General features: G+C 47.9%; 1 pseudogene; it reads left to right on the forward strand.

Moving 5' to 3' along the window:
- The first annotated feature begins 6,372 nt into the window (after positions 1 to 6,372).
- Positions 6,373 to 27,578, forward strand: LOC123388610 (annotated as a pseudogene).
- Positions 27,579 to 72,089: the final 44,511 nt, after the last annotated feature.

The following is a 72,089-nucleotide window of genomic DNA, read 5'->3' on the forward strand; positions in this document are numbered from 1 at the left end:
AACCACGAAAGAGATGATGAGGGGCCCAAAGCACGCCTCTGGTCACCAAGAGGGTATGTAAACGTTTGCTGCTTTTCTGCATTTTTCAAAGGTGAGTTTTTAGCTGGAAGCCATTCCTTTATGATAAATTGCTGATACCGTATAGTAAAAGCCATTATATGATCTTTTACAAACCATTTCCTATCTTTGCATTCTCATGTGCCAAGACAGACACAGATTATTTAAAACCCTGAAGAGAGTGCTATTGCATTTAAATTGCCTGTAGCCTTCGTGCAATAGATTTATGATTGATGATAGATTTAGTTAAAATATAACTGTTTTAAATATTTATTCTCAGTAAACGATTTCAACCTATGCTCGTTTAAGTAAGTTGGTGCATAATCCCTTTTCTATTAAACCATAGTGCATGGACCAATGCCACGCTTCTGCGAGAACCCCAAGCTCTTTTTCTGGAATGGCCATATGCGTATGTATCAGGCATCCTCTTTTCACTCGCTTTGTAGAGCACCTACCATGGAGATTATGTAATAACCAATGACCAAAAAACAAACAAAAAAACCAAACATCCAGGTCGAAGTTATTCGCGCCTGCCATCATGCAAAGGCAGACCCTGTCTGGAGACCAGGAGACTGTTCAAATAGCAGGCAGGCATCTCAGCCCAGGCCTGTGCTGGGGAAGTTGGTTCTGGGCTTCTGGCGCAATCAGGAAGCCAGCGAAGTGACCCGAGAGTGCAGCCGGGTTTAGGGCTGATCATCTTTTCGCAGCCAGGCTGCACCCCGACACCCGCTCGGGGAGCCAGGCTAGGAGGCCGCTGAGCGCCGGCGCAGGCCACGCTCGCAGCCCCCCCCCCCCCCCCCCCCCCCCGCTTCACCCGGTGCCCAGGCCCGGCCTCCGCCTCAGGAAGGAGGGGGTGGGGGCGGGGGCAGGCCGGAGAAGGGGCTTTGCTAATTGCCGAAGCGGGAAGTGAGCTCGCGGAGGACGTGGCGGAGAGTCTGGGAGGAGGTGGAGGGGCTGGCGGAGGAGGGGTGTGCAGCGCCGCGGTGCGGTGCTGTGCTGCGGCCCAGTCGGGACTGGAGGACCCACAGGACTCGCCGCCCATGCGCTCCTGCGCTCCAGCCCAGCCCCTGAGCCTGCACTGTTCCGCTCCCACGGCCCGCTGCCCCTCCCAGCCCCATGGCGTCTCCAGAGGACCCTCTGCGCACAGGCATGTTGAAAAACCTCACCGCGCCCTCACCTGGAGCAGAAAGCGCGGGCCGCGAGCTCGCAGGGCTGTGGGGACCCAGCCTCCCGCGACCCCCGGGGCAGCGGGACCACCCCCCCAGACGCCGCGCTGCACCGGAGTCTGCACGGGATCGGGCTGCGGATGGCGCCGCCTGAGGTGCCCCGCCCCCGCCAGCGGGCGCGCTAGCCCCCATCGTTCAGCAACCCCATGCGTGCATGCCAAGGTCCCCCTTCCCTTGTCTCCCGCCATGGCCCCGCCGCTTTTGTTCTGGACTTGGGATCCTAGGTGGAAACTAGTCCCTCAGACCTCCCTGGCAGCAAGGAGCACAGGGAGGGATTCTCGGTTTTTCCACCCTGGCTCTTCCTCTCTCCACATTCACATGCCTTCTTGTGTCCTTTCCTCTCCTCATTGTCACTTTTATTAAATGGTTTTGTTCTGCATGTTGACCCGCAGAGCGATTTCATGAATGAATATACAGGAAACTGAGTCGGAGCCCACCTGTGAGAGCCCACCTGTGGAGGCCTTTCATTAGAATGGTCTCTGGTGCTAGCCTCAGTTCAGAATACTGCGTGTACCTGAGGACCGAGTCCAGATAATTCTTTCCTCTCTGACTTGAATTTGAAATCCTCCTCAGACTTCAGCTTCCAGGATTTCTCCCATCCTTGCTCTCCCACTGTCTCGGTGGGGTCCGCCATGAGTGTTGAACACAGGAATGAATGAATGATATATACCCCCAGGTCGCTGGGGCTTTTTCTTGTTTTGCTGAGGTTGAAAAGGCTTGGGAGAGACCCCCTGTATGCAGATACAGAGCTGCATGCAATTGCTTAGATAAACGTGTTCCCCACTTAATTGCTTGGGCATTAAACATTTCGCCCTTAACCTATGGCTTGAGCAGTTAGGAGGAGACAATCTGGAGGTGAATCAGAAGATGGCTGAATCCACATGGTGGTGGGCTGAGTTTGGGAGATTTTCCTGGAGATTCTAAATAAAGATCTAAATTCTTCCAATGGGGAGTGGTAAACATTTTATCAGTGGGAGATGGAAAATAAACTGTCTGGTTTACCTTTCCCTCCCCCTCAAAACCCATTATTTGAAAAAAAACATAAAAGGAAGTGAATGGAGAAATCTTCCCACTCCCATCCCCACTCACCTCCATAGCCACCTCCTCTTCCAAGAACTAACAGACAAGGTGCCAAGAAGTGTTAGGTACCAGCAGTGGTCTCAGAGCTCATTCAAGGATCATGGTGAAAGTCATTCAAAGAGAAGGTGGGGGCACAGGGATCCAATTAATGGGGACAAGTTTAACGTTTGCCTGGTCCCCTAAAAATTAATGGCACTAGAGAAGATGAGCTTTGGGAACTATAGCTTAATGGATACAACGTGTAAAAAGCTTCAGTGAGTCATGGTGGGAAGAGGCCATGAGGGCAGCAAAGACAGTCTTAGATGATGTTATTATTAGCACTACAGGCTCTAGATTTCATGTGGTGGTGTTCTTGGCAAGACCAGCCCGGCCAATGTGGATACTCACAAACTGGAACAGAGGGTCTTGGAGATCCCAGCAAATGTGGTATGATGAGAGGGGTAAAATGACAGGAAGTGTCCTTTGGAAGGACTGCCTTCATGACTTTAAAAGGGAGAACCCAAATCTGTAGGTGAAATCTTTTGGCTACAAAGAAGGCCGAGGCCTCCTAAGGTCAAGGTCTCCTCGTCACTTTAAAAGATGTCAAAGAACATATTCAGACATTTCAAAGATGTCCTCATGTCCATCCGTTCCCACTCTGGAATTCTATCAATAAGGTGAGAGTTCCTCTAGTTGGAAAAAAGATCTAAAAAGACTTCCCATTCTCATGTAATTTCTGTAACCTCCAGGACACACCCACCTACCCCTTCCAGCGCTGTAATGAAGCTACAGCTGGTGCCAATTTGTGGAACTCATTAAAGCTATTTTCCCTTATATACCCCCAGACCAAGTTCCCATGCTCCCTCACCTGATTTCCTGCACTCACCTCCCACCTGGTGTGTTCACACCTGCACGTGCCTTTTACCAAACCTTTTGCCAAAAGGCAGCCAGAGAGACCGTTCAAAGACCTATCAGTTCCTGGCCTTTGTCTCCATAGAAAACTGCACTGATCTTCTAACAAATTCTCAGACCTCCAAAGGCATCCATAATCCTCCCATCCATCCCTTCTTACCCTTCCAATTGACTGATGCCTGTTCTGCCCTGTCTTTCTGCCCTTCAACCACGCTGCCTCCCTCTTCCTGTGGAGACCCCTCATGGTGCGTGCCTCCAAGCACAGGTGATTCCCATTGATGGGAAGACCCTCTTCCTCTCCCCCGTCTCCCCACTCCAGTTACTCCCACTTATTCGTGAGCTCACAAGCCCCATGGTACACACTCTCCATGCAGCCTGCTCTCTCTTTTCTAGCACTGCCCTCCATTTCTAGCTGTGGTTGTGTCACGGATGTCCCTCCCCAGCCTGCCTCCAAGCTCTCCGTCCGTTTAGCTCCAACACCTGACACAGTGCCTGGCACATAGTAAGCCCTGGCTAGCTTCTAAGAGCCTCACTGAGGGACTAAAAGCATTTTAAAAATGTCACCACGTACGTTCCAAACAGTAGGCAGAAAAAGCGTTGCCTGGATTGACATTTTAGAGACGTATTCGTCAAGTTAGATGTGTTTACTGACTTTACCTTGTAAAATTAAAAAAAAAAAGGACCTCTGTATCGCTTCACATCTAACGAAGGCACATGTATACTATTAGACCACGTTATGAGCTTAATGGAAGGAGACAAGATTTATTTGCTAAGAAAATGTATAAGACTGTTGAGGTCACGTGGGAGGAAATAGTCCATTTGTTAGAGCATTGCTATCTTACTCTATCACAGCCACTAACAAAAATCTGACACGGGGTGAGTCAGAATTGTCTGTCGGAGATGAGTTAGATCTGGCTCATGTTCGCACAGACATGAAAGCCAGGAACAAAGAAGCAGGCTTTGAAAGCCTGGGTTGAGGAGGCGGTGTGGTTCACTGCGATGAGCTAAGTGCCCAGGGCCACCGGCAGACATGCGGGCCTGTGTCCTTCCTTTGTTCTGGGGTCCCTCTTGCACCATGTGGTGAGGCTAGCAGCTGGGAGCAGCTCAGGACAGGAGCAGGTGGCATCTTACCTCTCCCACCCTCCTGTGGGCTCCAGTGGGCTCCAGTGGTTCCCAGGGGACAGCCTGCCTTCCTTGCAAAGCCCAGTAGCACTGGGAGCAGAAACTGGGACTAAAGAGTGAGCACCCTGTTTGACAAGCTGGACCAGCCACCTCTTGTTCAGATGCAGGGGGAGCCCTGGCGTGCTGACTCCTCCCTTCTTCCTTTCCCCTTTCCTCCCTCCCTCCCTCTTCCCTTCCCCTCTCTCCTTCGCTGGTGGTGCCCTTTCCTGATGCCCACTTCATCCCTTTTCCTTTCTTACATGCCTGTCTTCTAGAGTTTCTTTTCTCCTCCCAGTTACTTCCCTTCGTCTGAATCTCCTCTTTGGTCCCTTTGTCCCCGCTCTCTGGTCCTCCTACCCTTCCCTGGCCCCTGTTCAGCTCCATCCAGACTGCAGGCAGAGCTGGACTAACACGCTCACTCGCTAGCTCAGCCACCCTCCAGAGAAGTCACTCTTCAGTGGCCACCTTCCTGACCCCCTGGTCCTTTCTCCACTTATTCAGCTATTGCTCTGAAGTCTGAGGAGGACAGAGTGGGGCTGCCGCAGAATCAGGCCAGAGGAGAAAACCAAACCACGTGTCCACACTGTCCCCCAGTACTGCTGCTCTGAGAGCTTTCGGAGTCCTCAACAGGGTTAGGATTTAGGGGCTTCGTCAGAACCGGGAGTGAAAACAGCCATAGGTCAAAAGAAAAGCTATGGCCCCCACACAAAAATAATAATCACAAATGAAAACTAACTTAGCTCTGAAGTCCCAAAGTCGAAAAATTGCCTTGAATCTGTCACTAGAAAGCACCCAAGGCCTCACTCTCTGGGTTCTGCGTGCCCTGGGAATGGCAGGAGGCTTTGACTCCCTTCCCTCTTCATCCACTCCCAAAGAACGTCCTCTGAGGTGGTCTTCAAACTTCCTCTGAGAAACTGTCTCTGGGAACTGTAGGCCCTCGGCTGCTGGGACAAATGAGGGTGATGTCAGGACCTGATGGGCGGCTTTACCAGGAGACTGTGGCTTCTCGATGCAGTCCTCAGGTCCCATGGAAGGGTGAGATCAGGGTCTTTCAGTGGAGGAGGACAGATGAGATTTCAGATTTTGAGTTGATTCTGGGATGATTAGTGCTTTGGAGGGCATTGGGTGAAGGTATTTTGCACACGGGAAGGACACGAATTTGGGGAGCCAGAGAGTGGACTGTTAAGAGCTGACCTGCATTTCCCCAGAACCCTTGCTGCTGTCCTTATCTCTGGTACCACAGAACGTGACCTTATTTGGAACTAGAGTCCTTACAGATGCAATCACATTACAGTGAGGTCCTTAGAGTGAGCCCTAATCTCCTGTAACTGACCTGCTTATGTAAAGGGAAAATCTGGACAGAGAGATGCCCCTACTGTCAGTGGTGGGCAGTGCATGAACTTCTAGAACCCTGACAGTAGTGGAAAACAGACTCAGGCTGGGCACTAGGTAAATGGGAGCTCTAGTGGAATTTCAGATGAAGATGCTGTGGACCTCGGCTTCCCAGGTCATAGTGACGTTAGGATTTCAAATTCAAGTCAGAGATGAAAGAAACATCTGGACTCAGTCCTCAGGTACACACAGTACTCTGAACTGAGGCTAGCACCAGAGACCATTCTAATGAAAGGCCTCCACAGGTGGGCTCTCACAGGTGGGCTCCGACTCAGTTTCCTGTATATTCATTCATGAAATCGCTCTGCGGGTCAACATGCAGAACAAAACCATTTAATAAAAGTGACAATGAGGAGAGGAAAGGACACAAGAAGGCATGTGAATGTGGAGAGAGGAAGAGCCAGGGTGGAAAAACCGAGAATCCCTCCCTGTGCTCCTTGCTGCCAGGGAGGTCTGAGGGACTAGTTTCCACCTAGGATCCCAAGTCCAGAACAAAAGCGGCGGGGCCATGGCGGGAGACAAGGGAAGGGGGGACCTTGGCATGCACGCATGGGGTTGCTGAACGATGGGGGCTAGCGCGCCCGCTGGCGGGGGGCACCTCGGGCGGCGCCATCCCCGGCCCTATCCCGTGCAGAACCCGGTGCAGCGCGGCGTCTGGGGTGGTCCCGCTGCCCCGTGGGTCGCGGGAGGCTGGGTCCCCACAGCCCTGCGAGCTCGCGGCCCGCGCTTTCTGCTCCAGGTGAGGGCGCAGCGCGGTGTCACTTTACCTGCTCTCAGAGGGTCTTCCGGAGAAGCCATGGGGCGGGGCGGGGCAGCGGGCCTCGGGAGCGGAACAGCGCGGCCTCAGGGGCTGGGCGCGAGCACGGGAGTGCGGGGGTCCTGCAGTGCGGACTGGGCCACAGCACAGCAACGCAGCGCTGCATGCCCCTCCTCCGCCAGCCCCTCCACCTCCTCTCAGACTCTCCGCCAGGTCCTCCGCGAGCTCACTTCCGGATTCCACAATTAGCAAAGACCCTTCTCCCGGCCGCCCCCGCCCTCGGCCCCCTCCCCCTCCGTCCTGAGGCACGGGCCCGGGGCACGGGCGCCGGCAAAGCCCTGGGGGCCTGCGAGCGTGGCCAGCGAAGGCGCTGAGCGGCCTCCTAGCCTGGCTCCCCGAGCGGGTGTCCGAGCGCTGCCTGGCTGCAAAAGGATCATCAGACCTAAACCACGGCTGCACTCTCGGGCCACTTTGCTGGCTTCCTGATTGTGCCCAAAGCCGGGAACCAGCTTCCCCAGCACATGCCTGAGCTGAGATGCCTGCCCGTGATCTGTTTGAGCAGTCTCCTAGTCTCCAGGCAGGGTCCGCCATTGCATAATGGCACCCGCGAATCACTTAGACCTGGATGTTTGGGTTTTTTTGTTTGTTTTTTTTTGGTTATTGGTTATTACATGACCTCCATGGTAGGTGCTCCACAAAGGGAGTGAAAAGAGGACGCCTGATACACACGCATATGACCATTCTAGAAAAAGAGCTTGGGGTTCTCTCGGAAGCGCGGCATTGGTCCTTGCACTATGGTTTAATAGAAAAGGGATTATGCACCAAATTCCTTAAATGAGCATAGTTTTGAAATCGTTTACTGAGAATAAATATTTAAAACAGTTATATTTTAACTAAATCTATCATCAATCATAAATCTATTGCACAAAGGTTACAGGCAATTTAAATGCAATAGCACTCTCTTCAGGGTTTTAAATAATCTGTGTCTGTCTTGGCACATGAGAATGCAAAGATAGGAAATGGTTTGTAAAAGATCATATAATAGCTTTTACTATACGGTATCATCAAATTATCCTAAAGGAGCGGCCTCCAGCTAAAAACTCAGCTTTGAAAAATGCAGAAAAGCAGCAAACGTTTACATACCCTCTTGGTAACCAGAGGCATGCTTTGTGCCCCTCATCATCTCTTTCATGGTTCTGAGGCCCTTGGCGCTCAGTAGTTTAGTGTCTTATTCTCTGGAATAGGCCATTGAAGAAATACCAGGCCCAGAGAAGAAGGTCCTGCTGGGTGTCTGAAGAAAGTACAGCCTTTTAGATGAAGCTTTCTGGGGAATTTTTTAGTGGTTTGGTCTGCTTCTGATAAGAAGGGAAATTTTAGTTTTAAAGATTTTATTTATTTATTTGATAGAGATCACAAGTAGGAAGAGAGGCAGGCAGAGAGAGAGGAAGAAACAGGCTCCCTGCTGAGGAGTGAGCCTGATGTGGGGCTCGATCCCAGGACCCTGGAATCATGACCTGAGCCAAAGGCAGAGGCTTTAACTCATTCTGCCACCCAGGTGCCCAAGGGAAATTTTTTTTAAAGATTTTATTTATTTATTTGACTGACAAAGATCACAAGTAGGCAGAGAGCAGGCAGAGAGAGAAGTGGAAGCAGGCTCCCTGCTGAGCAGAGAGCCAGACATGGGGCTCAATCCCAGGACCCTAGGATCATGACCTCAGCTGAACGCAAAGGCCCAGGGAGGCAAACTCACTGAGCTACTCGGGTGCCCCAGGAAGGGAAATTTTTTTTAAGAGTATTTTCTCTTTGAATCTATTTTGAGGTTTGGTTTGTGGTTCTTTCTGAATTCTCATGAAGATGGAATTACTTCTGAGGTTGGTTGTCAGGAACCGCATATCAAATCGAGCTATCTTGTTAGCAATAAATAAATAAATAAATAAACAAATAAATAAAAGCTCAAGTGTTGGTATAAAGCTATTATGCTTTTCAAAATCCCGAACTATAATTCATGTATCGTGGTCATGCTTTATCATATCAAACAGGAGAGAGGTGGCAGAAACGCACTTTCAGGTTAATTTTTTTACAAGGAAGATTGACTTATGAACCTACTTTGTTATTCCCTTTCATTCCATTTCCCTGTACCTCCTTTTCTATGAATTGTAATGATAAACCATCATTATTTTTATTGTTGGCCCGTGAGAATTAGAGATCAATGCCCAAGTGAAAGCAGAAGGCGGGTTTATTAAAGCAACAGCACACTATCTAAGGGAGAGCAGGTGGTATTCTATGAGTTGGAGCTGGCCCTTACTTTGTTTTGGGATTGGATATTTCTTGGTCTTTTTGAAGTGGGAGGACCTTCAACATCCAGTGGATTGGTCAGGCATCCAATCATTTGGGGGACTCCTACCACATGTTGGGAAAAGGAGTTGTTGTCATTTTTATTTTATTTTTTTCAGGGTTCCAAAATTCACTGTTTATGCACCACACCCAGTGCTCCATGCAATATGTGCCCTCCATAACTCCCATTAACAGGCTTACCCAACCCTCTGCCCCCTCCCCTCAAAACTCTCAGTTTGTTTCTCAGAGTCTCTCATGGTTTGTCCCCCCCTCCAATTTCCCCCCACTCACTTCTCCTCTTGATCACCCAGTGTCTTCTGTGTTATTCTTTATGCTCCACAATTAAGTGAAACCATATGAAAATTGATAATCTCTGCTTGAATTATTCCACTCAGGATTATCTCCTCCAGTCCCGCCCATGTTGATACAAAAGTTGGGTATCCTTCCTTTCAGAAGGAAGCATAATACTATATTGTAAAAATGGATCATATCTTCTTTATCCGTTCATCCATTGAAGGTCATCTTGGTTCTTTCCAAAGTTTAATGACTGTGGCCATTGTTGCTATAAACATTAGGGTACAGATGTCCATTCTTTTCACTGCATCTGTATCTTAGGGGTAAATACTCAGTAGTGCAATTGCAGGGTCATAGGGTAGCTCTAATTTTAATTTCTTAAGGAGTCTCCACACTGTATCCCAAAGTAGCTGCACCAAGTGGCATTCTCACCAATAGTGTAAGAGTGTTCCCCATTCTCTACATGCTCTCCAACACTTGTTGTTTATTGCCTTGTTAATTTTGGCCCTTCTAACTGTGTAAGGTGGTATCCCAATGTGCTTTTGATTTGAATCTCCCTGGTGGCTAATGATGATGAACATTTTCTCATGCATCCGTTTGCCATTTGTATGTCTTCTTTGGAGAAGTGTCTGTTCATGTCTTCTGCCCATTTTTTGACATGATTATCTGTTTTTTTGTGTGTGTGTTGAGTTTGAGGAGTTCTTTATAGATCTTGGATATCAGCCCTTTATCTGTAATGTCCTTTGTGAAAATCTTCTCCAATTCCGTGGGTTGTCTCTTCATTTTGTTGACTGTTTCCTTTGCTGTGCAGAAACTTTTGATCTTGATGAAGTCCCAAAAGTTCATTTTTGCTTTTGTTTCCTTTGTCTTTGGGGACATGTCTTGAAAGAATTTGTTGTGGCCAGTGTCCAAGAGGTTACTGCCTATGTTCTCCTCTAGGATTTTGATAGATTCCTGCCTCACGTTGAGGTCGTTTGTCCATTTCGAATTTATCTTTATGTATGGTATAAGAGAATGGTTGAGTGTCATTCTTCCATACATAGCTGTCCAATTTTTCCAGCATCATTGATTGAAGAGGATGTCTTTTTTCCACTGTGTAATTTGTTCTGCTTTGTCAAAGATTTTTTGAACATAGAGTTGATGGTCCATATCTGGGCACTCTACTCTAATCCACTGGTCTACATGTTTTCTTAACCCACTGAGCCACCCAGGTGCCCCTTTTAAGCTATTATTTAAAAGTAGATTCATTCTTTTTTTTAGGATTTTATTTGTTATTTATTTGACAGAGAGATATCACAAGTGGACGGAGGACATGCAGAGGGTTAGGGTTAGATGTCATTGGGGTCAGGGTTAGCATAAGGCTTAGGGTAGGGGTCAGGGTTAGGGTTAGTTTCATGGTTAGGTTTAGGGTCAGGCTCACAGTAGGGTCAGGGTTAGCATTACGCTCAGAGTCATGGTCAGGTTCACTGTTAGGGTGTCGGTTAGGTATAGGGTCAGGTTCAGGGTCATGGTCAGATGTAGGGTCAGGATCAAGTTTTGGTTTGGCTGGAAGGTTCATGTCACGGTCAGGGTTAGGTTTGGGACAGGTTTAGTGTCAGGGTTAGGATTAGGTCAGCTTTATGTTTATGTTCTGTTTTGTGAGTAGGTTGAGGATCAGGGTTAGATTTAGGGTTACGATTCTGTTCAGAATCACGGATTGGGTCAGAGTTGGTTTATAGACAGTGTTAGGGTCAGTCTTAAGGGCAAGGCCAGGGTGAGGTTTAAGGTTAAGGTCTGACATAGGCAAAGTTCAGAGATAGAGTTATGATCAGGGTCAGGGAGAGGGTCAGGTTTATTGTTAAAGTGGGGTTAGGGTTAGGGTTAGAGGTAGGATGAGGGTTAGGGTTAGACCGGGTTAGGGTCAGACTCAGGGATAGTATTAGGGGTTAGTTTTAGGGTTAGGTTCAGCGTTAGGTTTCGGGTCAGGGCCCATGTTAGTGTCAGGGTCAGGGTTACATTTAGGGTTAGAGTTAGGGTCAGGCTCCCATTCAGTGTCAGGGTTAGTGTTAGGGTCAGGGTCAGCGTCACTGTTAGGGTCAGGCTTAGCTTTATGGTCTTTGCCTGGGTGAGGGTCAGGGTGAAGTCTAGGGCCAGTGTCAGGTTTACGGTCAAGATCAGGTATTGGTTTAAAGTCCACATTCGGGTCAGGGACAGGGTTATATAGTGGTCATTGTTAGGGTCATGGTTAGGTTTAGGGTCAGGGCCAGGGTCAGGTTTAGGGTCACGGTCTGGTATAGGCAAAGTTCAGGGGTAGGGTTATGATCATAGTCAGGTATAGGGTCAGGGTTATTGTTAAAGTTTAGAGTTAGTGTTAGGGTTAGCGTTACGTTGACTGTTAGGGTTAGACCTTGTTAGGGTCAGGGTCCGTGGTAGGTTTAGGAGTTAGTGTTAGGGTTAGGTTCATTGATACGATTCGGGGTATGGCCTGTGTTAGTGTCAGGGTCTGGGTTACATTTAGGGTTAGAGTTAGGGTCAGGCTCACAGTCAGGGTCAGGTTTAGTGTTCAGGTCAGTGTTGGGGTCACTGTTAGGGTCAGGGTTAGGTTTATGGTCATGGTCTGGGTCAGGATCAGGGTGCGAGTTTAGCACCAGTGTCAGGTTTAGGGTCAGGTTCAGGTATTGGTTTAAAGTCCACATTCGGGTCAGGGACAGGGTTATGTAGTGGTCAGTGTTGGTGTCATGGTTAGGATGAGGGACAGGGTCAGGGTCAGTTGAAGGTCAGGGCCAGTGTCAGGTTTAGGGTCAGGCTTTGGTTTAGGGTCAATGTTCGGTTCAGTGTCACAGTTAGGTTTTGGCGGTAGGGTTTGGGAATGGAGTTAGGGTTAGAGTTAGAAATAGGGTTATGGTTAGGGTTAGGATTGACAGCATAAGGTCAGGGTTAGGGTTTGGTTTAGGGTAGGGGTAGTGTTTGGGTCACAGTCAGATTTAGGTTTAGGTTTAGGGTCCGAAGAGGGTCATGGTTAGAATTACCTTTAGGTTTAGGGTTAGCGTCAAGCTCACAGTCACGGTCAGGGGTAGGGTTAGGGTCAGGGTTATGTCAGCATCAGGGTTAGGATTAGGGTCAGGGTCAGGTTCATGGTTAGGTATGAATCATGGTTACGGTATTGTCAGAGTTAGGTTTAGGTTCAGGGTCCACATCAGGGTCAGTGTCAGGCTTAGGTTTAGGTTTAGGATTCAGGTCAGGATCACAGTCAGCTTCAGGGTCAGAGTCATGGTCAGGGCTTGGGTGAGGGTTTGGGGTAGGCTCACAGTCAGTGTCAGAGTCAGGGTTAGTGGATACTGTTAGTGTTAGCCCCGCTCCTGGGTCATGGACCCATCCATTCAGGGTCTATGGATAAACCCTGGGCAGAAGGGTGTAGACCCTACACCTGATCCCACTTCACCAGCCTTAAACTGGGGTGTGAACATGACTTGCCCACCAGACATCTAACCCCTCATCAGCCTGATTCTGCTTGGGGAATATCCTCCCTTGGTGGCATGGCCAGGTCCTCTTTACACACAGACACACACACACACACTCAAAGAGATATGCGGAGGAGACCTAGGGCTACACTGGTTGTTCATAAGGTGTGGGCATATCTGACTCTGAGCCCCCTGCTGTGACCTTTTGATTTTATTAGCCAAAGGGCCTGAGGCGTTGGGGAAACCTGATATGACCTGCCAGGGAGGGGGGGACGTGTCTGACGGGCCAGCTCTCTTCTCCCTGCATCCTCTTGGCTTCAGTACAGCAGAAGAACATGTTGCTTCCTTTAGGATGTGCCTAGAAATGATGAGCTGGGCAGGGGGGTTTTCTCTGTATTGGGGGGTGGCTGGATACGTGGGTTCCAATTACGTTGGGCTCTGTCGTCTGGGAAGTGAGTTCACCACTGCCTGGGGGCTCCTTACCAAACTTCCTGCTGCACCAGAGCTCCCTGAGCCGCCGGTCCCCAAGCTGCTCATGGCTCACAATGCAGTGCCCCTCCAATGACCCCCATACAGCCTCCCACCTGCCCCTAAGAGGCCTGGGTGCAGCTGTTATCCCCGCTGGAGGGAACAGAGCTGGGATTAGACTACGTTAGTGTTAGGGTTAGGGTAAAGAAATACTTAGGGTCAGGGTTAGGGTTAGACGTCGTTGGCGTCAGGTTTAGTGGATGGCTTAGGGTAGGGGTCAGGGTTAGGGTTAGTTTCATGGTTAGGTTTAGGGTCAGGCTCACAGTAGGGTCAGGGTTAGCATTACGGTCAGAGTCAGGGACAGGGTCAGTGTTAGGGTGACGGTTAGGTTTAGGGTCAGGTTAAAGGTCATGGTCACATTTAGGGTCAGGTTCAAGTTTTGGTTTGGGGGCAAGGTTCATGTCAGGGTCAGGGTTAGGTTTGGGACAGGTTTAGTGTCAGGGTTAGGGTCAGGGTCAGGATTAGGTTTATGGTTATGGTGTGGTCAGGTTTTGTAGGTTCTGTTTTATGAGTAGGTTCAGGGTCAGGGTTCGCTTAGGGGTTACGATTCTGTTTAGGCTCACGGATTGGGTCAGATTTAGGTTTACAGTCAGGGTTAGGGTCAGTGTTAAGGTAAAGGCCAGGGTCAGGTTTAAGTTTAGGGTCTGATATAGGCAAAGGTCAGAGTTAGGGTTATGATTTAGGGCAGGGAGAGGGTCAGGATTATTGTTAAGTGGGGTTAGGGTTAGGGTTAGAGGTAGGTTGCAGGTGAGGGTTAGACCGTGTTAGGGTCAGTGTCAGGGATAATGTTAGGGGTTAGTTTTAGGGTTAGGTTCAGCGTTAGGTTTCGCGTCAGGGCCGGTGTTAGTGTCAGTGTCAGGGTTATGTTTAGGGTTAGAGTTAGGGTCAGGCTCACAGTCAGGGTCAGGTTTAGTGTTCAGGTCAGTGTCGGGGTCACTGTTAGGGTCAGGGTTAGGTTTATGGTCATGGTCTGGGTCAGGGTCAGGGTGAAGTTATTGCCAGTGTCAGGTTTATGGTCAGGTTCAGGTATTGGTTTAAAGTCCACATTCGGGTCAGGGACAGGGTTATGTAGTGGTCAGTGTTAGTGTCCTGGTTAGGATTAGGGTCAGGGTCAGGGTCAGGTGAATGTCAGGGCCAGGGTCAGGTTTAGGGTCAGGCTTTGGTTTAGGGTCAATGTTCGGTTCAGTGTCACAGTTAGGTTTGGCGGTAGGGTTTGGGATTGGGGATGGGTGAGAGTTAGAAGTAGGGTTATGGTTAGGGTTAGGGATAAACAGCGGTAGGTCAGGGTTAGGGTTTGGTTTAGTGTAGGGGTTAGTGTTACGGTCAGGTCATCGTTAGGATTACGTTCAGGGTCCGACGAGGGTCATGATTAGAGATACCTTTAGGTTTAGGGTTAGCTTCAGGCTCACAGTCATGGTCAGGGCTAGAGTTAGGGTTAGGGTCAGGGTTAGGTCAGCATCAGGGTTAGGATTAGGGTCAGTGTCAGGGTCCTGGTTAGGTTGAGTCATGGTTACGGTAATGTCAGAGTTAGGTTTAGGTTCAGGGTCCACATTAGGGTCAGTTTCAGGCTTAGGTTTAGTTTTAGGGTTCAGGTCAGGATCACAGTCAGGTTCAGGGTCAGAGTCATGGTCAGGGCTTGGGTGAGGGTTTGGGGCAGGCTCACAGTCAGTGTCAGGGTTAGTGTTAGGGTCAGGGTCAGCCTCACTGTTAGGGTCATGCTTAGCTTTATGGTCATTGCTTGTGTCAGGGTCAGGGTGAAGTCTAGGGCCAGTGTCAGGTTTACGGTCAAGATCAGGTATTGGTTTAAAGTCCACATTCAGGTCAGGGACAGGGTTATATAGTGGTCATTGTTAGGGTCATGGTTAGGTTTAGGGTCAGGGCCAGGGTCAGGTTTAGGGTCACGGTCTGGTATAGGCAAAGTTCAGGGGTAGGGTTATGATCATAGTCAGGTATAGGGTCAGGGTTATTGTTAAAGTTTAGAGTTAGTGTTAAGGTTAGCGTTACGTTGACTGTTAGGGTTAGACCTTGTTAGGGTCAGGGTCCGTGGTAGGGTGAGGGGTTAGTGTTAGGGTGATGTTCAGTGATAGGATTCGGGGTATGGCCTGTGTTAGTGTCAGGGTCTGGGTTACATTTAGGGTTAGAGTTAGGGTCAGGCTCACAGTCAGGGTCAGGTTTAGTGTTCAGGTCAGGGTCGGGGTCACTGTTAGGGTCAGGGTTAGGTTTATGGTCATGGTCTGGGTCAGTGTCAGGGTGCACTTAGCGCCAGTGTCAGGTTTACGGTCAGGTTCAGGTATTGGTTTAAAGTCCACATTCGGGTCAGGGACAGGGTTATGTAGTTGTCAGAGTTAGTGTCAAGGGTAGGATTAGGGTCAGAGTCAGGTTCAGGTAAAGGTCAGGGCCAGGGTCAGGTTGAGTGTCAGGCTTTGGTATAGGGTCAATGTTCGGTTCAGTGTCACAGTTAGGTTTTGGCGGTGGATTTGGGATTGGGTTTAGGGTTAGAGTTAGAAGTCGCGTTATGTTTAGGGTTAGGGATAGACAGAGTAATGTCAGGGTTAGTGTTTGGTTTAGTGTAGGGGTTAGTGTTAAGTTCAGGGTCTGCATGATATGTAGGTTCAGGGTCCTTATTAGGGTCATGGTTGGAGTTACCATTAGGTTTAGGGTTAGTGTCAAGCACACTGTCACGGTCAGGGATAGGGTTAGTACCGGGTTAGGTCAGCGTCAGGTTTAGGATTAGGGTCAGGTTCAGGGTCCTGGTTAGGTTTGAGTCATGGTTACGGTAATGTCAGAGTTAGGTTTAGGTTCAGGTTCCACATCAGGGTCAGTGTCAGGCTTAGGTTTAGGTTTAGGGTTCAGGTTAAGATCACAGTCACGTTCCGGGTCAGGGTAAGGGTCAGGGCTTGGGTTAGGGTTTGGGGCAGGCACACCGTCACTGTCAGGGTCATGTTTAGTGGTTACTGTTAGGGTTAGCCCCGCTCCTGGGTCATGGACCCATCCGTTCAGGGTCTCAGGATAAACCCTGGGCAGAAGGGTGTAGACCCTACACCCGATCCCACTTAACCAGCCTTAAACTGTGGTGTGAACATGACTTGCCCACCAGATATCTAAACCCTCATCAGCCTGATCCTGCTTGGGGCATCTCCACCCACGATGGCATGGCAAGGTCCTCTTTACACACAGACACACAGACACCCAGAGGCACTCGCACTCACACACACACAGAGACGGGGAGGAGACCTAGGGTTACACAATTGGATAAGATGTGTGGGACTCTCTGACTCTGAGCCCCCTGGTGTCACTTTTTTTTTTTAAACTTTGTTTAATTATTCAGTGTTATATTCAGTAATTATTCAGTGTTCCAAGATTCATTGTTTATACACCACACCCAGCTCTCCATGCAATACATGCACTCCTTAATACCGACTACCAGGCTCCCCCAAGCCCCTGCACCCCTCTCCTCCAGAGCCCTCAGTTTGTTTCTCAGAGACCACACTCCCTAATGGCTTGTCTCCCCCTCCAATATCCCCCAACTCACTTTTCCTCTCCCATTTCCCAGTGCCCTTCATGTTATTCCTTATGCTCCACAAGTAAGTGAAGCCATATGATAATTGACTCTCTCTGCTTGACTTACTTCACTCGGCATAATCTCTTCCAGTCCCATCCATTTGAGACAAAAGTTGGGTATTCATCCCTTCTGATGGAAGCATAATACTCCATTGTATATATGGACCACATCTTCTTTTTCCATTCGTCTGTTGAGCGGCATCTTGGTTCTTTCCACAGTTTGGTGACCATGGCCATTGCTGCTATGATCATTGGGGTACAGATGGCCCTTCTTTTCACTACATCTGTATCTTTGTGGTAAATACCCAGTAATGCAATTGCAGGGTCATAGGGTAGCTCTATTTTTAATTTCTTAAGGGATCTCCACACTGTTTTCCAAAGTGGCTGTACCAACTTGCATTCCCACCAATAGTGTAAGAGGGTTCCCCTTTCTCCACATCTTCTCCAACACTTGTTTCTTGTCTTGTTGATTTTGGGCATTCTGACTGGTGTAAGGTGGTATCTCAATGTGGTTTTGATTTGAATCTCCCTGATGGCTAGTGATGATGAGCATTTTTTCATGTGTCTGATAGCCATTTGTATGCCTTTTTTGGAAAAGTGTCTGTTCATGTCTTCTGCCCATTTTTTGGACATGATTATCAGTTTTTTTTAATATGATTTTTTATTTTTTATAAACATATATTTTTATCCCCAGGGGTACAGGTCTGTGAATCACCAGGTTTACACACTTCACAGCACTCACCAAAACACATACCATCCCCAATGTCCATAATACCACCCCTTCTCTCCAAACCCCCTCCCCCCAGCAACCCTCAGTTTGTTTTGTGAGATTAAGAGTCACTTATGGTTTGTCTCCCTCCCAATCCTATCTTCTTTCATTTATTCTTCTCGTACCCACTTAAGCCCCATGTTGCATCACCACTTCCTCATATCAGGGAGATCATATGATAGTTGTCTTTCTCCGCTTGACTTATTTCGCTAAGCATGATATGCTCTATTCCATCCATGTTGTCGCAAATGGCAAGATTTCATTTCTTTTGATGGCTGCATAGTATTCCATTGTGTATATATACCACATCTTCTTGATCCATTCATCTGTTGATGGACATCTAGGTACTTTCCATAGTTTGGCTATTGTGGACATTGCTGCTATAAACATTCGAGTACACGTGCCCCTTTGGATCACTACGTTTGTATCTTTAGGGTAAATGCCCAATATTGCAATTGCTGGGTCATAGGGCAGTTCTATTTTCAACATTTTGAGGAACCTCCATGCTGTTTTCCAGAGAGGTTGCACCAGCTTGCATTCCCACCAACAGTGGAGGAGGGTTCCCCTTTCTCCGCATCCTCGCCAGCATCTGTCATTTCCTGACTTGTTGATTTTAGCCATTCTGACTGGTGTGAGGTGATATCTCATTGTGGTTTTGATTTGTATTTCCCTGATGCCGAGTGATATGGAGCACTTTTTTCATGTGTCTGTTGGCCATCTGGATGTCTTCTTTGCAGAAATGTCTGCTCATGTCCTCTGCCCATTTCTTGATTGGATTATTTGTTCTTTGGGTGTTGAGTTTGCTAAGTTCTTTATAGATTCTGGACACTAGTCCTTTATCTGATATGTCGTTTGCAAATATCTTCTCCCATTCTGTCAGTTGTCTTTTGATTTTGTTAACTGTTTCCTTTGCTGTGCAAAAGCTTTTGATCTTGATGAGATCCCAATAGATCATTTTTGCCCTTGCTTCCCTTGCCTTTTGCATTGTTCCTAGGAAGATGTTGCTGCGGCTGAGGTCGAAGAGGTTGCTGCCTCTGTTCTCCTCAAGGATTTTGATGGATTCCTTTCACACATTGAGGTCCTTCATCCATTTTGACTCTATTTTCGTGTGTGGTGTAAGGAAATGGTCCAATTTCATTTTTTTCTGCATGTGGCTGTCCAATTTTCCCAGCAATATTTATTGAAGAGGCTGTCTTTTTTCCATTGGACATTCTTTCCTGCTTTGTCGAAGATTAGTTGACCATAGAGTTGAGAGTCTATTTCTGGGCTCTCTATTCTGTTCCATTGATCTATGGGTCTGTTTTTTGTGCCAGTACCATGCTGTCTTGATGATGACAGCTTTGTAATAGAGCCTGAAGTTCGGGATGTGTGATGCCACCAACGTTGGCTTTCTTTTTCAATATCCCTTTGGCTATTCGAGGTCTTTTCTGGTTCCATATAAATTTTAGAATTATTTGTTCCATTTCTTTGAAAAAGATGGATGGTACTTTGATAGGAATTGCATTAAATGTGTAGATTGCTTTAGGTAGCATAGACATTTTCACAATATTTATTCTTCCAATCCAGGAGCATGGAACATTTTTCCATTTCTTTGTGTCTTCCTCAATTTCTTTCATGAGTACTTTATAGTTTTCTGAGTATAGATTCTGTGTCTCTTTGGTTAGGTTTATTCCTAGGTATTTTATGGTTTTGGGTGCAATTGTAAATGGGATTGACTCCTTAATTTCCCTTTCTTCTGTCTTGCTGTTGGTGTAGAGAAATGCAACTGATTTCTGTGCATTGATTTTATATCCTGACACTTTACTGAATTCCTGTATAAGTTCTAGCAGTTTTGGAGTGGAGTCTTTTGGGTTTTCCACATATAGTATCATATCATCTGCGAAGAGTGATAATTTGACTTCTTCTTTGCCGATTTGGATGCCTTTAATTTCCTTTTGTTGTCTGATTGCTGAGGCTAGGACCTCTAGTACTATGTTGAATAGCAGTGGTGATAATGGACATCCCTGCCGTGTTCCTGACATTAGCGGAAAAGCTTTCAGTTTTTCTCCATTGAGAATGATATTTGCGGTGGGTTTTTCATAGATGGCTTTGATGATATTGAGGTATGTGCCCTCTATCCCTACACTTTGAAGAGTTTTGATCAGGAAGGGATGCTGTACTTTGTCAAATGCTTTTTCAGCATCTATTGAGAGAATCATATGGTTCTTGTTCTTACTTTTATTGATGTGTTGTATCACATTGACTGATTTGCGGATGTTGAACCAACCTTGCAGCCCTGGAATAAATCCCACTTGGTCGTGGTGAATAATCTTTTTAATGTACTGTTGAATCCTATTGGCTAGTATTTTGTTGAGTATTTTCACATCTGTGTTCATCAAGGATATTGGTCTATAGCTCTCTTTTTTGGTGGGATCCTTGTCTGGTTTTGGGATCAAGGTGATGCTGGCCTCATAAAATGAGTTTGGAAGTTTTCCTTCCATTTCTATTTTTTGGAACAGTTTGAGGAGAATAGGAATTAGTTCTTCTTTAAATGTTTTGGTAGAATTCCCCCGGGAAGCTGTCTGGCCCTGGGCTTTTGTTTGTTTGGAGATTTTTAATGACTGCTTCAATCTCTTTACTGGTTATGGGTCTGTTCAGGCTTTCTATTTCTTCCTGGTTCAGTTGTGGTAGTTTATATGTTTCTAGGAATGCATCCATTTCTTCCAGATTGTCAAATTTATTGCCGTAGAGTTGCTCATAGTATGTTCTTATAATAGTTTGTATTTCTTTGGTGTTAGTTGTGATCTCTCCTCTTTCATTCATGATTTTATTTATTTGGGTCCCTTCTCTTTTCTTTTTGATAAGTCTGGAGAGGGGTTTATCAATTTTATTAATTCTTTCAAAGAACCAGCTCCTACTTTCGTTGATTTGTTGTACTGTTTTTTTGGTTTCTATTTCATTGATTTCTGCTCTGATCTTTATGATTTCTCTTCTCCTGCTAGGCTTAGGGTTTCTTTCTTGTTATTTATCCAGCTCCTTTAGGTGTAGGGTTAGATTGTGTACCTGAGACCTTTCTTGTTTCTTGAGAAAGGCCTGTACCGCTATATATTTTCCTCTCAGGACTGCCTTCGTTGTGTCCCACAGATTTTGAACCGTTGTATTTTCATTATCATTTGTTTCCATGATTTTTTTCAATTCTTCTTTAATTTCCCGGTTGACCCATTCATTCTTTAGAAGGATACTGTTTAGTCTCCATGTATTTGGGTTCTTTCCAAACTTCCTTTTGTGGTTGGGTTCTAGCATTAGAGCATTGTGGTCTGAAAATATGCAGGGAATGATCCCAATCTATTGATACCAGTTGAGTCCTGATTTAGGACCCAGGATGTGATCTATTCTGGAGAATGTTCCATGTGCACTTGAGAAGAATGTGTATTCTGTTGCTTTGGGATGAAATGTTCTGAATATATCTGTGATGTCCATCTGGTCCAGTGTGTCGTTTAAGGCCTTTATTTCCTTGCTGATCTTTTGCTTGGATGATCTGTCCATTTCAGTGAGGGGAGTGCTAAAGTCCCCTACTATTATTGTATTATTGTTGATGTGTTTCTTTGATTTTGTTATTAATTGGTGTATATAGTTGGCTGCTCCCATATTGGGGGCATAGATATTTAAAATTGTTAAATCTTCTTGTTGGACAGACCCTTTGAGTATGATATAGTGTCCTTCCTCATCTCTTATTATAGTCTTTGGCTTAAAATCTAATTGATCTGATATAAGGATTGCCACTCCTGCTTTCTTCTGATGTCCATTAGCATGGTAAATTCTTTTCCACTCCCTCACTTTAAATCTGGAGGTGTCTTCGGGCTTAAAATGAGTTTCTTGGACGCAACATATAGATGGGTTTTGTTTTTTTTTATCCATTCTGATACCCTGTGTCTTTTGACAGGGGCATTTATCCCATTAACATTCAGGGTAACTATTGAGAGATATGAATTTAGTGCCATTGTTTTGCCTGTAAGGTGACTGTTACTGTATATGGTCTCTGTTCCTTTCTGATCTACCACTTGTAGGCTCTCTCTTTGCTTAGAGGACCCCTTTCAAGATTTCCTGTAGAGCTGGTTTGGTGTTTGCAAATTCTTTTAGTTGTTGTTTGTCCTGCAAGCTTTTAATCTCTCCTTCTATTTTCAATGATAGCCTAGCTGGGTATAGTATTCTGGGCTGCATGTTTTTCTCATTTAGTGCTCTGAAAATATCATGCCAGCCCTTTCTGGCCTGCCAGGTCTCTGTGGATAAGTCAGCTGCCAATCTAATATTTTTACCATTGTATGTTACAGACTTCTTTTCCCGGGCTGCTTTCAGGATTTTCTCTTTGTCACTGAGACTTGTAAATTTTACTATTAGGTGACGGGGTGTGGGCCTATTCTTATTGATTTTGAGGGGTGTTCTCTGAACCTCCTGAATTTTGATGCTCGTTCCCTTTGCCATATTGGGGAAATTCTCCCCAATAATTCTCTCCAGTATACCTTCTGCTCCCCTCTCTCTTTCTTCTTCTTCTGGAATCCCAATTATTCTAATGTTTGTTTCGTCTTATGGTGTCACTTATCTCTCGAATTCTCCCCTCGTGGTCCAGTATCTGTTTGTCCCTCTTTTGCTCAGCTTCTTTATTCTCTGTCATTTGGTCTTCTATATCACTAATTCTTTCTTCTGCCTCATTTATCCTAGCATTGAGAGCCTCCATTTTTGATTGCACCTCATTAATAGCTTTTTTGATTTCAACTTGGTTAGATTTTAGTTCTTTTATTTCTCCAGAAAAAGGGCTTTTATATCTCTCGAGAGGGTTTCTCTAATATCTTCCATGCCTTTTTCAAGCCCGGCTAGAACCTTGAGAATTGTCATTCTGAACTCTAGATCTGACATATTACCAATGTCTGTATTGATTAGGTCCCTAGCCTTCGGTACTGCCTCTTGTTCTTTTTTTTTGTGTTGAATTTTTCCGTCTTGTCATTTTGTCCAGAGAAGAGTATATGAGGGGGCAAGTAAAATACTAAAAGGGTGGCAACAACCCCAGGAAAATATGCTTTAACCAAATTAGAAGAGATCCCAAATCGTGAGGGGGGAGAAAGGGGATAAAAAGAGGTTCAAAAAAAAGGAAAAAAAAAAAAAAAAAAAAAAAAAAAAAAAAGAAAAAAAAAAAAAGAATTTAAAAAAAAAAGAAAACACCTAAGAAAAATATAAAAAAGAAAAAATATATGTATTAGATAAACTAGTAAAAAATCGTTAAAAAAGAAAAAGGTAACAGTTAAAAAAAAATTTACCCGAAGGCGAGAAAAAAAAAAAAAATGAAAATGAAAAAGAAAAAATTAAATTAACCGCAAGACTAAAAAAAATCACAGGGCAAAAGCCATGAGTTCCGTGCTTTGCTTTCTCCTCCTCTGGAATTCTGCTGCTCTCCTTGGTATTGAAACCGCACTCCTTGGTAGGTGAACTTGGTCTCGGCTGGATTTCTTGTTGATCTTCTGGGGGAGGGGCCTTTTGTAGTGATTCTCAAGTGTCTTTGCCCTAGGCGGAATTGCACCGCCCTTACCCGGGGCGGGGGTGAGTAATCCGCTTGGGTTTGCTTTCAGGAGCTTTTGTTCCCTAAGCGCTTTCTGTAGAGTTCGGAGGACGGGAATACAAATGGCGGCCTCCTGGTCTCCGGCCCGGAGGAGCCGAGAACCCAGGGCCGCACTCCTCAGTGCGCGCTCAGAGAACCGGGCCCAGTTACTCCCGTCTGCCTGACCTCCGGCCGCGCTCCGAGCTCACCGAGCCTGCGACCGGTTCAAGGTCACCCCGAGCTGCGAGCTTACTGTCGGCTCTTTCTCTGTAGCCGGATTTCCCGTTCCAATACCCGAAGCTCTGCGACACTCAGACACCCCCGATCCTTCTGTGACCCTGCGGGACCTGAGGCCACGCTGACCCCGTGTGGGCTTTGCCCCGGGTAGCCTCTGGAGCGATGTCCCTCAGCGGAACAGACTTTTTAAAAGTCCTGATTTTGTTCGTGGTTGCTCCGCCGCTTGCCGGGAGCCGGCCCTCCCCCCCCGGGGTCTATCTTCCCGTCGCTTTGGATTCACTTCTCCGCGGGTCCTACCTTTCAGAAAGTGGTTGTTTTCTGTTTCCAGAATTGCTGTTCTTCTTCTCTTCGATCTGCCGATGGATTTTCAGGTGTTTGCAATCTTTAGATAAGCTATCTAGCTGATCTCCGGCTAGCTGAAGTAGTCTCGGCCTGCTACTTCTCCGCCATCTTGACTCCTCCCCTCCAATTTTGCACCGAAGCTCAGAGTCCAAATGTAAAGACTCACAAAAAACTCCTGCTGGCTCGCGCCAAAAATGATGAAGTCCCAGAACCTAAGTCAGGTTTGGTGGGGTGAGGAGGTTCGGAGCCGACGACTCCTGGTGTCACCTTTTAATTTTATTAGCCAAAGGGCCTGCGGTGTTGGGGAAACCTGATATGACTTGCCAGGGAGGGGACGTGTCTGGCAGGCGAGCTCTCTTTTCCCTGCATCCTCTCGGCTTTAGTACAACAGAGAACATGTCGCTTCCTTTAGGATGTGCCTAGAAATGAGCTGGGCATGGCGGTTTTCTCTGTAAGGGGGTGCCTGGATACGTGGGTTTCAATTCCGTTGGGCTCTGTCGTCAAGGAAGTGAGGTCACGACTGTCTGGGGTCTCCTTACCAAACTTCCTGCTCCACCAGAGCTCCCTGAGCCACCAGTCCCCAAGCTGCTCAAGGCTCACACTCCACTCAATGCAGTGCCCATCCAGTGACCCCCATACAGCCTCCGCCCAGCCCATGGGAGGCCTGGGTGCAGCTGTTTTCTCCGCTGGAGGGAACAGAGCTGGGTTTAGACCAGGTTAGTGTTAGGGTTAGGGTTAATAATGACTTAGGGTCAGGGTTAGCGTAAGGTTTAGGGGAGGGGTCAGGGTTAGGGTTAGGTTCATGGTTAGGTTTAGGGTCAGGATCACAGTAGGTTCAGGGTTAGCGTTATGGTCAGAATCAGGCTCAGGGTCAGTGTTAGGCTGATGGTTAGGTTTAGGGTCAGGTTCAGGGTCATGGTCAGTTTTAGGGTCAGGTCAAGTTTTGGTTTGGGGGTAAGGTCATGTCAGGTCAGGGTTAGGTTTGGGACAGGTTTAAAGTCCACATTCAGGACAGGGACAGGGTTATGTAGTGGACATTGTTAGTGTCATGGTTAGGTTTAGGGTCAGGGCCAGGGTCAGGTTTAAGGTCAGGGTCTGGTATAGGCAAAGTTCAGGTTTAGGGTTATGATCATAGTCAGGTATAGGGTCAGGGTTATTGTTAATGTTTTGGGTTAGATCTACGTTTAGCGTTAGGTTGACGGTTAGGGTTAGAACTTGTTAGGGTCAGGGTCCGTGTTAGGGTTAGGGGTTAGTGTTAGGGTTAGGTTCAGCAATAGGATTCGGGGTACGGCCTGTGTTAGTGTCAGGGTCTGAGTTACATTTAGGGTTAGAGTTAGGGTCAGGCTCACAGTCAGGGTCAGGTTTAGTGTTCAGGTCAGGGTCGGCGTCACCTTTAGGGTCAGGTTTAGGTTTATGATCATGGTCTGGTCAGAATCAGGGTGAAGTTTAGCGCCAGTGTCAGGTTTACGGTCATGTTCAGGTATTGGTTTAAAGTCTACTATCCCGTCAGGGACAGGGTAATGTAGTGGTCAGTGTTAGTGTCATGGTTAGGTTTAGGGACAGGGTCAGGGTCAGGTGAAGTTCAGGGCCAGGGTCAGGTTTAATGTCAGGCTTTGGTTTAGGGTCAATGTTCGGTTCAGTGTCACAGTTAGGTTTTGGCGGTAGGGTTTGGGATTGGGGTTAGGGTTAGATTTAGAAATAGGATTATGGTTAGGGTTAGGATTGACAGCATAAGGTAAGGGTTAGGGTTTGGTTTAGGGTAGGGGTTAGTGTTAGGGTCACGGTCAGCGTTAGGTGTAGGTTCAGGGTCCGAAGAGGGTCATGGTTAGAATTACCTTTAGGTTTAGGTTTAGCGTCAGGCTCACAGTCACGGTCAGGGATAGGGTTAGGGTCAGGGTTAGGTCAGCATCAGGGTTAGGATTAGGTAAGGGTCAGGGTCCTGGTTTGGTATGAGTCATGGTTACGGTAATGTCAGAGTTAGGTTAGGTTCAGGGTCCACATCAGGGTTAGTGTCAGGCTTAGGTTTAGGTTTAGGGTTCAGGTCAGGATCACAGTCATGTTCAGGGTCAGGGTCATGGTTAGGGCTTGGGTGAGGTTTTGGGGCAGGCTCACAGTCAGTGTCAGAGTCAGGGTTAGTGGATACTGTTTGTGTTAGCCCCGCTCCTGGGTCATGGACCCATCCCTTCAGGCTCTCAGGATAAACCGTGGGCAGAAGGGTGTAGACCCTACACCTGATCCCACTTAACCAGCCTTAAACTGGGCTGTGAACATGACTTGCCCACCAGACAGCTAACCCCTCATCAGCCTGATCTTTCTTGGGGCATTTGCAGCCATGATGACATTGCCAGGTCCTCTTTACACACAGGCACACAGACACCCAGAGGCACACACACACACACACACACACACAGGCACCGGGAGGAGACCTAGGGCTACATGAGTCGATCCAAAAGTGTGGGACTGTCTGACTCTGAACCCCCTTGAAAGTTTTTTTTTTTTTTTTTAAGATTTTATTTATTTGAAAGACAGAGATCACAAGTAGGCAGAGAGGCAGGCAGAGAGAGGGGGAAGCAGGCTCCCCACTGATCAGAGAATCCGATGCGGGGCTTGATCCCAGGACCCTGGGATCATGACCTGGGCTGAAGGCAAGAGGCTTTAGCACACTGAGCCACCCAGGCCCCCCATGAAGGCTTTTTTTTTTTTTTTTAAATATTTTACCTATTTATTTGACAGAGAGATCACAAGTAGGCAGAGAGGCAGGCAGAGAGAGAGAGAGAGAGGAGGAGGAAACAGGCTCCCCGCTGAGTAGAGAGCCCGACGTGGGACTCGATCCCGGGTCCCTGAGATCATGACCTGAGCCGAAGGCAGCGGCTTAACACACTGAGCCACCCAGGCACCCCATGAAGGCTTTTTTTAAAGAACAAAAACTTCAGACTATATCTTTATCCTAGAAGTTCCCACTAAAACTGGCTTCTGTGTTGGCCAACATTTAGCCATTCAGATAAAGTTCGTATTTAGTGCTTCATGTGTATGAATGTGTAAAATAAGAGGACAGTCATAAATCTTTAAGATTGTGTATAATAACCGTGAAATAAGGATTCTTGATACACAAGGTCTCGTCTGGGGAAAACAGCTGGAGAACAGTATGCAGTTTTCAAATGACGGAGGGGAAATATGCATTCAGTTATGAGAAAGGGAAGGAGAACAAGACCAAATATTAATAAAAGGGAATAAAGGTTTTTCTGTTATCTTTCCGTGCCGCAGTAACAGTGTGAACAAATGTCCCACAGATGCCCTCAAGAACATTAACACTGCTGAAAGGGGGGGCGAAGGCCAGGTTCTTAGGAGGCCATGCACCAAAGTCATCATCCCGTTTCCTCACTGTGATGACGAAGCATGAGTACATTGGCAAATTTGAAATTATTGATGACCACAGAGCTGGGAAAACTGCTGTGAACCTCACGGGCAAGTTAAACAAGTGTGGCATGACCAGCCCTAGACTTGTATAACTGAAAGATCTAGAAAAGTGGCAGAATATTTCCATCCCCTCAGTTTGGTTTCACTGCATGGAAAAATTCTTCTGGCATCATGCACCATGAAGAAGGAGGAATCCAGGCAGGAGGGAAAATCCTGGGATTCCTTTTTCCTAGAAATATAATATACATGGCACGTGAAAAAAAAAGGAAAATAAATTACAGTCAACTAATGTTTGACAAGGGTGCCAAACAATTCAATGGGGGGTAAGAACAGTATTTTACTCCCAAGCAGCCACATGCAAATAATGAAACAGGAGTCCTGCCTCACACCATACAGAGAAAATTACCCCAAATGCATCAAAGACATAAATGTAAGCATTAAAATGATAAAGTTCGGGATGCCTGGGTAGCTCAGTTGGATGGACGGCTGCCTTCTGCTCAGGTCATGATCCCGGAGTTCCCGGATCGGGTCCTGCATCAGGCTCCAAGCTCCACAGGGAGTCTGCTTCTCCCTCTGACCTTCTCCTCGCTCATGCTCTCTCTCATTGTCTCTTTCTCAAATAAATAAAATCTTTTAAAAAATAAAAATAAAGTAAAATGATAAAGTTTTCAGAAGAAAACACAAAGGTAAATGTTAGTGGTCTTGAATCTAACAACGGCTCCTCAGCCAAACACCAAAGTCAAGCAACTTAAAAAAAAAAATAATTAATAAATGGGACTCAACCAAAAATATCCCAGTTTTGTGCTTCCAAGGACCCCATTGAGAAAGTCAAAAGACAAGCCACTAAATGGGAGAAAATATTTGCAGGTCATATATAAGGAACATGCATTCAGACTGTGTGAAGAATTCTTACAACTCAAATAAAAAGACAACCAAGTTAAGAAATGAGCATAGAGGGGCGCCTGGGTGGCTCAGAGGGTTAAGCTGCTGCCTTCGGCTCAGGTCATGAACTCGGAGTCCTGGGATCAATCCCCGTATCAGGCTCTCTGCTCAGCAGGGAGCCTGCTTCTCTCTCTCTCTGCCTGCCTCTCTGCCTGCTTGTGATCTCTCTCAATAAATCTCTCTCAAATAAATAAATAAAATCTTTTAAAAAAATGAGCAAAGAACTTGAATATACATTTCTCCAATATCCAAATGTATACATTAATATATAAATGTATATATAAATATAATTTACATTATCACATATTTATATAAACATATTTATGTAAATATATTTACATTCTTAAATATGTATTTAAATATAAATAAAATATGAAAATATATATATTTAAAGATACATATAAGGTATATATAAAATATATGGGACAATAAGCACGTGAAAATATGCTCAACATCACTAATCATTCGGGAAATGCAAATCAAAACCATGGTGAGATACCACCTCCCACCCTCGTGGATGGCTACTATCAAAAAACCCAAAAGCAGGTGTTGGAAGGATGTGAAGAGCTGGAACCTGTAAATTGCTGGTGGGCTTGGAAAATAGCGCAGCCACATTAGAAATGGTTTAGTAGCTCCTCAAAATGCAGAACACAGAGTTGCCATATGACACACCAATATCACTCCTGTGTATAGAGCCAAGAAAAAAACTATGCCCACACAAAAACTTGTGCATGAAGGTTTAGGGTTTATTCGTAATAGGGAAAAGGTGAGAACAACCCAGATGTTCATCAACTGATGAAGAGATAAATAAAATGTGATCCACCCAGCCAGTGGAATATTATTCAGCCTTGAAAAGGAATAGAATTTTGATATGTGCCACGACACAGAGGAGCCTTGAAAACATTCTGCTGATTGAGAGAAGTCAGTCACAGAAGACCACATACTGCATAATTTGATTTATATGGAATTTCCAGAATAGCTAAATCTACAGAGACCGAAAGTAGATTAGCGGTTGCCTAAGACTGGTGGTGATGGCTAAAGTTTTCTTTTGAGGATGATGAAAATGTGTAGGTAGTTCAGTATAGTATAGTTAACTATAGTGAAAGCCATTAAATTGTCCACATTAGATGGTGAGTGGTATGGCCTGTGCATTATATCTCAATTAAGCTGTCATCGAAAAATGCAAAGAACTTCTATATTTATCAAGTAGAAAAAGAATGAACTTGATTAAAAACATCAAAAATGGGGAAAATAAAAAACAAACAAAATAAGATGGAAGGAATAAAATCATGACTGTTTATCATTAATTTAAATGTGTACAGACTGACTTTTTCTATTAAAGCACCTATCAGGGGGTTACAGATCCACGCTGTTCAAGAAAAATACTTAAAATGCAAAAGGGATTGAGAATGTATCAGGTGAGGAGATACCATGCAAAAGAGAAAGCCGGAATGGCAAAATTCATCGCAGACAAGTTGGGTCTAAAGTTATAGGTACTAAGATGAAGAGGGACATTTTTAAAGGCAGAGTTTGGAAAGAAGATGTAAAAGGTATAAGCAGGTATACATCTAACATCATAATACCTAAAGACTCTAAAAATGCAATAACAAGGTAAAATTTTAGCTTTTCAAATGGGAGTATCTACTAGAAGGAGGGAAAAACAAGGACACACAGAAAATAGACATCCTGGGGCGCCTGGGTGGCTCAGTGGGTTAAAGCCTCTGCCTTCGGCTCAGGTCCTAGGATCGAGCCCCACATCAGGCTCTCTGCTCCGCGGGGAGCCTGCTTCCTCCTCTCTCTCACTCTCTGCCTGCCTCTCTGCCTACTTGTGATCTCTGTCTGTCAAATAAATAAATAAAATCTTAAAAAAAAAAGAAAATAGACATCCTTATTTCCCTCGGAAAACATTTCTTTCTTACACCTAAGGAAAGCCATATTTGTAAAGATTAATTGCATACTAGGCAACAAAGGAAACCTTTACAAGCCTTCCAAATTAAAGATTTAAAGAACAGTTCTTTGATCACAATCCAGTAGAATCAGAATTAGATAACCTGGTAACAAAAAATTGAAACTACATATAAGTTAAGAAATACAGTCTTCAGTCAAAGAAGAAATCATAAGACGACTGAAGAAAATCTTGAAAGCAATGGAAAGGAGACTATTTCATACCAAAACTTACAGAAGACACCAGAAGTTATACTCTAAGGAGACTTTAGGGTCAAATGTCTTCAATTTCAAACATTTTTTTGAATAAAAGAAACTACTCATTTAAACCCATCAGAAAAGGGCAGCTCAATCAAAAGAAAGGAAGTAATTATAATAAAGATAAATTTTTTAACTAATAAAAAATATGAGGGGAAAATAAACTCAAAGTTGTTTTTATGAAAGACTAATGAAATAATAAAAAAAAAACTTCACTTGCCCACATGCCCTATTAAGGATAAGAGAGGGGGAAGATGGGTGTGTGGGAGGAGTGGGGAGAGAGAGGGAAGGGGGATGGGGAAAGGGGGGTTTCAGGGAGGAGGGGACAGAGAGAGAGAGAGAGAGAGTTGCAAAACAGATAAGGGTTGGGAACAGAGATATAAAAGCAAATGCATAATATAAAAGAATCACTAAACTGCAAGGCACTTTATACTAATCAATTTGATAGCCTAGAAGAAACGATGATTTCCTAGGAAAACAAAATCATCCAAATGATTCAAGAATGGAAAATTCAGAAGATGAGTTCCAAGATCAGACAGGTTTGCAGCTGGATAACTGTCATTCTACTGTTAAATGGCAACAGGCAATTAAACAATAATAAGTCAATTCACTTGATGAAGCTGAGCACAATTTTAATACCCAAACCCGAGAGGGAGGAACGGGGAAGCTATTAACAAATCTGGCTTAGGACAGATGAGTTAACAGAAACTGAACTAATGTTAGCAAATAACAGAAGTCAGGCATCTATCAAAGGACTATATCCTGAGACCAACTTGGATTCATTCCAGGAAAATAAAGGGAGCTCAAGACCAGAAAATCAATAAGATTTACCTCATCACTAAATTAACTGTGAAAAAACTCTTAAGACCATAGCAATAAATGCATTTGATAAAAATATAAAGGCACCTGATAAAAGGTGAGCAGCCATTCTTTATAAAAATGAAGATAAAAACAGAAGGACGTTATGCAGGAGGGATTATTAACCGGGAAGCACTAGATCAAGAGGTAGATAAAATGAGCCCATATTTGTCAAACAGTGACAGAGCCCCATGCGTGCGTGGATAGAGGCGAATGAGCTCATGGATGAGCACCAGGCTGTCAACAGGTATTATAGGGACAAAGGCAGCGGTGAGGAGAGGAGAGTCTTAACAACAGGGAAGAAGGTAAAAGGAGGATTGCAGTTAAAAATTGTGCATGATACAAACACATGCAAATAAGACCGGATATTTTCCCGTATATAGTTTTTTAAAACCCTGCACACATTAATGGAACTACCAACTCTTCCTTTCAGCTCCGCAGCCCTCGCGTGCTTTCCCAGTACCAGGATGCAGGGGTAGATCCTCCGTTGGTGAAATACTATGTCATTGTACTCCTAAAGGGACAGGTGAAACAGCACAGGGGCTGGAGGTCGAAAGCAGGCATCGCTGCACCCACCCCAGCTCCCTGCTTGCCCAGCCCCCACTCTGAAGCAGCGGGCACTTGGAGCTGTTAAGAAGCAGGGATCTGAGCAGTTCTCTGGTTTCCCCTGGAGCCATCTGCATCCATCATATTTCCCACAGCTCTCCCCGAGTGTTGGTTCAGGCTCCCCCCGAGTGTTCCCTTAACTCCTAGCACACCCTTCTTATGAGAGCACCTAGTACTCCCCGTCACAGTGCTCTGTCTGTCACATGCATCCATTGATCGACTTTGTGCTGGTTGAGGGCTGGAGCCCCCTCCTGTTAACTCCTCAAGTCCGTTTCTAATGCAGCAGCACCTGGCACTTAAGCACCCTGTCAGTACCTGCCAAATGAATGAAATGTACTCAAAACATAGTATGAAGTCTGCATTTTGAAACTCCTTTTTGGAGCCATTTGCTATCATTTTCCCAGGCAATTTAAAAAAATTTCCAGCCTTGCTGCCAATAACCTGAAGGGGTAAAGGAATGCCGGCATGCCCCATGGGACATGTCACTCTGGATGGTCCTTCGGCAGCAGGGACTTTGATCGCGCTCTTCCAAACCCAGCAGGATGGTGGAATGGGTACGTGGCTGAGTGCCTCCCGGGTCTGACCCTGTGTGACGCCACCCGGTGCCTGCAGCTGCCCTCTGGAAGGTGTTGCTTTTGCGGCAGAGCCGGAGGGCACCAAGCGTGTGTCTGTCTCCAAAGTCCTGGGCACCACATCACAATGCCTTCCTGAGAAGCAGAATCAAGGACAGTTGCTGATCTTCATTCCTTCCCACCAAAGGTATCTCATACACCATCTTTGGAAGTTGGAGCCAGGGGGCGCCTAGGTGGCTCAGTCGGTTAAGTGTCTGCCTTCAGCTCAGGTCATGATCCCAGGGTCCTGGGATGGAGTCCCACACATTTGCCTCCCTGCTCAGCGGGGAGCCTGCTTCTCCTTCCTCCCTCTGCCATTCCCCCCACTTGTGCTTTCTGGCTCTCTGTGTGTCAAATAAGTGAATACAATCTTTTTAAAAAGCTTGGGCCATACTCTTTAGCCATTCTACTTTCCCTGGGGTAATTTGCCACCTCCCTGAATTTACCTGCATCTTTCCCAAAATCTACTTATCTTCCAGCCTTCTTGACCACAATGAGTCTATAAATTTTCAATAGACAGTGTCAACTTACACTTGCTATATTTGCATAACATGCACCTCTTTCGATCTCAAAGAAAAGCTTCGCACCGCAATGGTCTCTAATCTCCAATTAGGTTCTGTTCTGGGATCCCACTGGAATTCTATGTGCCTGTCCCCTAAGATGCCATAAATTGTGGTCCAGTTTCCCAGCCAGCCAAGGAAAGCACATGGGAAATCTTGCTGAAGTATGAGTAAGAGCCAACAAAAGGGAACATATTTATCTGCCTCGAATACTGGGACCTGAGGAAAGCAAGTTTCATTACAGACAAATCAGGAAGGAGGTGCAGATTGCTTTTTATGTCACTCTGGAGTGGAGTTCTGCCATTGATCATTAAGGCCATTTCCTGCAATGCACTCACCAAAGTGATACTCACTTCGGAGTGGACAAAACTTAGGAAATGGCCAAGGGGAGCTCTGCTTACACTTTACACTCTCAGCATTTATTTGTATTAATTTCTTTATAGGGCAGTATAGAGACATGAGACCACATTGAAAAAGCAAAGCTTGTCATCCTGTGGCCTTGGGTCAAGAATAGAGATAGTGCTGCTCATGTCAGTTTCAACTCCAGTGGCCAAGGGTTTGATCTGATGCTCTTTCAAGTTTTCCCCATAGCCTTTCTCAAGCTCAATGGCCAATAATCCCACAGGAGGAGATTTTAGGGCCCTCTCAAACTTCTGTTTTGCTGTCTCTCCCCAGCCTGCTTCCTCTGCAAAAGTCACCACTTTGCCTGTGCATCTACCACCTCTTAGAGCTTTTGGAATCAGCCACGAATTGCAGTGCTGATTCCTTCCATGACCACATATTGTTTACAGGAAAACTCTTCTTTGTTATGCCTTGCCAGTCAGAGTGACGGTTTCATCCGCAACCTGGACCAGGTTCGGGAATGTTCTACACATAAATGTGAGCAAATGTCTTCTGTATTGAGAGACATGTACATTATGTAAATGGACTCTATTGATAAACCAATACATAGGGTACAGTTATGTCCTGACCCAGCTGGAAGGAGGCACTTCATTTCCATCTTTCAGAAAATTGGTGTAACACATTGATTTTCATAACAAAGAAAGCAGTTTTGTGTCTTCTACCAAAAGACTGTCAGAGTAAGCAATAAATTGCCTCTTTGGAGTGAACAAATTAATAAGATATTTTCTAAATTTCAAAATAACAAAGACAGCACGATGTCTGTAATGCTATGTGCATCCCCTTAGTTGCAGGACATTGTGTCATGGACCACCTGAGCAATGACACATGGCGGCCGGTAGTCTGATTCACCTGGCAACCTGTTAAAAGAAAGTCTTGCACATGACAAGCTTTCAATAAGACACTGATAAGATTGCCAGGAAGCCAGCCTTAGCTGGCTTTTTCAGGTGTCCAGACATCTAGTCAACCTACCTCACCAACTCATCACCATGTTTACTGGAGTAAACCCAATCTCTTCCTTCCCCCCTGGAGATGGGAGAAGAGCCACTCACACGTTTGTATGGAATACTCATTCCCCCTCACTCTTTCCCCACAAGATGCTGTCCGCGAAATAAATAAACAAATCTTTATGTCACCCGGAAGTTCCTGGGTCAAATTACACAACTCGGACAATTTTGGGTCACTACAGCCTTTTGTTTTTCTCTCCACCTTAAGCCTTCTGGGTGACCAACAGTATCTAAAACTCATGTTGCTGCCATATGCTGTTGTTCTGCTTCATCTTCCCAGTAAAGTTCAGTATTTTTCCCTAAAGTTTGGTTTATCAGTATCTCCAGCGTCTATCTCCAGCTAGGGTCATGATCCCAGGTCCTGGGATCAAGTCCCACTCTGGACTTCCTGCTCTGCGGGAAGCCTGCTTCTGCCTCTGCCTCCCATCTCTTATGAATAAAAAAAGAAAATCTTTTAAAAAATTTTAAAAAACCATTTCTATCTTCCCACTTTTAAAGATTAATTCTAGGAATTATTGCTATAATTCCAAGTGTCCTATCTCTTTCTTAAAAAGTCTACTCCAGGGCACCTGGGTGTCTCAGTTGATTAAATGTCTGACTCAAAATTTTGGCTCAAGTCATGATCTCAGGGTCATGGGATTGAGCTCTAGTGAGGCCTCTGTGCTCAATGGGGAGTCTGCTTCTCTCCTTTTCCCTTTGCCCCACCCCCCTACTCACATGTGCACACACGTGCTGTCTCTCTCTCTCTCAATAACTAAATAAACAAATCTTTAAAAAGTCTTCTCCAAAGGGAGTTTGAGAAATAGTCCAGTAAGGGGCTGGAAGAAAATATTATAAGTTTTATTCATATTTCATGTCATCCATTTAACTGTTTAGCTTTTGCATGTCATTTATAATGTGCATAATAATTTAGTAGAGTCTATAATTTATCAAAAATTTGCTTAAATTGGTGGTATGTATGCAAATATTTTTGTATGTATGTATGTATGTATTTACGTATTTATTTTTGTGAAAGAGAGGTGCACAGTAATAAAAGGAGATCACTGCTCCAGGGACCCAGATATTTCCCCAAGTCCTGTTTCCTCCCATTCCCTCTGGGCTTCATTAGACCCCCTTAACACCAATCTTGTCCCTAAAACACGCCCTCTGCAGCACCAAGTTCGAATGCTTAACTCGGGCCATCACTGCAGGCTGTACCGGGATGACCCTAGGGAAAAGGGTGGTGGGTCTCATGGGTTAGCTGTGTCACCTCCATGAACAGCCCTTGTTCTGAACAGCTAGTGCAGCCCACGTTTGCAATCACAGGCTCTGGCAAACAGAGTGGGCGTAGATCCCATCTGGCCCCTCAGTAGCAATATGGCTTTGGGAAAGTTGTGTCATTTCTGGCCCAGACTTAAGGCTCATCCATAACGTGGAGGAGAAGACAGTGTGACCCTCAGTGGGCTGTTGAAAGGATCACGAGATGGTTCGATTCAGATGCTCTGAGGTACCCAGCCCATAGTAGAACAAAAAGTTGTTCTATTGATCTTATAGTTACTATTACTCATACTAACAAAACTGATCATTTGAGATGATTTTCAAGCGAAGTGTCTTTTGCCTGGATTTCTAAGATTAACCTACTTCAAAATGAATTCTGCTCTACTGTGAAAAACGAGCTAACCAGCAGGTTTCTTCTGCATCTTTTCTGAACTTTTTAGGATCCTCTCTAGAGAAAGGTTCTAAAGGAAGGCAAAGTGCAGGAATACTCTTGCTTCAAAGGATGTGTAGGAAATGATTGATTTTGCCAAAAAACAGTGCCTTGAACATAAAAATGTTTGACGAAGCTCACTGTAGACAGTGTATCCCTCCAGGATTCGTAAGTTGAAAACTCAATGTCCAAAGGGACATAACTAGGAGATGGGGTCCTTGGGAGATGTTAAGGTCATGAGGGTGGAGTCCTCATGGGCGAGATTAGTGTCTCCATAAAAGAGACCCCACAGAGATCCCTCGCCTCCTCCACCTTGGAGGTTATAGGGAGAAGATGGTCATCTGTGACACAGGAAGTGGGCACTTGAACAGACATGGAATCTTCCAGGGTCTTGATCATAGACTTCCCAGCTTCCAGAACTGAGAGAAATAAGTATGTCTTTAAAGCACCTAGTTTATGGTGCTCTTGTTACATCAGCCCAAACTAAGATAAAGCTTGCCTCTTATACTGAAAAATAAACACAAATGTTAACAACAATTAAAAAAAGGAACAATGTGGCCAATGACATGTAATGAACATCATCTCTCCTCTACAGAGCCAAGAGCTTAATTAGTTTCGGGCAACTCAGTAGAGTATGATTAAACCAAAGAGCAGCAAGATGTCTAAATGCTCAAGTCCTCTGCCTCCTACTTTTCTGTCAAAACAAAAGAAAAGCCCTAGGCTGGTTTTGGTTGCCACCAAGCACAAAACAGCCAAATTCCAAATTAGAAAGCTCTGGGGTTTAATTGTGGGTGTATGGAATTACATAGAAGCTCTCTTTGATCATTCTAAAGGATGTTTCCCTCAAAGGTTACAAATACATCTCAGCCTACCAACCATCTCAGGCCTACCACAAAAATTATATATATATATATATATACACTTTTAGCATTTTAAAATGTGTCTAAATTTCAGTTTTGGATCCAGTTTTGACTATTGTTATGCGCTTAGTTGGATGCCCCCAGATTCCTACATTGACGTCCTAACACCCAGCATCTCAGAATGTGGCAGTATTCAGAGACAGGATTTTTAAAGAGGTGATAAAGGGAAAATGAGCTCACTGGGGGTGGGCATCAAGCCAACAGGACTGTTGTGCTTACAGGAAGAAGCGATTAGGACACAGACAGTACAGACTGAAGGACAGTCGTTTGAAGACAGAGTGGAGAACACAGCTATCTGCAAGCCAAGGAGAGACGTTTGAGGAATCGAACCCTACTGCCACCTTGATCTTGGACTTCCAGCACCCAGAACCATGAGAAAATAAATTGCATGTTGCCTAAGCCACCCGGCTGTTGATATTTTGTTTACGACAGCCCATGACTCAGAAATTTGAGGACATCCCCCCCCAGACTTTATCCTGAAGTTCTGTTTCAGCTTCAGGGGCTTGTGTAATACTACTGTATCAAGGAGGGAGGCTCCTGCCATTCCCTGCACTGCGTCATTGAGACACTGCACAGCTGTCCCCAGGGCTGGCTACATAATTTACAAGCCCCATGCAAAATGAAGATATAGGGCCCTTTGGGCAAAAACAGGGAGGAAGTGTTTGTTAAAGGTACTAAAATAGAAAGCTCATTTCCTCCATGGTCTGTCTTCTGAAGGGGCATGGCTGCTGTTTTCTATTTGCATTTAATGTCATTCCAAGCAAATAAAAATTTTAAAATGTGATTATGGGCATGATTCTTGCCATTCATCTTCGCAGGGTGCAATGTCAGTGTTAAATAATTCACGCAGGGATTCCACAGCTGGGACACACCCACGTGCCCTCTTCTTATCAGAACCGTGGAAATCCTGAACAAGACCAGCTCTGCCATCTTTACCTCACCTGGGGACTCACACATGTTCCACCGACCCTGCCGCCCTCGGCTTCCTGATGAGTAAGGAACTTGACAGGATCAGGAGCCGGGGGCTGCCTTTCTTTACCTTCCCTCCTAAGTCACCACTTCCAAGGCTTGGCTAACACAGGGAGTTGACATGAGTGAGAAAGGACAAGACAGGGTTCTGGGCTGCTCACAAGAGGCCACCGCCTCCTGCTGGAGCTCAGAGCAAGCTCTGGTCTGTAGGGAAGACGAGCTCAGGTTGACTTGGTCATAGACGTCACGTGGTCAGCGAATCTCGTTGACCACCACTCACGAGGTGTCCATTTCCATGCTGTGCTCCACGGGCAGGGCGAGCAGTACATGCAAATGAGGAGGCAAGGAATGGTGGATACCCACAGTGGGCTGTCCCCTCCGCTATGTACGTACTCCACTGTCCCACCTGTTATGCCCAAATAATGGGTCCATGATTAAAAGAGCAAGACTGATACAAAGCGAAGGTCAAACAAAGCTTTATTTCGCACCAAGCATCAAGAATCAAACTGACGAGCCAGGGCCGCTTTTCTTACAGAGAAGCCAACCCCATTACCCTTTATGGACTAGCTTTTAAGGACATAGGCCATGTGGTTGGGCCTGGTCATGCACAGGTGGCCAATGAAATTGTAACACACAGAGAAAGCTGCACAGTGATGCTAGGTGACCAATTGAATTACAACTTACCTTTTAGTAGATATTTGACCTAGCCTATCACCTTGGATAGGATTAGCGCCCCAAACCCTAACTAAAGCCCTGACCCTGACTCTGACCCTGACCCTGACTGTGATCCTTGCCTGAACCCAAAAGAAAACCTAAGCCTGGCAAGGACCCTGATGTGGACCCAAAACCTAAAACTAACTCTGACATTACCGTAAATATGACTAATACCTAACCATGACCCAGACCCTGACCCTAATCCTAACCCTGATGCTGATCTAACACTGACCCTAACACTAACCCTGACACTGAATGTGAGCCTGAACCTAACTCTAACACTAAACGTAACCCTGACCCTGACACTAACACAGGCCCTGACCCGAAACCTAATGCTGAAACTAACCCTAAAACTAACCCCTAACATTATCCCTGACACTGACCCTAACCCAGTCTAATCCTAACCCTCAACCTACCTGTAACATAACCCTAACCCCAATTTAACAATTCTCCTGACCCTCTCCCAGAACCTGATCATAACCCTAACACTGAACTTTGTCTACGTCAGAAATTAACCTTAAAACTGACCCTGGCCTTGACCTTAACACTGACCCTAACCCGGACTGTAAACCTAACTCTGACCCAATCCGTGATCCTGAACAGATTAGTAACCCTAAAGCTAACCCTGATCCTGAACCTACTCATAAAACAGAACCTAAACATAAAGCTGACCTTACCATAATCATGAACCTAACCCTGACCCTGACTCTAACCCTGACACTAAACCTGTCCCAAACCTAACCCTGAGCTGACATGACCTTGCCCCCAAACCAAAATTGAACCTGACCCTAAAACTGTCCATGACACTGACACTGACCCTAAACCTAACCATCAGCCTAACACTGACCCTGAGCCTGACTCTGACCGTAACGCTAACCCTGAACCGACTGTGATCCTGACCCTAAACCTAACCATGAACTTAACCCTAACCCTGACCCCATCCTAAACATTACGCTAACCCTGACCCCAAAGACGTCTAACCCTAACCCTGACCCTAAGACATTCTTAACCCTAACCCTAACACTAACCTTGTCTAAACGCAGCTCCATTCCCTCCAGCGGGGACAACAGCTGCACCCAGGCCTCCCAGGGGCTGGGGGGAGGCTGTATGGGGGTCACTGGATGGGCACAGCATTGAGTGGAGTGTGAGCCTTGAGCAGCTTGGGGACCGGCGGCTCAGGGAGCTCTGGTAGAGCAGGAAGTTCTGTGTGTGTCTGTGTGTCTGTGTGTTAAGAGGACCTTGCCATGCCATCGTGGGTGGAGATGCCCCAAGCAGGATCAGGCTGATGAGGGTTTAGATATCTGGTGGGCAAGTCATGTTCACACCCCAGTTTAAGGCTGGTTAAGTGGGATCGGGTGTAGGGTCTACACCCTCTGCCCAGGGTTTATCCTGAGACCCTGAACAGATGGGTACATGACCCAGGAGCGGGGCTAACCCTAACAGTAACCACTAACACTGACCCTGATCCTGAACCTGACTGTGAGCCTGCCCCAAAACCTGACCCAAGCCCAGACCCTGACCCCGAACCTGACCCTGACTGTGATCCTGACCTGAACCCTAAACCTAAACCTAAGCCTGACACTGACCCTGATGTGGACCCTGAACCTAAACCTAACTGTGACATTACCATAACCATGATTCAAACCTAACCAGGACGCTGAACCTGACCCTAATCCTAACCCTGACGCTGACAAAACCCGGACCCTAACCCTACCCCTGACCGTGACAGTGTGCATGACCCTAACCCTAAACCTAATGGTAACTCTAACCATGACCCTAATAAGGACCCTGTACCTACACCTCATGCTGACCCTGAACCTAACACTAACCCCGACCCTAAACCAAACCCTAACCCTGACCTTACGTTGTCTAACCCTAACCCTAACCCTAACCATAACCCTACTTCTAACTCTAACCCAAACCCCAATCCCAAACCCTACCGCCAAAACCTAACTGTGACACTGAACCGAACATTGACCCTATACCAAAGCCTGACCCTCAACCTGACCCTGGCCCTGACCTTTACCTGACCCTGTCTCTGAACCTAATCCTAACCTTGACATTAACTCTGACCACTACAGAGCCCTGTTCCTGACCCGAATGTGGACTTTAAACCAATACCTGAACCTGACCCTAAAAACAACACTGGTGCTAAACTTCACCCTGAACCTGACCCAAACCATGACGATAAACTAACCCTGACCCTTACAGTGACCCCGACAATCAACTGAACACTAAACCTGACCCTGACTGTGAGACTGAACCTAACTCTGACCCTAAATGTAACCCTGACCCTGACACTAACATGGGCCCTCCCCCGAATCCTATCTCTGAACCTAACACTAACACTAACCCCTAACCCTAACACGGACCCTGACCCTAACAAGTTCTAACCCTAACCGTCAACCTAACGCTAAACGTAGAACTAACCCTAAACATTAACAATAACCCTGACCCTATACCTGACTATGATCATAACCCTAACCCTGAACTTTGCCTATACGAGACCCTGACCCTAAACCTGACCCTGGCCCTGACCCTAAACATAACCATGACCCTCACAATGACCACTACATAACCTTGTCCCCGACCCGAATGTGGACTTGAAACCAATACCTGATCCTGACCGTAAACCTGACACTGGCCCTAGACTTCACCCTGACCCCAACCCAGGCAAAGACCAGAAACCTAACCCTGACCCTTACAGTGACCCTGACCCTGAACCTAACACTAACCCTGACACTGAATGGGAGCCTGAACCTATCTCTAACCCTAAACGTAACCCTGACCATGACACTCACACGGGCCCTGACACGAAACCTAATGCTGAACCTAACCCTAAAGCTAACCCCTAACATTATTCATGACACTGACCCTACCCCGGTCTAACCCTAACCCGCATCCTACCTCTAACCCTAAACCGAACCCCACTTTAACAATAATCCTGACCCTGTCCCTGACCCTGATCATAACCCTAACTCTGTACTTTTCCTATGTCAGAACTTTACCTTAAACGTGACCCTGGACTTGACCTTAATACTGACCCTACCCTGACTGTAAACCTAACTCTGACCCAATCCGTGATCCTGAACAGAATCGTAACCGTAAAGCTAACCCTGATCCTGAACCTACTCATGAAACAGCACCGAAACATAAAGCTGACCTTACCATAACCATGAACTTAACCCTGACCCTGACCCCAACCCTGACTCTAAACCTGTCACAAACCTAACTCTGACTCTGACATGAACCTTGCCCCCACACCAAAACTTGAACCTGACCCTAAATCTGACCTTGATGCTGCCTGGACCTAAACCTAACCGTCAGCCTAACACTGAACCTCACCCTGACTGTGACCGTAACACTAACACTGACACTACTGTGATCCTGACCCTAAACCTAACCATGAACCTAACTCTAACCCTGATCCCTACCCTAAGCCTTTCGCTAACCCTGACCCCAAAGACGTCTAACCCTAACCCTGACCCTACGTCTTTCTTACCCCTAACCCTAACACTAAGTTGGACTAAACCCAGCTCTGTTCCCTCCAGCGGGGACAACAGCTGCACCCAGGCCTCCCAGGGTCTGGGAGGAGGCTGTATGGGGGGTCACAGGATGGGCACTGCATTGAGTGGAGTGTGAGCCTTGAGCAGCTTGGGGACCGGCGGCTCAGGGAGCTCTGGTGGAGCAGGAAGTTCGGTAAGGTGCCCCCAGGCAGTGGTGACCTCACTTCCCTGACGACAGAGCCCAATGCAATTGGAACCCAAGTATCACGGCACCCCAGAACACAGAAAACCCCCTGTGCAGATCATTTCTAGGCACATCCTAAAGGAAACGAGATGTTCTTCTACTGTACTGAAGCCCAGAGGATACAGGGAGAAGTGAGCTCCCCTGCCAGACACGTGCCCTCCCTGGCAGGTCATATCAGGTTTCCCCAATGCTGCAGGCCCTTTGGCTAATAAAATCAAAAGGTGACACCAGTGTGCTCAGAGTCAGAGAGTCCCAAACCTTCTGATCTATGGGTGTAGCCCTAGGTCTCCTCCCTATCTCTGTGTGTGTGTGTGTGTGTGTGTGTGTGTGTGCCTCTGGGTGTCTGTGTGTCTGTGTGTAAAGAGGACCTGGCTATTGCATCGCGGGTGGAGATGTCCTAAGCAGGATGAGATGACGAGGGGTTAGATGTCTGGTGGGTAAGTCATGTTCACACCCCAGTTTAAGGCTGCTTAAGTGGGATCGGTTGTAGGGTCTACACCCTTCTGCCCAGGGTTTATCCTGAGACCCTGAATGGATGGGTCCATGACTCAGGAGCAGGGCTAACCCTAACAGTAACCACTAAGCCTGGCCCTGACACTGACTGTGAGCCTGCCCCAAACCCTAACCCAAGCCCTGACCCTGACTATGACCCTGACCCTGACTGTGATCCTTACTTGAACCCAAAACAAAACCTAAGCATGGTAAGGACCCTGATGTGGAACCTGAACCTAAACCTAACTATGACATTACCGTAAATATGACTAATACCTAACCATGATCCAGACCCTGACCCTAATCCTAACCCTGATGCTGATCAAACACTGCCCCTAACACTAATCCTGACACTGAATGTGTGCCTGAACCTAACTCTAACCCTAATCGTAACCCTGACCCTGACACTAACACGGGCCCTGACCCGAAACCTAACGCTGAACCTAACCCTAAAACGAACCCCTAACATTATCCCTGACACTGACCCTAACCCGGTCAAATCCTAACCCTCAACCTACCTCTAACCCTAATCCTAACCCCACTTTAACAATTATCCTGACACTCTCCATGAACCTGATCATAACCCTAACTCTGAAGTTTGCCTACGTCAGAACTTAACCTAAAAACTGACCCTGGCCTTGATCTTAACACTGACCCTAACCCTGACTGTAAACCTAACTCTGACCCAATCCGTGATCCTGAACACATTAGTAACCCTAAAGCTAACCCTTATCCTGAACCTACTCATAAAACAGAACCTAAACATAAAGCTGACTTTACCATAACCATGAACCTAACCCTGACCCTGACTCTAACCCTGACACTAAACCTGTCCCAAACCTAACCCTGAGCTGACATGACCTTGCCCCCAAACCAAAACTTGAACCTGACCCTAAAACCGACCATGACCCTGAACCTGACCCTAAACCGAACCATCAGCCTAACACTGACCCTGAGCCTGACTCTGACCGTAACGCTAACCCTGAAACTACTGTGATCCTGACCCTAAACCTAACCATGAACCTAACCCTAACCCTGACCCCACCCTAAACCTTATGGTAATCCTGACCCCAAAGACGTCTAACCCTAACCCTGACCCTAAGTCATTCTTAACCCTAACCCTAACACTAAGCTGGTCTAAACCCAGCTCTGTTCCCTCCAGCGGGGACAACAGCTGCACCCAGGCCTCCCAGGGGCTGGGCGGAGGCTGTATGGGGGTCACTGGATGGGCACTGCATTGAGTGGAGTGTGAGCCTTGAGCAGCTTGGGGACCGGCGGCTCAGGGAGCTCGGGTGCAGCAGGAGGCTCGGTAAGGAGCCCCCAGGTAGTGGTGACCTCACTTCCCTGACGACAGAGCCTAATGCAATTGGAACCCACGTATCACGGCAGCCCATAACAGAGAAAACCCCCTGTGCAGATCATTTCTAGGCACATCCTAAAGGAAACGAGATGTTCTTCTACTGTACTGAAGCCCAGAGGATACAGGGAGAAGTGAGCTCGCCCGCCAGACACGTCCCCTCCCTGGCAGGTCATATCAGGTTTCCCCAATGCTGCAGGCCCTTTGGCTAATAAAATCAAAAGGTGACACCAGTGGGCTCAGAGTCAGAGAGTCCCACACCTTCTGATCTATGGGTGTAGCCCTTGGTCTCCTCCCTGTCTCTGCCTGTTTGTGTGTGTGTGTGTGTGTACCTCTGGGTGTCTGTGTGTCTGTGTGTAAAGAGGACCTGGCCATGCCATCTGGGTGGAGATGCCCCAAGCAGGATGAGCTGATGAGGGGTTAGATGTCTGGTGGGTAAGTCATGTCCACACCCCAGTTTAAGGCTGCTTAAGTGGGATCGGTTGTAGGGTCTACACCTTACTGCCCAGGGTTTATCCTGAAACCCTGAATGGATGTGTCCATGACTCAGGAGCAGGGCTAACCCTAACAGTAATCACTAACCCTGACCCTGACACTGACTGTGAGCCACCCCAAACCCTAACCCAAGCCCTGACCCTGACAGTGACTCTGCCCTGACTGTGATCCTTACCTGAACCCAAAAGAAAACCTAAGCCTGGCAAGGACCCGGATGTGGACCCAAAACCTAAAACTAACTCTGACATTACCGTAAATATGACTATTACCTAACCATGACCCAGACCCTGACCCTAATCCTAACCCTGATGCTGATCTAACACTGACCCTAACACTAACACTGACACTGAATGTGAGCCTGAACCTAACTGTAACCCTAAACGTAACCCTGACCCTGACACTAACACAGGCCCTGACCCGAAACCTAACGCTGAACCTAACCCGAAAACTAACCCCTAACATTATCCCTGACACTGACCATAACCCGGTCTAATCCTAACCTTCAACGTACCTGTAACCCTAACCCTAACCCCACTTTAACAATTATCCTGAACTTCTCTCTGAACCTGATCATAACCCTAACTCTGAACATTGTCTACGTCAGAACTTAACCTTAAAATTGACCCTGGCCTTGACCTTAACACTGACCCTAACCCTAACTGTAAACCTAACTCTGACCCAATACGTGATCCTGAACAGATTAGTAACCCTAAAGTTAACCCTGATCCTGAACCTACTCATAAAACAGAACCTAAACATAAAGCTAACCTTACCATAACCATGAACCTAACCCTGACCCTGACCCTAACCTGACACTAAACCTGTCCCAAACCTAACCCTGAGCTAACATGACCTTGCCCCCAAACCAAAATTGAACCTGACCCTAAAACTGACCATGACCCTGAACCTGACCCTAAACCTAACCATCAGCCTAACACTGACCCTGAGCCTGACTCAGACCGTAACGCTAACCCTGAACCGACTGTGATCCTGACCCTAAACCTAACCATGAACCTAACCCTAACCCTGACTCCACCCTAAACCTTAAGCTAAGCCTGGCCCCAAAGACGTCTAACCCTAACCCTGACCCTAAGTCATTCTTAACCTAACACTAAGCTGGTCTAAACCCAGCTCTGTTCTCTCCAGCGGGGACAACAGCTGCACCCAGGCTTCCCATGGGCTGGGCGGAGGCTGTATGGGGTTCACTGGATGGGCACTGCATTGAGTGGAGTGTAAGCCTTGAGCAGCTTTGGGACCGGCGGCTAAGGGAGCTCTGGTGGAGCAGGAAGTTCGGTAAGGAGCCCCCAGGCAGTGGTGACCTCACTTCCTTGACGACAGAGCCCCAATGAATTGGAACCCACGTATCCAGGAACCCCCGTACAGAGAAAACCGCCATGCCCAGCTCATTTCTAGGCACATCCTAAAGGAAGCGACATGTTCTCTGCTGTACTAAAGCCAAGAGGATGCAGGGAAAAGAGAGCTCGCCCGCCAGACACGTCCCCTCCCTGGCAAGTCATATCAGGTTTCCCCACGCCGCAGGCCCTTTGGCTAATAAAATTAAAAGGTGACACCAGGGGGCTCAGAGTCAGAGAGTCCCACACATCTTATCCAATTGTGTAGCCCTAGGTCTCCTCCCTGTCTGTGTGTGTGTGTGTGTGTGTGTGTGTGCGAGTGCCTCTGTGTGTCTGTGTGTCTGTGTGTTAAGAGGACCTTGCCATGCCATCGTGGGTGGAGATGCCCCAAGCAGGATCAGGCTGATGAGGGTTTAGATATCTGGTGGGCAAGTCATGTTCACACCCCAGTTTAAGGCTGGTTAAGTGGGATCGGGTGTAGGGTCTACACCCTTCTGCCCAGGGTTTATCCTGAGACCCTGAACAGATGGGTCCATGACCCAGGAGCGGGGCTAACCCTAACAGTAACCACTAACACTGACCCTGACCCTGACACTGCCTGTGAGCCTGCCCCAAAACCTGACCCAAGCCCTGACCCTGACCCCGAACCTGACCCTGACTGTGATCCTGACCTGAACCCTAAACCTAAACCTAAGCCTGACACTGACCCTGATGTGGACCCTGAACCTAAACCTAACTCTGACATTACCTTAACCATGACTCAAACCTAACCAGGACCCTGAGCCTGACACTAATCCTAACCCTGACGCTGACCTAACCCGGACCCTAACCCTACCCCTGACCGTGACAGTGTGCTTGACCCTAACCCTAAACCTAATGGCAAATCCTAAAGGAAGCAACATGTTCTCTGCTGTACTAAAGCCAAGAGGCTACAGGGAAAAGAGAGCTCGTCCGCCAGACACGTCCCCTCCCTGGCAAGTCATATCAGGTTTCCCCAACGCCGCAGATCCTTTGGCTAATAAAATTAAAAGGTGACACCAGAGGGCACAGAGTCAGAGAGTCCCACACATCTTATCCAATAGTGTAGCCCTAGGTCTCCTCCCTGTCTCAGTGTGTGTGTTTGTGTGTGTGCGAGTGCCTCTGGGTGTCTGTGTGTCTGTGTGTAAAGAGGACCTTGCCATGCCATCGTGGGTGGAGATGCCCCAAGCAGGATCAGGCTGATGAGTGTTTAGATGTCTGGTGGGCAAGTCATGTTCACACCCCTGTTTAAGGCTGGTTAAGTGGAATAGGGTGTAGGGTCTACACCTTCTGCCCAGGGTATATCCTGAGACCCTGAACGGATGGGTCCATGAACCAGGAGCGGGGCTAACCCTAACAGTAACCACTAACCCTGACCCTGACCCTGACCCTGACACTGACTGTGAGCCTGCCCCAAAAACCTGACCCAAGCCCTGACCCTGACCCCGAACCTGACCCTGACTGTGATCCTGACCTGAACCCTAAACCTAAACCTAAGCCTGACACTGACCCTGATGTGGACCCTGAACCTAAACCTAACTCTGACATTACCGTATCCATGACACAAACGTAAACAGGACCCTGACCCTGACCCTAATCCTAACCCTGACGCTGAACTAACCCGGACCCTAACCCTACCCCTGACCGTGACAGTGTGGTTGACCCTAACCCTAAACCTAATGGTAACTCTAACCATGACCGTAATAAGGACCCTGAACCTACACCTCATGCTGACCCTGAACCTAACACTAACCCTGACCCTAAACCAAACTCTAACGCTGACCTTATGCTGTCTAACCCTAACCCTAACCATAACCATAACCCTACTTCTAACTCTAACCCAAACCCCTATCCCAAACCCTACCGCCAAAACCTAACTGTGACACTGAACCGAACATCGACCCTATACCAAAGCCTGACCCTCAACCTGACCCTGGCCCTGACATTTACCTGACCCTGACTCTGAACGTAATCCTAACCTTGACACTAACACTGACCACTACAGAGCCCTGTCCCTGACCCGAATGTGGACTTTAAACCAATACCTGACCCTGACCCTAAAAAGCACACTGGTGCTAAACTTCACCCTGACCCTGACCCAGACCATGACGATAACCTAACCCTGACCCTTACAGTGACTCCGACAATCAACTGAACACTAAAACTGACCCTGACTGTGAGACTGAACCTAACTCTGACCCTAAATGTAACCCTGACCCTGACACTAACATGGGCCATCCCCCGAATCCTATCTCTGAATCTAACCCTAACACTAACCCCTAAACCTACCATGGACCCTGACCCTAACAAGTTCTAAACCTAACTGTCAACCTAACGCTAAACATAGAACTAACCCTAAACATTAACAATAACCCTGAACCCATACCAGACTATGATCATAAACCTAACCCTGAACTTTGCCTAAACCTGACCCTGGCCCTGACCTAAACCTAACCATGACCCTCACAATGACTTCTACATAACCTTGTCCCTGACACGAATGTGGACTTTAAACCAATACCTGCTCCTGACCATAAACCTGAAACTGGCCCTAGACTTCACCCTGACCCCGACCCAGGCAAAGACCAGAAACCTAACCCTGACCCTAACAGTGACCCTGACCCTGAACCTAACCCTACCCCTGACACTGAATGGGAGCCTGAACCTATCTCTAACCCTAAACGTAACCCTGACCCTGACACTAACAGGGGCCCTGACCCGAAACCTAATGCTGAACCTAACCCTAAAACTAACCCCTAACATTATCCCTGACACTGACCCTAACCCGGTCTAACCCTAACCCGCAACCTACCTCTAACCCTATACCGAACCCCACCTTAACAATAATCCTGACCCTGTCCCTGACCCTGATCATAACCCTAACTCTGAACTTTGCCTATGTCAGAACTTAACCTTAAACCTGACCCTGGCCTTGACCTTAACACTGACCCTAACCCTGACTGTAAAGCTAACTCTGACCCAATCCGTGATCCTGAACACATTAGTAACCCTAAAGCTAACCCTGATCCTGAACCTACTCATAAAACAGAACCTAAACATAATGCTGACCTTACCATAACCATGAACCTAACCCTGACCCTGACCCTAACCCTGACACTAAACCTGTCCCAAACCTAACCCTGACCTGACATGACCTTACCCCCAAATCAAACTTGAACAGACCCTAAAACTGACCATGACCCTGACCCTAAACCTAACCATCAGCCTAACACTGACCCTGAGCCTGACTCTGACCGTAATGGTAGCCATGAACCTACTGTGATACTGACCATAAACCTAACCATGAACCTAACCCTAACCCTGACCCCACCCTAAACCTTATGGTAATCCTGACCCCAAAGACGTCTAACCCTAACCCTGACCCTAAGTCATTCTTAACCCTAACCCTAACACTAAGCTGGTCTAAACCCAGCTCTGTTCCCTCCAGCGGGGACAACAGCTGCACCCAGGCCTCCCAGGGGCTGGGCGGAGGCTGTATGGGGGTCACGGGATGGGCACTGCATTGAGTGGAGTGTGAGCCTTGAGCAGCTTGGGGACCGGCGGCTCAGGGAACTCTGGTGGAGCAGGAAGTTCGGTAAGGAGCCCCCCGGCAGTGGTGACCTCACTTCCTTGACGACAGAGCCCAACTGAATTGGAACCCACGTTCTAGGCACCCCATTACAGAGAAAACCGCCATGCCCAGCTCATTTCGAGGCACATCCTAAAGGAACCGACATGTTCTCTGCTGTACTAAAGCCGAGAGGATGCAGGGAAAAGAGAGCTCCCCCGCCAGACACGTCCCCTCCTGGCAAGTCAAATCAGGTTTCCCCAACGCCGCACGCCCTTTGGCTAATAAAATTAAAAGGTGACACCAGGGGGCTTAGAGTCAGAGAGTCCAACACAACTTATCCAATTGTGTAGCCCTAGGTCTCCTCCCGGTCTCTATGTGTGTGTGTGTGTGTTTGTGTGTGCGAGTGCCTCTGGGTGTCTGTGTGTCTGTGTGTAAAGAGGACCTTGCCATGCCATCGTGGGTGGAGATGCCCCAAGCAGGATCAGGCTGATGAGGGTTTAGATATCTGGTGGGCAAGTCATGTTCACACCCCAGTTGAAGGCTGGTTAAGTGGGATCAGTTTTAGGGTCTACACCCTACTGCCCAGGGTTTATCCTGAGACCCTGAACGGATGGGTCCATGACCCAGGAGCGGGGCTAACCCTAACAGTAACCACTAACTCTGACCCTGACCCTGACACTGACTGTGAGCCTGCCCCAAAACCTGACCCAAGCACTGACCCTGACCCGAACCTGACCCTGACTGTGATCCTGACCTGAACCCTAAACCTAAACCTAAACCTGACACTGACCTTGATGTGGACCCTGAACCTAAACCTAACTCTGACATTACCGTAACCATGACTCAAACCTAACCAGGACCCTGACCCTGACCCTAATCCTAACCCTGACGCTGAACTAACCCGGACCCTAACCCTACCCCTGACCGTGACAGTGTGCTTGACCCTAACCCTAAACCTAACGGTAACTCTAACCATGACCCTAATAAGGACCCTGAACCTACACCTCATGCTGACCCTGAACCTAACACTAACCCCGACCCTAAACCAAACCCTAACCCTGACCTTACGCTGTCTAACCCTAACCCTAACCCTAAACATAACCCTACTTCTAACTCTAACCCAAACCCCAATCCCCCAAACCCTACCGCCAAAACCTAACTGTGACACTGAACCGAATATTGACCCTATACAAAAGCCTGACCTCAACCTGACCCTGGCCCTGACCTTTACCTGACCCTGACTCTGAACCTAATCCTAACCTTGACACTAACACTGACCACTACATAGCCCTGTCCCTGACCCGAATGTGGACTTTTTAAACCAATACCTGACCCTGACCCTAAAAAGCACACTGGTGCTAAACTTCACCCTGACCCTGACCCTGACGATGACGATAACCTAACCCTGACCTTACAGTGACCCCGAGGATCAACTGAACACTAAACCTGACCCTGACTGTGAGACTGAACCTAACTCTGACCCTAAATGTAACCCTGACCCTGACACTAACATGGGCCCTCCCCCGAATCCTATCTCTGAACCTAACCCTAACACTAACCCCTACCACTACCACGGACCCTGACCCTAACAAGTTCTAACCCTAACCGTCAACCTAACACTAAACGTAGAACTAACCCTAAATATTAACAATAACCTTGAGCCTATACCTGACTATGATCATAACCCTAAACCTGAACTTTGCCTATACCAGACCCTGACCCTAAACCTGACCCTGGCCCTGACCCTAAACCTAAAAATGACCCTCACATTGACCACTACATAACCTTGTCCCTGACACAAATGTGGACTTTAAACCAATACCTGATCCTGACCATAAACCTGACACTGGTCCTAGACGTCACCCTGACCTCGACCCAGGCCAAGACCAGAAACCTAACCCTGACCCTAACAGTGACCCTGACCCTGAACCTAACCCTACCCCTGACACTGAATGGGAGCCTGAACCTATCTCTAACCCTAAACGTAACCCTGACCCTGACACTAACACGGGCCCTGACCCAAAACCTAATGCTGAACCTAACCCTAAAACTAACCCCTAACATTATCCCTGACACTGACCCTACCCCGGTCTAACCCTAACCCGCAACCTACCTCTAACCCTAAACCGAACCCCACTTTAACAATAATCCTGACCCTGTCCCTGACCCTGATCATAACCCTAACTCTGAACTTTGCCTATGTCAGAACTTAACCTTAAATCTGACCCTGGCCTTGACCTTAACACTGACCCTGACCCTGACTGTAAACCTAACTCTGAACCAATCCGTGATCCTGAACACATTAGTAACCCTAAAGCTAACCCTGATCCTGAACCTACTCATAAAACAGAACCTAAACATAATGCTGACCTTACCATAACCATGAACCTAACCCTGACCCTGACCCTAACCCTGACACTAAACCTGTCCCAAACCTAACCCTGACCTGACATGACCTTGCCCCCAAATCAAACTTGAACAGACCCTAAAACTGACCATGACCCTGACCCTGACCCTAAACCAAAACATCAGCCTAACACTGACCCTGAGCCTGACTCTGACCGTAACGGTAACCATGAACCTACTGTGATCCTGACCATAAACCTAACCATGTACCTAACCCTAACCCTGACCCCACCCTAAACCTTATGCAAACCCTGACCCCTAGACGTCTAACCCTAACATTGACCCTAAGTCATTCTTAACCCTAACCCTAACACTAACCTGGTCTAAACCCAGCTCTGTTCCCTCCACTGGGGACAACAGCTGCACCCAGGCCTCCCAGGGGTTGGGGGGAGGCTGTATGGGGGTCACTGGATGGGCATTGCATTGAGTGGAGTGTGAGCCTTGAGCAGCTTGGGGACCGGCGGCTCAGGGAGCTCTGGTGGAGCAGGAAGTTCGGTAAGGAGCCCCCCGGCAGTGGTGACCTCACTTCCTTGACGACAGAGCCCAACTGAATTGGAACCCACGTTCTAGGCACCCCATTACAGAGAAAACCGCCATGCCCAGCTCATTTCGAGGCACATCCTAAAGGAACCGACATGTTCTCTGCTGTACTAAAGCCGAGAGGATGCAGGGAAAAGAGAGCTCGCCCGCCAGACACGTCCCCTCCCTGGCAAGTCAAATCAGGTTTCCCCAACGCCGCACGCCCTTTGGCTAATAAAATTAATAGGTGACACCAGGGGGCTCAGAGTCAGAGACATTATCGATTTGTGTAGCCCTAGGTCTCCTCCCTGTTTCTCGCTGTATGTGTTTGTGCGAGTGCCTCTGGGTGTCTGTGTGTCTGTGTGTAAAGAGGACCTTGCCATGCCATCGTGGGTGGAGATGCCCCAAGCAGGATCAGGCTGATGAGTGTTTAGATATCTTGTGGAAAGTAATGTTCACAACCCAGTATAAGGCTGGTTAAGTGGGATCCGGTGTAGGGTCTACACCCTTCTGCCCAGGGTTTATCCTGAGAACCTGAACGGATGGGTCCATGACCCAGGAGCGGGGCTAACCCTAACAGTAACCACTAACCCTGACCCTGACCCTGACACTGACTGTGAGCCTGCCCCAAAACCTGACCCAAGCCCTGACCCTGACCCCGAACCTGACCCTGACTGTGATCCTGACCTGAACCCTAAACCTAAACCTAAGCCTGACACTGACCCTGATGTGGACCCTGAACCTAAACATAACTCTGACATTACCGTAACCAGGACTCAAACCTAACCAGTACCCTGACCCTGATCATAATCCTAACCCAGACGCTGACCTAACCCAGACCCTAACCCGACCCCTGACCGTGACAGTGTGCTTGACCCTAACCCTAAACCTAATGGAAACCTTAACCATGACCCTAATAAGGACCCTGAACCTACACCTCATGCTGACCCTGAACCTAACACTAACCCCGACCCTAAACCAAACCCTAAACCTGACCTTATGCTGTCTAACCCTAACCCTAAACATAACCATAACCCTACTTCTAACTCTAACCCAAACCCCAATCCCAAACGCTACTGCCAAAACGTAACTGTGACACTGAACCAAACATTGACCCTATACCAAAGCCTGACCCTCAACCTGACCCTGGCCCTGACCTTTACCTGACCCTGACTCTGAACCTAATCCTAACCTTGACACTAACACTGACCACTACATAGCCCTGTCCCTGACCCGAATGTGGACTTTAAACCAACACCTGAACCTGACCCTAAAAAGGACACTGGTGCTAAACTTCACCCTGACCCTGACCCTGACCATGAGGATAACCTGACCCTGACCCTTACAGTGACCCCGACAATCAACTGAACACTAAACCTGACCCTGACTGTGAGACTGAACCTAACTCTGACCCTAAATGTAACCCTGACCCTGACACTAACATGGGCCCTCCCCCGAATCCTATCTCTGAACCTAACCCTAACACTAACCCCTAACCCTAACACGGACCCTGACCCTAACAAGTTCTAACCCTAACCGTCAACCTAACGCTAAACGTAGAAATTACCCTAAACATTAACAATAACCCACACCCTATACCTAACGATGATCATAACCCTAACACTGAACTTTGCCTATACCAGACCCTGACTCTAAGCCTGACCCTAGCCCGGACCCTAAACCTAACCATGACCCTCACACTGACCACTAATTAACCTTGTCCCTGACCCGAATGTGGACTTTAAACCAATACCTGATCCTGACCGTAAACCTGACACTGCCCTAGACTTCACCCTGACCTCGACCCAGGTTAAGACCAGAAACCTAACCCTACCCTAACAGTGACCCTGACCCTGAACCTAACCCTACCCCTGATACTGAATGGGAGCCTGAACCTATCTCTAACACTAAACGTAACCCTGACCCTGACACTAACACGGGCCCTGACCCGAAACCTAATGCTGAACCTAACACTAAAACTAACCCCTAACATTATCCCTGACACTGACCCTACCCCGGTCTAACCCTAACCCGCAACCTACCTCTAACCCTAAACCGAACCCCACTTTAACAATAATCCTGACCCTGTCCCTGACCCTGATCATAACCCTAACTCTGAACTTTGCCTATGTCAGAACTTAACCTTAAATCTGACCCTGGCCTTGACCTTAACACTGACCCTGACCCTGACTGTAAACCTAACTCTGAACCAATCCGTGATCCTGAACACATTAGTAACCCTAAAGCTAACCCTGATCCTGAACCTACTCATAAAACAGAACCTAAACATAAAGCTGACCTTACCATAACCATGAAACTAACCCTGACCCTGACCCGAACCCTGACACTAAAACTGTCCCAAACCTAACCCTGACCTGACATGACCTTGCGCAAAACCAAAACTTGAACCTGACCATAAAACTGACCATGACCCTGACCCTGACCCTAAACCTAACTATCAGCCTAACACTGAACCTGAGCTTGACTCTGACCGTAAAGTTAAGCCTGAAGCTACTGTGATCCTGATCTTAAACCTAACCATGAACCTAACTCTAACCCTGACCCCACCCTAAACCTTATGCTAACCCTGACCCCAAAGACGTCTAACCCTAACCCTGACCCTAAGTCATTCTTAACCCTAACCCTAACACTAACCTGGTCTAAACCCAGCTCTGTTCCCTCCAGCGGTGACAACAGCTGCACCCAGGCCTCCCAGGGACTGGGGGGAGGCTGTATGGGGGTCACTGGATGGGCATTGCATTGAGTGGAGTGTGAGCCTTGAGCAGCTTGAGGACTGGCGGCTCAGGGAGCTCTGGTGGAGCAGGAATTTCGGTAAGGGGCCCCCAGGCAGTGGTGACCTCACTTCCTTGACGACAGAGCCCAACTGAATTGGAACCCACGTATCCAGGCACCCCATTACAGATAAACCCGCCATGCCCAGCTCATTTCGAGGCACATCCTAAAGGAAGCGACATGTTCTCTGCTGTACTAAAGCCGAGAGGATGCAGGGAAAAGAGAGCTCGCCCGCCAGACACGTCCCCCCCTCCCTGGAAAGACATATCAGGTTTCCCCAATGCTGCAGGCCCTTTGGCTAATAAAATTAAAAGGTGACACCAGGGGGCTCAGAGTCAAAGAGTCCCACAAATCTTATCCAATTGTGTAGCCATAGGTCTCCTCCCGGTCTCTGTGTGTGTGTGTGTGTGTGTGTGTGTGTGTGTGTGTGCGAGTGCCACTGGGGGTCTGTGTGTCTGTGTGTAAAGAGGACCTTGCCATGCCATCGTGGGTGGAGATGCCCCAAGCAGGATCAGGATGATGAGGGTTTAGATGTTTGGTGGGAAAGTCATGTTCACAGCCCAGTTTAAGGCTGGTTAAGTGGGATCGGGTGTAGGGTCTACACCCTTGTACCCAGGGTGTATCCTGAGACCCTGAACGGATGGGTCCATGACCCAGGAGCGGGGATAACCCTAATAGTAACCACTAACCCTGACCCTGACCCTGACACTGACTGTGAGCCTGCCCCAAAACCTGACCCAAGCCCTGACCCTGACCCCGAACCTGACCCTGACTGTGATCCTGACCTGAACCCTAAACCTAAACCTAAGCCTGACACTGACCCTGATGTGGACCCTGAACCTAAACCTAACTCTGACATTACCGTAACCATGACTCAAACCTAACCAGGACCCTGACCCTGACCCTAATCCTAACCTTGACGCTGAAATAACCCGGACCCTAACCCTACCCCTGACTGTGACAGTGTGCTTGACCCTAACCCTAAACCTAATGGTAACTCTAACCATGACCCTAATAAGGACCCTGAACCTACACCTCATGCTGACCCTGAACCTAACACTAAGCCCGACCCTAAACCAAACCCTAACTCTGACCTTACGCTGTCTAAACCTAACCCTAACCCTAAACATAACCCTACTTCTAACTCTAACCCAAACCCCAATCCCAAACCCTACCGCCAAAACCTAACTGTGACACTGAACCGAATATTGACCCTATACAAAAGCCTGACCTCAACCTGACCCTGGCCCTGACCTTTACCTGACCCTGACTCTGAACCTAATCCTAACCTTGACACTAACACTGACCACTACATAGCCCTGTCCCTGACCCGAATGTGGACTTTAAACCAATACCTGACCCTGACCCTAAAAAGCACACTGGTGCTAAACTTCACCCTGACCCTGACCCTGACGATGACGATAACCTAACCCTGACCTTACAGTGACCCCGAGGATCAACTGAACACTAAACCTGACCCTGACTGTGAGACTGAACCTAACTCTGACCCTAAATGTAACCCTGACCCTGACACTAACATGGGCCCTCCCCCGAATCCTATCTCTGAACCTAACCCTAACACTAACCCCTACCACTACCACGGACCCTGACCCTAACAAGTTCTAACCCTAACCGTCAACCTAACACTAAACGTAGAACTAACCCTAAATATTAACAATAACCTTGAGCCTATACCTGACTATGATCATAACCCTAAACCTGAACTTTGCCTATACCAGACCCTGACCCTAAACCTGACCCTGGCCCTGACCCTAAACCTAAAAATGACCCTCACAATGACCACTACATAACCTTGTCCCTGACACAAATGTGGTCTTTAAACCAATACCTGATCCTGACCATAAACCTGACACTGGTCCTAGACGTCACCCTGACCTCGACCCAGGCCAAGACCAGAAACCTAACCCTGACCCTAACAGTGACCCTGACCCTGAACCTAACCCTACCCCTGACACTGAATGGGAGCCTGAACCTATCTCTAACCCTAAACGTAACCCTGACCCTGACACTAACACGGGCCCTGACCCAAAAACTAATGCTGAACCTAACCCTAAAACTAACCCCTAACATTATCCCTGACACTGACCCTACCCCGGTCTAACCCTAACCCGCAACCTACCTCTAACCCTAAACCGAACCCCACTTTAACAATAATCCTGACCCTGTCCCTGACCCTGATCATAACCCTAACTCTGAACTTTGCCTATGTCAGAACTTAACCTTAAATCTGACCCTGGCCTTGACCTTAACACTGACCCTGACCCTGACTGTAAACCTAACTCTGAACCAATCCGTGATCCTGAACACATTAGTAACCCTAAAGCTAACCCTGATCCTGAACCTACTCATAAAACAGAACCTAAACATAATGCTGACCTTACCATAACCATGAACCTAACCCTGACCCTGACCCTAACCCTGACACTAAACCTGTCCCAAACCTAACCCTGACCTGACATGACCTTGCCCCCAAATCAAACTTGAACAACCCTAAATCTGACCATGACCCTGACCCTGACCCTAAACCAAAACATCAGCCTAACACTGACCCTGAGCCTGACTCTGACCGTAACGGTAACCATGAACCTAATGTGATCCTGACCATAAACCTAACCATGTACCTAACCCTAACCCTGACCCCACCCTAAACCTTATGCAAACCCTGACCCCAAAGACGTCTAACCCTAACATTGACCCTAAGTCATTCTTAACCCTAACCCTAACACTAACCTGGTCTAAACCCAGCTCTGTTCCCTCCACTGGGGACAACAGCTGCACCCAGGACTCCCAGGGGTTGGGGGGAGGCTGTATGGGGGTCACTGGATGGGCATTGCATTGAGTGGAGTGTGAGCCTTGAGCAGCTTGGGGACCGGCGGCTCAGGGAGCTCTGGTGGAGCAGGAAGTTCGGTAAGGAGCCCCCCGGCAGTGGTGACCTCACTTCCTTGATGACAGAGCCCAACTGAATTGGAACCCACGTTCTAGGCACCCCATTACAGAGAAAACCGCCATGCCCAGCTCATTTCGAGGCACATCCTAAAGGAACCGACATGTTCTCTGCTGTACTAAAGCCGAGAGGATGCAGGGAAAAGAGAGCTCGCCCGCCAGACACGTCCCCTCCCTGGCAAGTCAAATCAGGTTTCCCCAACGCCGCACGCCCTTTGGCTAATAAAATTAATAGGTGACACCAGGGGGCTCAGAGTCAGAGACATTATCGATTTGTGTAGCCCTAGGTCTCCTCCCTGTTTCTCGCTGTATGTGTTTGTGCGAGTGCCTCTGGGTGTCTGTGTGTCTGTGTGTAAAGAGGACCTTGCCATGCCATCGTGGGTGGAGATGCCCCAAGCAGGATCAGGCTGATGAGGGTTTAGATATATTGTGGAAAGTAATGTTCACAACCCAGTATAAGGCTGGTTAAGTGGGATCCGGTGTAGGGTCTACACCCTTCTGCCCAGGGTTTATCCTGAGAACCTGAACGGATGGGTCCATGACCCAGGAGCGGGGCTAACCCTAACAGTAACCACTAACCCTGACCCTGACACTGACTGTGAGCCTGCCCCAAAACCTGACCCAAGCCCTGACCCTGACCCCCGAACCTGACCCTGACTGTGATCCTGACCTGAACCCTAAACCTAAACCTAAGCCTGACACTGACCCTGATGTGGACCCTGAACATAAACCTAACTCTGACATTACCGTAACCAGGACTCAAACCTAACCAGTACCCTGACCCTGATCATAATCCTAACCCTGACGCTGACCTAACCCAGACCCTAACCCTACCCTTGACCGTGACAGTGTGCTTGACCCTAACCCTAAACCTAATGGAAACCTTAACCATGACCCTAATAAGGACCCTGAACCTACACCTCATGCTGACCCTGAACCTAACACTAACCCCGACCCTAAACAAAACCCTAAACCTGACCTTATGCTGTCTAACCCTAACCCTAAACATAACCATAACCCTACTTCTAACTCTAACCCAAACCCCAATCCCAAACGCTACTGCCAAAACGTAACTGTGACACTGAACCAAACATTGACCCTATACCAAAGCCTGACCCTCAACCTGACCCTGGCCCTGTCCTTTACCTGACCCTGACTCTGAACCTAATCCTAACCTTGACACTAACACTGACCACTACATAGCCCTGTCCCTGACCCGAATGTGGACTTTAAACCAACACCTGAACCTGACCCTAAAAAGGACACTGGTGCTAAACTTCACCCTGATCCTGACCCTGACCATGAGGATAACCTGACCCTGACCCTTACAGTGACCCCGACAATCAACTGAACACTAAACCTGACCCTGACTGTGAGAATGAACCTAACTCTGACCCTAAATGTAACCCTGACCCTGACACTAACATGGGCCCTCCCCCGAATCCTATCTCTGAACCTAACCCTAACACTAACCCCTAACCCTAACACGGACCCTGACCCTAACAAGTTCTAACCCTAACCGTCAACCTAACGCTAAACGTAGAAATAACCCTAAACATTAACAATAACCCACACCCTATACCTACGATGATTATAACCCTAAGACTGAACTTTGCCTATACCAGACCCTGACCCTAAGCCTGACCCTGGCCCGGACCCTAAACCTAACCATGACCCTCACACTGACCACTAATTAACCTTGTCCCTGACCCAAATGTGGACTTTAAACCAATACCTGATCCTGACCGTAAACCTGACACTGGCCCTAGACTTCACCCTGACCCCGACCCAGGCAAAGACCAGAAACCTAACCCTACACTAACAGTGACCCTGACCCTGAACCTAACCCTACCCCTGATACTGAATGGGAGTATGAACCTATCTCTTACACTAAACGTAACCCTGACCCTGACACTAACACGGGCCCTGACCCGAAACCTAATGCTGAACCTAACCCTAAAACTAACCCCTAACATTATCCCTGACACTGACCCTACCCCAGTCTAACCCTCACCCGCAACCTACCTCTAACCCTAAACCTAACTCCACCTTAAAAATAATCCTGACCCTGTCCCTGACCCTGATCATAACCCTAACTCTGAACTTTGCCTATGTCAGAACTTAACCTTAAACCTGACCCTACCCTTGACCTTAACACTGACCCTAACCCTGACTGTAAACCTAACTCTAACCCAATCCGTGATCCTGAACACATTAGTAACCCTAAAGCTAACCCTGGTCCTGAACCTACTCATAAAACAGAACCTAAACATAAAGCTGACCTCTTCATAACCATGAACCTAACCCTGACCCTGACCCTAACGCTGACACTAAACCTTTCCCAAACCTAACCCTGACCTGACATGACCTTGCCCCCAAACCAAAACTTGAACCTGACCCTAAAACTGACCATGACTCTGAACCTGACCCTAAACCTAACCATCAGCCTAACACTGAACCTGAGCCTGACTCTGACCGTAACGCTAACCCTGAACCTACTGTGATCCTGACCCTAAACATAACCATGAACCTAACCCTTACCCTAACCCCACCCTAAACCTTATGCTAACCCTGACCCCAAGACGTCTACCCTAACCCTGACCCTAAGTCATTCTTAACACTAACCCTAACACTAACCTGGTCTGAACCCAGCTCTGTTCCCTCCCAGGGGGGACGACAGCTGCACCCAGGACTCCCAGGGGTTGGGGGGAGGCTGTATGGGGGTCACTGAATGGGCACTGTATTGAGTGGAGTGTGAGCCTTGAGCAGCTTGGGGACTGGCGGCTCAGGGAGCTCTGGTGGAGCAGGAAGTTCGGTAAGGAGCCCCCAGGCAGTGGTGACCTCACTTCCTTGACGACAGACCCCAACTGAATTGGAACCCACATATCCAGGCACCCCATTAAAGAGAAAACCGCCATGCCCAGCTCATTTCTAGGCACATCCTAAAGGAAGCGACATGTTCTCTGCTGTACTAAAGCCGAGAGGATGCAGGGAAAAGAGAGCTCGCCCGCCAGACACGTCCCCTCCCTGGCAAGTCATATCAGGTTTCCGCAACGCCGCACGCCCTTTGGCTAATAAAATTAAAAGGTGACACCAGGGGGCTTAGAGTCAGAGAGTCCCACACACACCTTATCAAATTGTGTAGCCCTAGGTCTCCTCCCTGTCTCTATGTGTGTGTGTGTGTGTTTTGCGAGTGCCTCTGGGTGTCTGTGTGTCTGTGTGTAAAGAGGACCTTGCCATGCCATCGTGGGTGGAGATGCCCCAAGCAGGATCAGGCTGATGAGGGTTTAGATATCTGGTGGGCAAGTCATGTTCACACCCCAGTTGAAGGCTGGTTAAGTGGGATCAGTTGTAGGGTCTACACTCTTCTGCCCAGGGTTTATCCTGAAACCCTGAACGGATGGGTCCATGACCCAGGAGCGGGGCTAACCCTAACAGTAACCACTAACCCTGACCCTGACCCTGACACTGACTGTGAGCCTGTCCCAAAACCTGACCCAAGCCCTGACCCTGACCCCGAACCTGACCCTGACTGTGATCCTGACCTGAACCCTAAACCTAAACCTAAGCCTGACACTGACCCTGATGTGGACCCTGAACCTAAACCTAACTCTACATTACCGTAACCATGACTCACACCTAACCGGGACCCTGACACTGACTCTAATCTAACCCTGACGCTGACCTAACCCGGAGCCTAACCCTATCCCTGACCGTGACAGTGTACTTGACCCTAACACTAAACCTAATGGTAACTCTAACCATGACCCTAATAAGGACCCTGAACCTACACCTCATGCTGACCCTGAACCTAACTCAAACCCCGACCCTAAACCAAACCCTAACCATGACCTTAAACTGTCTATCCCTAACCCTAACCATAACCCTACTTCTAACTCTAACCCAAACCCCAATCCCAAACCCTACCGCCAAAACCTAACTGTGACACTGAACCGAACATTGAGCCTATACCAAAGCCTGACCCTCAACCTGACCCTGGCCCTGACCTTTACCTGACCCTGACTCTGAACCTAATCCTAACCTTGACACTAACTAACACTGAGCACTACATAGCCCTGTCCCTGACCCGAATGTGGACTTTTAAAACCAATACCTGAACCTGACCCTAAAAAGGACACTGGTGTTAAACTTCACCCTGACCCTGACCCAGACCATGACAATAACCTAAACCTGACCCTTACAATGACCCCGACAATCAACTGAACACTAAACCTGACCCTGACTGTGAGACTGAACCTAACTCTGACCCTAAATGTAACCCTGACCCTGACACTAACATGGGCCCTCCCCGGAATCCTATCTCTGATTCTAACCCTAACACCACCCACTAACCCTACCATGGACCCTGACACTAACAAGTTCTAACCCTAACCGTCAAACACGCTAAACGTAGAACTAACCCTAAACATAAACAATAACCCTGACCCTATACCTGACTATGATCATTACCCTAACCCTGCACTTTGCCTATACCAGACCCTGACCCTAAACCTGACCCTGGCCCTGACGCTAAACCTAACCATGACCCTCACAATGACCACTAAATAACCTTGTCCCTGACCCGAATGTGGACTTTAAACCAATACCTGATCCTGACTGTAAACCTGACACTGGCCCTAGACTTCACCCTCCCCGACCCAGGCAAAGACCAGAAGCCTAACCCTGACCCTAACAGTGACCATGACCCTGAACCTAACACTAACCCTGACACTGAATGGGAGCCTGAACCTATCTCTAACCCTAAACGTAACCCTGACCCTGACACTAACACAGGCTTTAACCCGAAACCTAATGCTGAACCTAACCCTAAAACTAACCCCTAACATTATCCCTGACACTGACCCTACGCCAGTCTAACCCTCACCCGCAACCTACCTCTAACCCTAAACCTAACCCCACCTTAAAAATAATCCTTACCCTGTCCCTGACCCTATCATAACCCTAACTCTGAACTTTGCCTATGTCAGAACTTAACCTTAAACCTGACCCTGGCCTTGACCTTAACACTGACCCTAACCCTGACTGTAAACCTACCTCTGACCCAATCCATGATCCTGAACACATTAGTAACCCTAAAGCTAACCCTGATCCTGAACCTACTCATAAAACAGAACCTAAACATAAAGCTGACCTTACCATAACCATGAACCTAACCCTGACCCTGACCCTAACCCTGACACTAAACCTGTCCCAAACCTAACCCTGACCTGACATGACCTTGCCCACAAACCAAAACTTGAACCTGACCCTAAAACTGACCATGACCCTGAACCTGACCCTAAACCTAACCATCAGCCTAACACTGAACCTGAGCCTGACTCTGACCGTAACGCTAACCCTGAACCTACTGTGATCCTGACCCTAAACATAACCATGAACCTAACCCTAACGCTGACCCCACCCTAAACCTTACGCTAACCCTGACCCCAAAGACGTCTAACCCTAACCCTGTCCCTAAGTCATTCTTAACACTAACCCTAACACTAACCTGGTCTAAACCCAGCTCTGTTCCCTCCAGTGGGGACAACAGCTGCACCCAGGCCTCCCAGGGGTTGGGGGGAGGCTGTATGGGGGTCACTGAATGGGCACTGCATTGAGTGGAGTGTGAGCCTTGAGCAGCTTGGGGACTGGCGGCTCAGGGAGCTCTGGTGGAGCAGGAAGTTCGGTAAGGAGCGCCAGGCAGTGGTGACCTCACTTCCTTGACGACAGAGCCCAACTGAATTGGAACCCACATATCCAGGCACCCCATTACAGAGAAAACCGCCATGCCCAGCTCATTTCGAGGCACATCCTAAAGGAACCGACATGTTCTCTGCTGTACTAAAGCCGAGAGGATGCAGGGAAAAGAGAGCTCGCCCGCCAGACACGTCCCCTCCCTGGCAAGTCATATCAGGTTTCCGCAACGCCACACGCGCTTTGGCTAATAAAATTAAACGGTGACACCAGGGGGCTTAGAGTCAGAGAGTCCCACACATCTTACCCAATTGTGTAGCCCTAGGTCTCCTCCCTGTCTCTATGTGTGTGTGTGTGTGTGTGCGAGTGCCTCTGGGTGTCTGTGTGTCTGTGTGTAAAGAGGACCTTGCCATGCCATCGTGGGTGGAGATGCCCCAAGCAGGATCAGGCTGATGAGGGTTTAGATATTTGGTGGGCAAGTCATGTTCACACACCAGTTGAAGGCTGGTTAAGTGGGATCAGTTGTAGGGTCTATACCCTTCTGCCCAGGGTTTATCCAGAGACCCTGAACGGATGGGTCCATGACCAAGGAGCGGGGATAACCCTAACAGTAACCACTAACCCTGACCCTGACCCTGACACTGACTGTGAGCCTACCCCAAAATCTGACCCAAGCCCTGTCCCTGACCCCGAACCTGAACCTGACTGTGATCCTGACCTGAACCCTAAACCTAAACCTAAGCCTGACACTGACCCTGATGTGGACCCTGAACCTAAACCTAACTCTGACATTACCATAACCATGACTCACACCTAACCGGGACCCTGACCCTGACCCTAATCTAACCCTGACGCTGACCTAACTCGGACCCTAACCCTACCCCTGACCGTGACAGTGTGCTTGACCCTAACACTAAACCTAATGGTAACTCTAACCATGACCCTAATAAGGACCCTGAACCTACTCCTCAAGCTGACCCTGAACCTAAACTAACACCGACCCTAAACCAAACCCTAACCCTGACCTTACTCTGTCTATCCCTAACCCTAACCATAACCCTACTTCTAACTCTAACCCAAACCCCAATCCCAAACCCTACCGCCAAAACCTAACTGTGACACTGAACCGAACATTGAGCCTATACCAAAGCCTGACCCTCAACCTGACCCTGGCCCTGACCTTTACCTGACCCTGACTCTGAACCTAATCCTAACCTTGACACTAACACTGAGCACTACATAGCCCTGTCCCTGACCCGAATGTGGACTTTAAACCAATACCTGAACCTGACCCTAAAAAGGACACTGGTGCTAAACTTCACCCTCACCCTGACCCGGACCATGACAATAACCTAACCCTGACCCTTACAGTGACCCCGACAATCAACTGAACACTAAACCTGACCCTGACTGTGAGACTGAACCTAACTCTGACCCTAAATGTAACCCTGACCCTGACACTAACATGGGCCCTCCCCGGAATCCTATCTCTGATTCTAACCCTAACACCAACCCCTAACCCTACCATGGACCCTGACACTAACAAGTTCTAACCCTAACCGTCAACCTAACGCTAAACGTAGAACTAACCCTAAACATTAACAATAACCCTGACCCTATACCTGACTATGATCATTACCCTAACCCTGCACTTTGCCTATACCAGACCCTGACCCTAAACCTGACCCTGGCCCTGACCCTAAACCTAAAAAAAAATGACCCTCACAATGACCACTACATAACCTTGTCCCTGACCCGAATGTGGACTTTAAAGCAATACCTGATCCTGACCGTAAACCTGAAAATGGCCCTAGACTTCACCCTGAACCCGACCCAGGCATAGACCAGAAACCTAACCCTGACCCTAACAGTGACGCTGACACTGAACCTAACACTAACCCTGACACTGAATGGGAGCCTGAACCTATCTCTAAACCTAAACGTAACACTGACCCTGACACTAACACGGGCCCGGACCTGAAACCTAATGCTGAACCTAACCCTAAAACTAACCCCTAACATTATCCCTGAAACTGACCCTACCCCGGTCTAACCCTAACCAGCAACCTACCTCTAACCCTAAACCTAACCCCACCTTAACAATAATCCTGACCCTGTCCCTGACCCTGATCATAACCCTAACTCTGAACTTTGCCTATGTCAGAACTTAACCTTAAACCTGACCCTACCCTTGACCTTAACACTGACCCTAACCCTGACTGTAAACCTAACTCTAACCCAATCCGTGATGCTGAACACATTAGTAACCCTAAAGCTAACCCTGATCCTGAACCTACTCATAAAACAGAACCTAAACATAAAGCTGACCTTACCATAACCATGAACCTACCCTGACCCTGACCCTAACCCTGACACTAAACCTGTCCCAAACCTAACCCTGACCTGACATGACCTTGCCCCCCCAAACCAAAACTTGAACCAGACCCTAAAACTGACCATGACCCTGAACCTGACCCTAAACCTAACCATCAGCCTAACACTGACCCTGAGCCTTACTCTGACCGTAACGCTAACCCTGAACCTACTGTGATCCTGACCCTAAACATAACCATGAACCTAACCCTAACGCTGACCCCACCCTAAACCTTACGGTAACCCTGACCCCAAGGACGTCTAACCCTAACCCTGACCCTAAGTCATTCTTAACCCTAACCCTAACACTAACCTGGTCTAAACCCAGCTCTGTTCCCTCCAGCGGGGACAACAGCTGCACTCAGGCCTCCCAGGGGTTGGGGGGATGTTGTATGGGGGTCACTGAATGGGCACTGCATTGAGTGGAGTGTGAGCCTTGAGCAGCTTGGGGACTGGCGGCTCAGGGAGCTCTGGTGGAGCAGGAATTTCGGTAAGGAGCCCCCAGGCAGTGCTGACCTCACTTCCTTGACGACAGAGCCCAACTGAATTGGAACCCACATATCCAGGCACCCCATTATAGAGAAAACCGGCATGCCCAGCTCATTTCAAGGCACATCCTAAAGGAAGCGACATGTTCTCTGCTGTACTAAAGCCGAGAGGATGAAGGGTAAAGAGAGCTCGCCCGCCAGACACGTACCCTCCCTGGCAAGTCATATCAGGTTTCCGCAACGCCGCACGCCCTTTGGCTAATAAAATTAAACAGTGACACCAGGGGGCTTAGAGTCAGAGAGTCCCACACATCTTATCCAATTGTGTAGCCCTAGGTCTCCTCCCTGTGTGTGTGTGTGTGTGTGTGTGTGTGTGCGAGTGCCTCTGGGTGTCTGTGTGTCTGTGTGTAAAGAGGACCTTGCCTTGCCATCGTGGGTGGAGATGCCCCAAGCAGGATCAGGCTGATGAGGGTTTAGATATCTGGTGGGCAAGTCAGAACCCAGTGTAAGGCTGGTTAAGTGGGATCGGGTGTAGGGTCTACACCCTTCTGCCCAGGGTTTATCCTGAGACCCTGAACGGATGGGTCCGTGACCCAGGAGCGGGGATAACCCTAACAGTAACCACTAACACTGACCCTGACCCTGACACTGACTGTGAGCCTGCCCCAAAACCTGACCCAAGCCCTGACCCTGACCCCGAACCTGACCCTGACTGTGATCCTGACCTGAACCCTAAACCTAAACCTAAGCCTGACACTGACCCTGATGTGGACCCTGAACCTAAACCTAACTCTGACATTACCGTAACCAAGACTCACACCTAACCGGGACCCTGACCCTGACCCTAATCTAACCCTGACACTGACCTAACCCGGACCCTAACCCTACCCCTGACCGTGACAGTGTGCTTGAACCTGACCCTAAACCTAATGGTAACTCTAACCATGACCCTAATAAGGACCCTGAACCTACACCTCATGCTGACCCTGAACCTAACACTAACCCCGACCCTAAACCAAACCCTAACCCTGACCTTACTCTGTCTATCCCTAATCCTAACCATAACCCTACTTCTAACTCTAACCCAAACCCCAATCCCAAACCCTACCGCCAAAACCTAACTGTGACACTGAACCGAACTTTGAGCCTATACCAAAGCCTGACCCTCAACCTGACCCTGGCCCTGACTTTTACCTGACCCTGACTCTGAACCTAATCCTAACCTTGACACTAACACTGACCACTACATAGCCCTGTCCCTGATCCGAATGTGGACTTTAAACCAATACCTAAACCTGACCCTAAAAAGGAAACTGGTGCTAAACTTCACCCTGAACCTGACCCAGACCATGACAATAACCTAAACCTGACCCTTACAATGACCCCGACAATCAACTGAACACTAAACCTGACCCTGACTGTGAGACTGAACCTAACTCTGACCCTAAATGTAACCCTGACCCTGACACTAACATGGGCCCTCCCCGGAATCCTATCTCTGATTCTAACCCTAACACCAACCACTAACGCTACCATGGACCCTGACTCTAACAAGTTCTAACCCTAACCGTCAACCCAACGCTAAACGTAGAACTAACCCTAAACATTAACAATAACCCTGACCCTATACATGACTATGATCATAACCCTAACCCTGAAATTTGCCTATACCAGACCCTGACCCTAAACCTAACCATGACCCTCACAATGACCACAACATAACCTTGTCCCTGACCCGAATGTGGACTTTAAACCAATACCTGATCCTGACCGTAAACCTGACACTGACACTAGACTTCATCCTGACCCCGACCCAGGCAAAGACCAGAAACCTAACCCTGACCCTAACAGTGACACTGACCCTGAACCTAACACTAACCCTGACACTGAATGGGAGCCTGAACCTATCTCTAACCCTAAACGTAACCCTGACCCTGACACTAACACGGGCCCTGAACCGAAACCTAATGCTGAACCTAACCCGAAAACTAACCCCTAACATTATCCCTGACACTGACCCTAACCCGGTCTAACCCTAACCCGCAACCTACCTTTAACCCTAACCCTAAACCCACTTTAACAATAATCCTACCCTGTCCCTGACCCTAATCATAACCCTAACTCTGAACTTGCCTATGTCAGACCTTAACGTTAAACCTGACCCTGGCCCTGACCTTATCACTGACCCTAACCCAGACTGTAAACCTTACTCTGACCCACTCCGTGATTCTAAACAGAATCGTAACCTTAAACCTAACCATGATCCTGAACCTACTCATAAAACAGAACCTAAACATAAAGCTGACCTAACCCTAACCCTGACACTAAACCTGTCCCAAACCTAACCCTGACCATGACATGAAACTTGCCCCAAAACCAAAACTTGATCCTGACCCTAAACCTGAGCATGACCCTGAACCTGACACTAAACCTAACCGTCAACCTAACAATGACCCTGAACCTGACTCTGAGCGTAACGCTAACCCTAACCCTACTGTGAGACTGAACCTAAACCTAACCATGAACCTAACCCTAACCCAGACCCCTACCCTAAGCCGTACGCTAACCCTGACCCCAACGATGTCTAACTCTAACCCTGACCCTACGTCGTTCTTAACCCTAACCCTAACACTAACCTGGTCTAAACCCAGCTGTGTTCCGCCCAGCGGGGACAACAGCTGCACCCAGCGCTCCATGGGCGGGGGGAGGCTGTATGTGTGTAACTAGATGGGCACTGCATTGAGTGGAGTGTGAGCCTTGAGCAGCTTGGGGACCGGCGGCTCAGGGAGCTCTGGTGAAGCAGGAAGTTCGGTAAGAAACCCCCAGGCAGTGGTGACCTAACTTCCCTGAAGACAGAGCCCAACGGAATTGGAACCCATGTATCCAGGCACCCCATTACAGAGAAAACCGCCATGCCCCGCTCATTTCTAGGCACATCCTAAAGGAAGCGACATGTTCTTCTGCTGTACTGAAGCCAAGAGGATGCAGGGGGAGGAGAGCTCGCCGGCCAGACCCGTCCCCTCCCTGGCAGGTCATATCAGGTTTCCCCAACGCCGCAGGCCCTTTGGCTAATAAAATCAAAAGGGGAAATCAAGGGGCTCAGAGTCAGAGTGTCCAACACTGTCTGATTGACCGGTGTATCCCTATGTCTCCTCCTTGTCTCTGTGTGTGTGTGCGTGTGTGCCTCTGGGTGTTTGTGTGTCTGTGTGTAAAGAGCACCTGGGCATCCCATCGTGGGTGGAGATGCCCCAAGCAGGATCAGGCTGATGAGAGGTTAGATGTCTGGTGGGCAAGTCATGTTCACACCCCAGTTTAAGGCTGGTTAAGTGGGATCGGGTGTAGGGTCTACACCCTTCTGCCCAGGGTTTATCCTGAGACCCTGAAGGGATGGGTCCATGACCCAGGAGTGGGGCTAACAGTAACAGTAACCACTAACCTTGACCCTGACACTGACTGTGAGCCTGCCCCAAACCCTCACCCAAGCCCTGATCATGACCCTGACCCTGACCCTGACTGTGATCCTGACCTGAACCCTAAACCTAAACCTAAGCCTGACACTGACCCTGATGTGGACCCTGAACCTAAACCTAACTCTGACATTACCGTAACCATGACTCATACCTAACCATGACCCTGAACCTGACCCTAATCCTAACCCTGACGCTGACCTAACCCTGACCATAACCCTAACCCTACTCCTTACCGTGACTGTGAGTCTGACGCTAACCCTAAACTTAAATATAACTCTAACCATGACCCTCTATGGACCCTGAACCTAATCCTAACGATGACCCTGACCCTAACACTAACCCCTACCCTAAACCAAACCCTAACCCTGACCTTCCGCTCTCTATCCCTAACCCTAAACATAACCTACTTCTAATTCTCACCCAAACCCCATATCCCAAAACCTACTGCTGAAACCTAACTGTGACACTGAACCGAACATTAACCCTAAACCAAAGCCTGACCCTAAACCAGACCCTGGCCCTGACCTACACCTGAACCTGATCCTGACCCTAATCCTAACCATGACACTAACACAGAGCACTACATAACCCTGTCCCTGACTTGAATGTGGACTTTAAACCAATACCAGAACCGGACCCTAAACCGGACACTGGTGCTAAACTTCACCCAGACCCTGACCCAGACCATGACCATAAACCTAACCATGATTCTAACACTTACCACTACATATCCCTGTCCCTGACCCAAATGTGGACTTTAAACCGATACCTGATCTTGACCATAATCCTGACACTGGCCCTAGACTTCACCATGACCCTGACCCAGGTAAAGACCATAAACCTAATGCTGACCCTAACAGAGATGCTGAACCTGACCCTAACAATAACCCTGACACTGAATGGGAGCCTGACCCTAACTCTAACCCTAACCGAAACCCTGACCCTGACACTAACATGGGCCCTGACCCGAAACCTAACGCTGAACCTAACCCTAAAACTAACCCCTAACATTATCCCTGACACTGACCCTAACCCGGTCTAACCATAACCCTCAACCTACCTTTAACCCTAACCCTAAACCCACTTTAACAATAAACCTGACCCTCTCCCTGACCCTGATCATAACCCTAACTCTGAACTTTGCCTATGTCAGACCTTAACCTTAAATCTACCCAGGCCTTGACCTTATCACTGACCCTAACCCTGACTGTAAACCTAACTCTGACCCACTCCGTGATTCTAAACAGAATCGTAACCTTAAAGCTAACCATGATCCTGAACCTACTCATAAAACAGAACCTAAACATAAAGCTGACCTAACCCTAACCCTGACACTAAACCTGTCCCAAACCTAACCCTGACCCTGACATGAACCTTGCCCCAAAACCAAAACTTGAACCTGACCCTAAACCTGAGCATGACCCTGAACCTGACACTAAACCTAACCGTCAACCTAACACTGACCCTGAACCTGACTCTGAGCGTAACGCTAACCCTGACCCTAATGTGAGCCTGACCGTAAACCTAACCATGAACCTAACCCTAACCCAGACCCCTACCCTAAGCCTTACACTAACACTGACCCCAACGACGTCTAACTCTAACCCTGACCCTAAGTCTTTCTTAACACTAACCCTAACACTAACCTGGTCTAAACCCAGCTCTGTTCCCTCCAGCGGGGACAACAGCTGCACCCAGGCCTCCCAGGGGCTGGGGGAGGCTGTACGGGGGTCACTGGATTGGCACTGCATTGAGTGGAGTGTGAGCCTTGAGCAGCTTGGGGACCGGCGGCTCAGGGAGCTCTGGTGAAGCAGGAA

The sequence above is a fragment of the Mustela putorius genome, unplaced genomic scaffold (genome assembly GCF_011764305.1).
Source record: "Mustela putorius furo isolate JIRA1106 unplaced genomic scaffold, ASM1176430v1.1 tig00003905_pilon_pilon_pilon, whole genome shotgun sequence".
Lineage (NCBI taxonomy): Eukaryota > Metazoa > Chordata > Mammalia > Carnivora > Mustelidae > Mustela > Mustela putorius.